This window comes from Zingiber officinale, chromosome 7A (assembly GCF_018446385.1).
Source record: "Zingiber officinale cultivar Zhangliang chromosome 7A, Zo_v1.1, whole genome shotgun sequence".
Classification (NCBI taxonomy): Eukaryota; Viridiplantae; Streptophyta; class Magnoliopsida; order Zingiberales; family Zingiberaceae; genus Zingiber; species Zingiber officinale.
This window is the reverse complement of record NC_055998.1, coordinates 16,708,133-16,780,221: the sequence shown is the minus strand read 5'-3', so window position 1 is coordinate 16,780,221 and position 72,089 is coordinate 16,708,133. Positions and strand designations below refer to the sequence as shown.

The window sequence follows — 72,089 nt, the reverse complement described above, 5'->3', positions numbered from 1 at the left end:
AACTTTGGCCACCAACCAAGCTCCAAGGGATGCAAAGAAATAAAGTCTCCTTTATCTACTTCTTCTCCAAGCAAAATCCTACCACCAAGGACTCCCCAAGAGTTGATGCCGCCGGCCACCAAAGAAGAAGAAAAGGAGGAGAGGAAGAAGATAAGGGTCGGCCACCATAAGGAAGAGAAGAGAGGAATATTAGATGTATGTTCTTATTAGGTGAGACACTTCTACCCTCTCTTTTATATTCCTTAGTCTTAGAAAATAAGGAAAGTTTTAATAAAAACTTCCTTATTTTCCTTGCCATTGAAAAGAAAAAATTTAACTAATTAAAAATTCCTTTTCTCTATTAATGTGGCCGGCCATATCTAATCCTCCAAGGAAGGAAAGGTTTAAACACAAAATTAAAACTTCCTAATTTGTTTCCAGAAATTTTTTCCTTCATGGTTAGTTATAAAAGGAAACTTTTATAAATTAAAATTTCTCTATTAAAACATGTGGATGATTTACAAAAAGGAAAGTTTTCTCTAAAATTAAAATCTTCCTTTCAATCTACAAATAAGGAAAGATATCAAATCTTTTCTTAATCTTTTGTATAAACTATAAAATAAAATATTTATAATTTTAAAACTCTCTTTTAAAATCATGAGGATGGTTACAAAAAATAAAAGTTTTATAAAAAATTAAAATCTTCCTTTTAACTACAAATAAGGAAAGATATCAAACCTTTCTCTTAATCTTTTGTAAAAAGTTATAAAAGGAAAGATTTAAATTTTAAAACTCTCTTTTAAAAAAACCATAAGGATGGTTACAAAAAAAATAAAGTTTTATAAAAAATTAAGATCTTCCTTTTAACTACAAATAAGGAAAGATATCAAATCTTTCTCTTAATCTTTTGTAGAAAGCTATAAAAGGAAATATTTAAATTTTAAACTTTCTTTTAAAACCATGGCTTCCACATAAGGAAAGATTTTAAAAAATAAAATCCTTTTAATTTATTGTGGTCGGCCACCTAAGCTTGGGTTCAAGCTAGGGTCGGCCACCTACTTGACCCATCTAACCTTAGTTTGGCCGGCCCTAGCTTGGGCTCCAAGCTAGGCTTGGCCGACCACCTTAAGGTGGGTAAGAAGGTGAGTATGAGTGGGTATAACACTTTATAAATGTGAGATTTCGGAAAATTTAAATAAATAGGGTTATTTCAGAAATAGCCTTATAGAATTTTTCCGGAATTTTTAGAAATTTTTTGGGAATTTTTCGGAGCTCGTACGACGGGTTTTGAGGGGATCAATTATGGGTACGGATAAAGCCTGTTTGGGATATCCGTTTAAGTGAGGAAAAGTTTTAAATATAAATACTTTTCTTTTTCTTATTCTTTTCCCTAAACCAATCGCCGATCCCATTCCTCTCCTCACCCGAGCTCCTTCCCGTCCTTCTCTGTTCTCTCTCGCGGACAAGCGGCGCCGAAGGGATTAGGGCTTTCAGCTCCGGCGATCTTCCTCTACCGACATTGGCGGCCGTGGAGCTCAGATCCGGGCGGCGCTATTCCTCTCTGGATCATGGACACAGCGTTGCGTCTTCTCTAGTCGACAGCCGACCTTTCTTCCCCGATCCGACGAACCATGCCCTAGGTTCGTCGCCGGTGCAGATCGGAGCTCGGAGCACAGAGGTGAGGAGCTAGCTTCGGTTCTTCTTCCCTTTTTCTTGAATTACCGTGCTTAGATCCCTTCAGTCGGATCCGATCAGTGGTCGCGACGACAAGCCGTGCCCTAGCAGCAATCCTTAAGGTAAGGCGTCGTCGAATTTCGATTGATTAAACTCTATTCCGTGTAGAGCTTTCTTGTCAGGTTTAGGGAAAAGGGTGGGATCAGGTTCTTGCTGTTTCCCCCTGATCGGATTTTGATCCTCTTCTTTGTGGCTGATTTAGTTTACGGGATTGATTTCCAGTAAGGTTCTGTGTTCAGTGAAGATGATCTGGGGTCTCCTCTTCCTTGTTGCTAACTGAGGTTCCGGTTGAAGGTGAGTTCTAGTTGGAATTATGTGTTGCTTGATCAGAGATCACCATTTAGGGTTGATATGCGATCTTTGCTTGATTCCTTCTTGATCCGGGTGCTCCAGCAGGTTGAGTACTGAGGGGTTTTTGGTTGGTGGTCAGTAGTTGCATCCGGGCAGCGAGGTAGATTCCAGCAGCTCATTCGGCAGGACCTCTTTCCGGCAACCCTCTTGTTGGCTGAGCTTGAGGTATTGTGTATTGATTGATACATGTTCTAGAGGAATTAGGTTTCGTGTGATTGATTAGTTGAATGTAGGTTTTGTTCTTTGTTTTAGATAATTGATCTTAGATGTAGATCATATTGAATTAGGGATAATTGGATTTCATGGTCATGTGTTAGATGATTAGAATTTAATTGCTTAGATTAAATTAATGGAATGATTAGGGTTAAGACAATTAACCCTAGTCAACTATTGGATTTAATCTAAGATTGGATTTCTAATCTAATTGGTGATTAGGGTTTAGGTAACTAAACCTTAAATGACCGTTAGATTAATTAGGTAGGTTGTGATTGATGTGGTTAGGGTTTTGCCCTAATTTAGTTTTAGAGATTTTATTTAGCTATTCATTTGATTTAGCTAAATAAAATATATATATTGTTTGTTGACACAGGACTCTGATTTGAGACGGGCGTCTCGACTTCGGATTAGGACTGGATTGTACCTTCTCTTTGAGGCGGGTACCCTTTGACTTATCTTTTGATAATGTCCTATGATATGTGTAGCTTATATATATTTACTAGTGGTAGATAGTAGATTATTTCTTCCCTGGTCTTAGCTAGTTGATACCTATCACATGCTTCATCTGCTAGTTGCTTTACTTCAGGATTGGATATTTTATCTCTTGCCATGTGTAAATATGTTCATAGAGATGCATATCTATAGTGCTCTACTCTACTGGATTAGTTGCTTTACATGTGTGATACATGCTCTTGGATTCATGATACTTACATCATTGTTATATGTGATGTCTTTGGATTTATGCTGTTTATATCATGGTTATATATATGCGTTTACCTTTTGGGCACCCACATATATGGAGGAGGCTATGTTCAGGTATGACATACTGTAGCCGCATGCACCATATTGCATGATTGCATGCTGGGCGATTGACGACTCCATTATTGTTGAGCTCGTCGGCCGGCTACATGGACCCGCACACAACGTGTTCACTGCATGGGTAGTGGCACAGCACTCAGGGTGTGTATGGTAGATTGCCCGGTAGTGCTCCGCTAGGACGCTCATGGGTAGCGTGACAGGAGCGTGGTAGCACACCGGGGTCCCTCCCCGTCATTGCGTACCGGGAGATGAGAGCGTTACGCTCCCTCACTATGTTTGAGGCAGGAGGATAGGTGTACTCCGACAGCATCCCGTCCACTCGGTCACTCATCAGGGGTAGTGACGGCAGAGTGCACGGTTGTCACAGCCCTACCCACTCGGTCTCACCATTGTGTGTGAGACGGCTGAGCATGGCAGTAGGGGTGACCAGGACATGTCATTTGCATCATATGCACAGATTGCATTATTTATGATTGATGCATTTTGGTGATTGCATATGATTGACATGCATACAGGTTATATGCTTTTGCTCTGACTATTTTTATCTGTGTATGCTCACAGTCATTCGCCCGAGCCTCGCAGGTGAGTACAGTTTATTTCAGTTATGCACTCTTTTATATTCTTGCAGTATATCGTATTGCATGCTTATTGTTGGTTACTGCAGTTTATTTAGTCTTGCATACCTGTTATACTTAGGAGATTGTACTATATAGATTGTATGGTTAGAGAACTGTACTATTGATCATATGGTTTAGGAGACTGTACCTTAGGTTTTTACTGGTGGATATATATTGCTGTACATGTCTATTGGTTTACCAGCTGAGTTCTTTGAACTCACCCCGTTGTTACTATTTTTCAGGTTGAGGCCGTCAGGAGAGATTCCAGTCGCTAGCCCCTTTGTCGCGAGGATTTTCTTTGTCGGATTTATTCTGCTTTTGCATCTTAAATACTTGTATTGTGGGTTGTATTGTGGACATTGAACATTCGGGTTTACTACTATTGTTTTCCGCTGCAGATATTTTCATTACTTCGTGGATTTGGTTTTCTTCGATGTAGTGGAGTAGGATGTGTACATATATTTTCGAGATTTTATATCGTCTTTCCTTATTAAACTGCGTGGATTGATTATATGTTGAATTATGTGGAATGTTGATATAAACTGCGTGGCTTGTTCTTTTGTATTGTATTATTCCGGCCGTGTGTGGCCGAGGTATGGAGATATATGTATACTGAGCTTCATATTGTCCGTCGTACAGGGGAGATGCTGCCGAAATTTCTTCGGACAGGGACTACCTGGGGGCGTGACAATAAATAAGAGGCTACGATAGAGACCGAGAGGAGGAATTGGTTTTGGTCTCCCGATGAACTTGAGCTTCTCGTGTTCACCCCGAACACCCAACTCGAGTTCATCAATAATATCTCATTCCACTAAAGAGTTATTATTAAACTACCGCACCAATTCCATATTACTATATGAGCTCCTTCTTATCATGAGTGTGTTAATCTCCCTGTGTTTAAGATATAGAATGCCCACTAATTAAATGAGTTACTGACAACTCACTTAATTAATATCTAGCTCCAAGAGTAGTACCACTCAACTTCATCGTCATGACAGACTAAGTACACTTGCAAGGTTTACATGATCCTTATGAGCTCCTCTTGGGAACATTATCAACCTAGATTACTAGCACACAGTTTCATTCTATAATCAACAACACACCATATAAATAATAGCATTTCTCAACTTATCGGGCCTATTGATTTATCGAACTAAATCACACCCTTTGATAAATTAAAGAAATGAATATTGAGTATATGTGCTTATTATTATATCATGATTAAGAGCACACACTTCCATAATAACAAAGGTCTTGTTCTTTTATGCAGTCAGTATAAAAAGAACTTACCTTAAATAGTCTTGCTCAATACACTCAGAGTGTACTAGTATAATTTTATAGTTAAGATAAACTAATATCAATATACACTACGACTATTCCAATGCTTTGTTCCTTTCCATCTTAGTCGTGAGCTACTGTTTATAATTTATAATGAATTGATAATATGATCTTCTATATGTGACACCACACACCATGTTATTTATAATATAAATTAATTGAACAACTACACTTAGCATATAAATGTAGACATTTGACCAATGTGATTCTTTATTTCAAAATTAATGTTTACAAAAAGCTAGGCTTTTAGTATACACTCTAACAAATAGAACATAACTTAACTTGGTTGATCACATCAAAACTACTATGGGTACTTACAACAGGTACTTACAGAAATATGAAACTTAGAAGTGTATAATTATGAGGATCCAAGGGAGTTATAATACATATATTGAGCCTCTTACAGATCTATAATCAGTAGGTGTCAGTGATCATTTGCATTATTTAATGAACATAATATATATTTGATTACCTTATGATTATCAGTGGTTGATGATAGACAAAATGCCTTAAACGACATCATTCGAAATAAATCTTGTGTATAGAGACAAACATTGTAAGAGAAATATATGGAGATAAAAAAACTCGATATAGTAGCAGTTGGTGTTATACTTACAACAAAGCCAGTAACACAAAATATATATAGCCAATATGGTATGTAGATGTTTTGGTTTCCTCTGCAATGATTATAAAATATGCATTTATATAATTGCCATCTGTGAGTACGATCCAATTAAAAATAGTCATAAAAGATTCCATATTCAATATAATTGTTTTGTTGGACCATATTAATTTTGTCGTAGCCTTACATAGACAAAAAATAAAATATGTCCATAAATTATGTTTTATAATACTAGTACCTATTGCTAAAACTACTATAATTGTAATAGCTACGGAAATTATATACACATAGCAACTTATAATTATGCGTGGTTGAATTTATTCAACATTATTAAATGCATATTTGACAATACAATAAGAAAATGATTCCAATGTAATGTATAGTTGTGTTCACAATACAATTATTAAAATAATTCATCATATATTTGCATTACAATAAATGTATAACTTAACGACCACTTGACTAACTTTAGTTGACTCAGTTTCAAGAAAGCCTCTGCCATCACATCATCTTTATTTCTCTTAAAATATGACTTCGCTTGCTTAACAAATACATAGACAAAAGTTTTCTCCATGAGTAATTAAATGTCATATAGGAATAAAAGATAAAATAATTAACCAACATAAACTGTAACTTCATGATTTTGGATTTTTATTTAACAAGCATATGCAAGAATTTAAATGATGAAGATGTGGCAGCTACTTCCGTAGATGAGACAGAGGCTTCTTGAACTTTAACAGGATGCTCAATAATTTCCTCTCCTTTGCCCTTGGCCATCTTTGTTTCATGCTCGTCTTGGAAACTTACTTTTTTAATTCTCTTGGCCACAAACACTCCCTCAATTTTTTTTGTAGGTGAAGGTGTGATTCTCTTTGTAGCAGCCCTCTTTACCCTTGTTATTGGTCGATTAGCAGCTAGTGCCTATATATCCTTGGCAAGAAATTGACTTTGAAGATCTTTGATTTTTTTTCTCTTGTTTTGCTATAATTTTATCTTTTACATATAAAATTCTATCCTTTTCTTCAATTGTTTTATCCTTAGCAGCTATTGTAGTTTCTGAATCACTGGTACTAATTTTAATCCCATCAATTTACTAACTAATTTTGGTCTCCATCAGACCAATGAGCTAGACCTTGTCCTCAACCAGAAACTCCAAATGAACAATTTTGGACTCCCGTGCTTGACAAAATGTACAAGACTCTTTCTTCTAAACACATTCTACAACATATTCCTAAGCTTCCACTTATTGTTCAGGAAATTGCTCAAGTACTTGTTCAGGAATTTCCTTCGAAACTGGTTGTATAAACCCCTTAGCAATTTGTTGATCTATATTCTTTACAACATCTTCTAGGGAATCATTTGAGAGTAGATATATCTCTAGATCCGATGGACTTAAATCAATAATTATTTGGGTTGTAGGTAGTTTTGCAATCCTAGATTTTATTATCTCCACATGAGAGTCTGACCACTTCCATCTGCATATTCTTGGAAGGACATGTTATCTATAAGGCTCCATTATTCTAACATGTTCACACATCCACACCTACAATATAATAAGAATGGTTAAATTAAAATTTTATACATAAAATATATGAATCAATCGTCAAATGTAAAAATTTACAATGGGGAGATATACAAACCCTTTGAGCATAGGAGCTTGATTTCCCTCAAGGCTCTCTGACTTCTGCCTCTGTGAAAGCATCACACGAATGACCCCCAGCTGTGGGCTTATATAGTCATATACAATTTTACACCAATTATACCTACCTAAATTCTCAAAATCATCTACATAATCAATTAGTAATTGTATTGGTAATCTAGATATACTAGTAGTAGTAATAAATAAAACACAAACAAAGAAATACAATATTAAAAGTTGGCAAAAGAGAGTATTAGATTCAGTAGATGAACATTATTTGCTAAGATTGATCATCTTGTTCTCTAGTTCCTTCTTTGAACACTCCACATTACTGAAATGTTGAAGAAAGAGTGGGGTGGCGGCTGCATACTACTGCAAAGTAACTTCGTCGCCTTAGCTTGGGAGTCTTAGAATCAATGAAACATCTTTTCTTGTGAAGCTAATCTCCTTAATGTTACTGCAAGAATTGCCACGGGACCTAATTGATCAATGATTTTGAATATTCAATTGTGAAAATATTATTTGACCATGTGCAAAATTATCCTTTTTTGTTGATAATATTATTTTTTTATTTTATAAGACTAGCACCAACGTGGTGCTATTCTAAGGGAATAAACACCATAGTTATTAATTTCATACCTGATCCATTAACTTCATAAACACCCAATTTATAACCCGGCCCATTAACTTCATAAAGAACATCACCAATGCGTTGTTGTTCTTGAAGCGTCTGTCACAACTTCAAAGTTTGGTGATCTTCATCTCAAGTGTCTCCCAACTGTCCTTCAACCTTGTACGCTACTTTAGTTTGATTTCATTGATGGTCTACCTTAGGTTTTTCAATATTTTTTCTAGTATTGGTGGATTAAGGTTTCTGTTGATACGAGTATTTACTGTTCATTGTCTAAATCTGTGTTTAAGAGTTTAGGAAGTCTTGACATTAAAGCCCTAAACTATCCTATGTTATATACAACATATTCACTAGTTATTTTTGGTTTTGCAAGTCGAGATGTCTCAAGATTCATCTAGTGTGGTTGATGCTCGAACCAATCGCCTCATGAGAGGCCACACAAAGAGAATGGATTGGAAAAGGAACGTTTCCCACTTCATAAATATGATTGCATCTATGCCCCCAAGTATTGAACAAACAGAGTTGATCCAAAGTTTCCCCTTTGCTTGGGTTTTGGATATCCATAAGAACCTATATATTAGAGATCTTGTTCAAAATATTTTGATAATTGGGATGCTAAACAAAAGCCTTCCATTTTCTATGGAAAAAAACTGACCTTCACAAGGACCAATGTGATGATCATTCTTATCTTACCAAATCGAGGAGAGCCAGTACCAATGGAATTAGATGATGCCTCCAATCCACTATATTTACAACATTTCAAGGATAAAGGTTGTACATGCAAGCAGCTGAAAAAACTTATAAGGAGTTCACAATCCCCTAAAAATCTAATATTTGACAAGCTATATTACCAGCTGATTATTTTGTATTTTTTTGTATTTGTTTTTTTACTACTACTAGCAACATTCCTAGGTTACCTATGTTATAACTAATAGACTACCTAGATGATTTTGACAGCCTAGTTAGGTATAACGGGTGTTATGTGTGTTGGTTGCTACTCGGAAAGCCTAGAGGTTCCACTGTACAAAAATTTTATACAAAGGTCTGAACCTTTTCCTAGCTACCATGTGTTCTTTAAAATTAAATTTTGGATCTCCTGCGGAACTTAACACGTTTGATCCAAAACTTAATCTATTTGTTCTTTTAGGTTTTGACTTGGATCTCCTGCGGAACTTAACACGTTCGACCCAAATCACCTTAAGTTATTAATTCCATTAAATATTAATTTCCATAATTGGTTCCCAGTACAGACGTGGCGAGGCACATGACCTTCTTGGATATGGGAGCAACCACCACCGACTAGACAAAACCTTTTATAGAAATCTAATATTTAATTTCCTAAAATAACTTTAGGTTAACCGAAAAGAACAATCAAATCACAAGGAAAAAAAAACAAAAGAACACAACTTCGAAAAACATATTCGAAACACTAGAATCATAAGCCTCTTGTATTTGGTATTATTTTCATAAATAACTAGCATGACGCGGAAAGAAAAATTACTAGTTATACCTTCTAGAAAGACCTCTTGATCTTCTACCGTATTCCTCTTCTAACCTCGGACGTTGTGTGGGCAACGATCTTCCGAGATGAGAAACCACCAAGCACCTTCTTCTCCTCCTAGCTAGGTTCGGCCAACACAAAGAAGCTTCACCAAGGACGAAGAACAAAACACCAACCAAGCTCCAAGGGATACAAGTTTTCTCTCCTTCTTCTTCTTCTTCTCCGAGTAGTATCCGGCCACCATTAGAGCTCCAAGCCAATAGAGAAGGTTCGGCCACCACCAAGAGGAAGAGAGGAAGAGAGGTTGGCCGGCCACAACACCAAGGAAAAGAGAGAGAGAAATAATAATGGTTGTACCCCATGAAGGCACCTTTACCCCTTCTTTTATAATCCTTGATCTTGGCAAATAAGGAAAATTTAATAAAAACTTCCTTAATTCTTTTGCCATTGAAAAGGAAAATTTATTTAATTAAAAATAATTTTTCTTTTCAATTTTGCAATGGCCGGCCATACCATAAAATCTCCAAGCAAATAAAATTTTAAACACCAATTAAAACTTCCTTATTTGCTTCCGGAAATTTATAAAAATTTCTCAATAATTTTTATCCCTTCATGATTGGTTTATAAAAAGGAAATAAATTAAAATCTTTATTTTTAAACATGTGGATAAAAAGAAAGTTATCTCTATAAATTAAAATCTCTTTTAATCTACAAATAAGGAAAGATATCAAATCTTTTCTTAATCTTTTGTAGAAACTTATAAAAGAGAATATTTAATTTTAAACTCTCTTTTAAATCATGAACATGATTAAAAAGGAAAGTTTTCTTAAAATTTAAAATCCTCCTTTAATCAACAAATAAGGAAAGATTTCAAATTTTAAACTCTCTTTTAAATATGTAGATGATTTACAAATAAGGAAAGTTTTTACCAAAAATTAAAACCATCCTTTTAAACTACAAATAAGGAAAGAGATTAATCTCTTCTCTTAATCTTTTATAGAAAACTATAAAAGGAAATTTTTAATTTTTAAACTCTCTTTTAAAATCATGATATCCACATAAGAAATAATTTTAATAAAAATCCTTTTTAATATTCTAGTGGTCGGCCACCTAAGCTTGGGACCCAAGCTTTGGCCGGCCACCTACATGGCTCATCCACTTGGTCTTGGCCCTAGCTTGGGTTCCAAGCTAGCTTGGCCGGCCCCATTGGATGGGTAAGAAGGTGGGTATGCGGTGGGTATAAATCTCTATATACTAGAGGCTACGATAGGGACCGAGAGGAGGAATTGGTTTTGGTCTCCTGATAAAATTAAGCATCCCGTGTTCACCCCGAACACACAACTTAATTTTATCAATAATAATTCATTCCACTAAAGAACTATTATTGAACTACCGCACCAATCCCAAATTACATTTTGGGCTCCTTCTTATTATGAGTGTGTTAGTCTCCCTGTGTTTAAGATAACAAATGTCCACTAATTAAGTAAGTTACTGACAACTCACTTAATTAATATCTAGCTCCAAGAGTAGTACCACTCAACTTCATCGTCATGTCGGACTAAGTCCACCTGCAGGATTTAACATGACAATCCTTATGAGCTCCTCTTGGGGACATTCTCAACCTAGATCTCTAGGACACAGTTTCCTTCTATAATCAACAACACACACTATAAGTGATATCATTTCCCAACTTATCGGGCTTATTGATTTATCGAACTAAATCTCACCCATTGATAAATTAAAGAAATAAATATCAAATATATGTGCTTGTTATTATATTAGGATTAAGAGCACACACTTCTATAATAACTGAGGTCTTTGTTCCTTTATAAAGTCAGTATAAAAGGAACGACCTCAAATGGTCATACTCAATATACTCTAAGTGTACTAGTGTAATTATATAGTTAAGATAAACTAAAACCTAATTACACTACGACCTTCCAATGGTTTGTTCCTTTCCATCATGGTCGTGAGCTACTGTTTATAATTTATAAGGTACTGATAACATGATCTTCTGTGTGTGACACCACACACCATGTTATCTACAATATAAATTAATTGAACAACTACATTTATCACAAATGTAGACATTTGACCAATGTGATTCTTATTTCTAGATAAATATTTATACCAAAAGCTAGGCTTTTAGTATACACTCTAACAATGTGATCTACAGTTACATGGCTACTCAATTAGAAGCAATTGGGTTGGCAATAACATTGAGGCCAAAACCACATGCAGCAGTTGGTGCGACATCGTTTCTCATGCTGAAAGGATTTCCAACTTTATTGGTTGTAAGTTAGAATATATTTTCATAGTGTTACTGTTTATTATTTCAATTACATATTATGATCATGTTGTAGGTGTGGATGTATGAGCATGCCCCTATCATGAATCCACAACTGCCGTATGTGTTTTGCAGGTTGTTGAGATGGACAAAAACTACCTCTTATGTTAGCAATGTCAAAAGGATGATAGACCATCTATCGCCAAATCAAGTACTGATTGACTTGAGTCTAGTAGAGTCAGAGGCATATCTGCTATCAGAAATTGCTCCATCACTTCAACAACCTAAACATGTTGTTTCATCAAGTTCACACCAGCCCCCTAATACTTCACAGCATGAGCCTAAAAAAGAAATTTGCATATATTGTCAGGAAAAAGACCTTATAATCTCTCAATCTTCTTCAATGTGTGGATGAGGTTAAAAGAGACTTCTCTCTGATCATCTCTGAGAAGGAAAATGAAAATCAATAGCTTCTTAAACACGTTGAAGAGGCGAAAAAGATATGGACAGTGTTATATCTAAAAAAGACAACATGATAAATGAGCTGAAATTATTAATTGATGAAAAGGATTGTTTGATAGATTCAAAAGATTTGATAATTGAATCAAATAAGAGTGGGAGAGTTCAACTACATAAGGATGCCGAACAGTCCAACTCAGAGCGTCTAGGACCAGCACCAACTCTACAATGGTTTACTGATATTGGTAAAAAAGAGAAAGGTTTGTGCTAAAAAAACTCTCCTATGAGAGGAAAGGAAAAAAAATCAGAACCTGATAAGTAACTAGATGTTGTAGAGTCTACCTAGTCACCAGGGAGAGTTGGAAGTGAAATGGGTGGTGAAATGGTTGGTCAACAGGAACTTGCTAGTGGTCAGGAAGTAACTGACAAAGACACTGCCCTTCAAAAAGGTAAAGATATTGAAGAAAAAGAAAAAGATCCAATTCAACTCCTAGATGAGATGAAGACCAAAATTGTCAGGCAAGTCTATGACCATTTTAACAACAAGTTAGACCCAGTTGTTGATGATTCAGTGGAGAGGATCAAGTAGTTAAAGTGAGATAACTATTCTTATATTAATAATTTTGTTATTCTCCTGATTTGATCTTTTGTTTAACTTTGATGCAAGATTGATTGCTTCTTTGTTATTATTTCTGGTGCAGCTTAACAAAACAGGCAATATGGTCGACAGATGCAGTCATATTATATATGAATTCATTGTTAATGATATTAGACTAGAATATATTGACCGATGGGGAATGCATTGATGCTTATCTTACAGTATTAGCTAATGAGGGGAAGCATAATGATCGTGCCTACTACCCATCGATCTTCTGTGCGCCTGAGTTCCATGTAGGTTGAGTTTCCTCTTCTTTTAACCCTAAAAGTTTGATACATTTAGCACCTTTGACTTTAATTTTTATACAGGATATGTTCCGTATGATGGGAAATGATGCATTCATACATACGATTTTAACCAATGTCAATAATGGCTTTAGATTCATATTCTATCCAGTGCATCATGAACCAACTAAACGCTATCACCTTGTAATATTTGATTTACAAAAACATGAGATTATACATTATAATTCCATAACAAAAAAGGAGTATACCTAGAATAATCAAACATTTTAGTAAGTAGTATTTTGTATATTATACTGCAACATATATTTTTCTAGTTGATGATTGAGTATGTTTTATGGTTCTAGATTCATTTTTTTTAAATGGAGAAATCGTGTTATGACAACTGGCACCCTGAACTCCATGTCACAATGCATGCCTATCCATTCACAATCAGGGAAGTGTCTGTTCCCAAATAAATTTCATCGTAAGTAATTATATTAGCTTTAATAATTAATTCTCTTTTACTAATTCTTTAATTTCTTTGTTTATAGATATGACTATGCTTTTTGGGTATTATGATACATTGAATCACTATATTATGAGATAACTATAAATTTCACACAAAGGCATATGAACACTTATAGATTTTCAGTTGGGAACAAGATTTTACACCACTAAGTTTTCAAGTTTCCAATATGGTAAATCTCATCGAGTGTTTTAAAGTTGTACACAATATTTTGTATGGGATGAAAATACACAAAACTTAATATTTTACATTTTGGTGTAACTAATTCTTTTGTATCTAAACCATCTAAGTTATAATTTGACAGATGAATTTGTGGAAGTCTTCTCAGTACCACTTGTGATGGTCCTCTTAGTAATATATGGTGCGTAAATTATGTGTATTAGATATGGAACCATAGTTATGAGACTCACACAAGAAGTTATAGTCGTGTGCCATGTGGCACGGATGTTGGTGCTAATCTTGCAAACACAAGCACCAATGTGGTGTTGGTCTTGTGATACTAGAACCACATTGGTGCTGGTTTTGCAAAAGTAGCACCAATGTAACCTTGCCTTCTCACACAAGGCTTGGTGCTGGTTTCTGAAGATCAGCACCAAGGTAGTTCTGATCTTTTGAGATCAGCATCACAATGTACAAAAATATGAAAAGCATTTGAATGACGCTGGGAAGATATAAAAAAGAGTCAATGAGGGCATATTCAGACTTCTATGATCCATATGAACTCATAGGTACCCTTGGAATAGGTCTAATCACAGTCCTCTAGGTCCATTAATGAATTTTGACCAAAACCCATTGATTGACGCAAGACCCTTAGATTTTTGAAATGTTGGTATGGGATGGAAGGCGCGAGTGTATAGAATGTATATATGCCCTCCAATCATGGTTCTAAGACTCACACAAGAAATTATGGCCACGTGCCAAGTGGCATGGACGTTGGTGCTAATTCTTGCAAAAACCAGCACCAACATGGTGCTGGTCTTAGGATAATAGAACTACGTTGGTGCTAGTCTTTTAAAAACAGCACCAGCGTGGCCTTAGCTTCTCGTCGCCTGGCTTCTTCTTGGTTTTTGAAGATCATCACCAAGGTGGTTCTGATTATCTCAGATCAGCACCACAATGTACAAAAGATGAAAAAGCTTGGAGCAATGCTGGGAATGCCTAAAAAGAGTCAATGAGGGCATATTCATACTCCTGTGACCCATACGAACTCATACGTCTTGGCATGGGTCCGATCATAGTCCTCTAGATCCATCAATGGATTTTGATCGACACCCATTGATAGACCTATGACCCTTAGATTTTTAAAATTTTGATATGGGATGGAAGGGGTGAGTGTATCAAATATATATATATATATATATATATATATATATATATATATATATATATATATTCAATACACTCATCGTTTTGAGACTTACAAGATGTTATGGTCGTGTTCCAAGTGGCACAGACCTTGGTGTTGATCTTACAAAAATCAGTACTAATGTGGTGTTAGTCTTAGGATAACAGAACCACATTGGTATTAGTCTTTCAAAAGCAACACCAACATGGCCTTGGCTTCCCGTCGCCAGACTTAGTGCTGGTTTTTGAAGATCAGTACCAAGGTGGTTCTGATCATCTCATACTAGCACCACAATATACAAAAAGATGAAAAAAGTTTGGAACAATGCTGGGAATGTCTAAAAAGATTAAATGAGGGCATATTCACACTTCTGTGACCCATATGAACTCATAGGTCTTGGAATGAGTCTAATCACAGTCTTCTAGGTCCATCACTAGATTTTGACCGAAATCCATTGATTGACCTAGGGGCCCTGGATTTCTATAATTTTAGTATGGGATGGAAGGGGTGAGTGTATAGAATGTATATATGCCCTCCAACCATGATTCTGCGACTCACATAAGAAGTTATGGTCGCGCACCAAATGACACAGATGTTGGTGCTGATCTTGCAAAAACCAACATCCACGTGGTGTTGGTCTTACGATACTAGAACCACGTTGGTGTTGGTCTTGCAAAAGCAGCACTAACATGACCTTGGCTTCTCACACCAGGCTTGGTGCTGGTTTCTGAAAATCAGCACCAGGTGGTTTTGATCTTCTGAGACCAGCACCACAATATACAAAAAGATGAAAATCATTTGGAACAATACTAGGAGCGTCTAAAAAGAGTCAATGAAGGCATATTCAAACTCTTGTCACCCATATGAACTCGTAGGTCTTGGAATGAGTATAACCACAATCCTCTAGGTACATCAATGAGTTTTGACCTAAACTCATTGATTGACCTAGGGCCCTTGGATTTTTGAAATTTTGGTACGGGATGGAAGGCATGAGTGTATAGAATGTATATATGTCCTCCAACCATGGTTTTGGGACTGACACAAGAAGTTATGACTATATGCCAAGTGACACAGATGTTAGTATTGATCTTGCAAAAATCAGCACCAACATGGTACTGACCTTATGATACCAGAACCATTTTGGTATTGGTCTTGCAAAACCAACACGTACATGGCCTTACTGTAGGACCGATGCGGCCGGCTAGAAGGGGGGGTTGGATAGCCTGTAAAATCAAAAAACAAAACAACCCTTCTCGAACTCTTAAACTAGCACTTGCATAAAATTAACTTAAACAAGAAAAAGCAAGAAAAGGAAGAGGCACCGAATTTGACTTGGTTACAACCGGGGTGGTTGTTAATCCAAGAAAGATGATCGCACTATCAATCTCCTTCAGGCGGAGAAGCCTCTTACAACAGTGAAAGCACAAAAGACAGAAGCTAAATTAGAACAGAAGTGCACAAGTGTTTGGAATGTAAATTTTTGAGTTGATCTGAAGCTTCTGGACCAAGACTATATTTATAGCCTTGGTCGGGGCGCCTGGAAGGGTTCCGGGCACCCTGGGGGGGATAAATTTTATCCCCCAACGTTCAGATCGAGTCAAAGCTCGATCTGGTCAAAATTCAAGTTTCAGGCACGCGGAAGGGTTCCGGGCGCCCCGGGCTGCTCAGGGCGCCCCGGACTGCTCCGGGCGCCCTGCACCCTGGGCTGGTCCGGGCGCCCCGGACAGTTTCGGGCGTCCCGGACCCTAAGTCAACTCTGGTTGACTTCTTTCGCCTCGGTTCGGGTCTTCAACTCCGATTTCGCTCGCTTGGGTGATCTGTGCCATCCGGAATAGGGCTCACCCGAACCCAACTTCCGGTCTTCTCGAGCGGACTTCCCTCCGGCTTCTCGTCCCTCGGAATCACCGCGTGTTTTCTTCTCATCCACCGGCGTACTCATCCGCAGTCTTTGTCCCTCGGATGTACCGCATGCCATCCTTCTCGCTAGCTGCGTCTCTTGCTCCCTGAGCAATCTTCCGCTCCAGCTTTCGTCCCTCGAAACCACCGCACGCTTCCTTCTCGTCCGCCGGTGTACTCTTCTGCAGCACCTTGTCCCTCGGACTGCCGTCCTTCTCACTAGCTGCGTCTTCCGCTCGACTACCTGTGCTTCTATGCTCCTACACACTTAGACACAAGGTTAGAACAACACAGGACCTAACTTAACTTGTTGATCACACTAAAACAACCTTGGGGTTCCAACAATCTCCCCCTTTTTGGTGTGATCAACCCAAGTTAAGCTAGGGTTAAAATAGATATTAAATAAAATTAAGTAAATTAACTTAATTTACAATTTAAGTGAAAAAAATAAAATAAGTTAATATTTTTGGTCTACCTCCCCCTAGACTTATACTAATCCTTCTCCCCCTTTGATCATAAAAAAAATGGGGTTTCAAGAAAAAAAATCTAAGGGTTAAAGACTAAGAAAATTTGCAATAATTTTCACATAAAGAGTTTCTGAATAAAAAATTAAGTATAATTTTCTAAGGGAAATTATACATAAAAAACTTTAAGCAGAAATTTTCAATTATAACCTTTAACTAAAGAAATCTTCTGAGAATTTTTCTAAGTGTTAAAGAGAATTTTCAAAAAAATTCTAAGTAAAAAACAAAATTTTGAAAAAAAATGTTTGAAAAACTTTGAAAGCATTAATTAATTCTAATTTTAATGCTTTGACAGAAAGTTAATTAAATATTTATTTCAATATTTTGGCTTCCAGGTCGTGGTGAGGCACTAGGCCTTCTTGGTTATTGGAGCAACAACCACTTCCTTAAACAAAGCCTCATAAAGAAATTCATTGTTTAATTTTCTCACTGTAAGCGCTAACTTTTATTAATATTTAGATTAAGCAAGATTTAGGAATCCAATAAAGGTTCCAGCCTACTGGGTTGATTAAAAATTTCTTAGGGACATATTTTCTAGAGATATTCCTAATTTGTCCCTGGTGATATCTATAATACCAATTTAAATTATTAAATCTTCTAACATTGGTTTTAGATGAACATGCATAGTTTTTCAAGTTATCTACTTGAATTTTCAAATCATCATTTTCAAGTTTCAATTTTTCATTTGCTAGTTTTAATTTATCTAATTCTTCTAAGGGACAAGACTTAGCTAGAATTATTTTTAAATTTTTATTTTCACTTTCTAATTTGCAGCAATCTTTTGTTAAAAGTTTAACGAACTTAAACATTTTATCGGGAGGAAGAGATCGTACCTGACTTACCTTGTCGATCTCGTTATCCGTTTCTCCCCCTGAGCTGCTGCTTTCTTCCGACGAAGCTCCCTCTTCATCGATGCTTTCGATGCTCATCTCGGAGGAACTTGAATTGCAATCGTCGTCTTGATGACTCGCCATCAGTGCGAGTCTGGAGTATGCTTCAACTTCTGATTCAGACGATGTATCGTCCCACGTCGCTTTTAGGGCTTTGCGCTTTTGAACAGGCTTTTTCCCTTTATCTTTATCCTTGTTCTTTAGCTTGGGGCAGTTGTCCTTGACGTGCCCTTCTTCGTCGCAATGGTAGCAGCGGATCATTCTTTTCTTTCTACCCTGTGGATGGTTAGTTTTTCTAAAATTGTATACCTTCTTAAATCGTCTTACCATCATTACCATTTTCTCGTCGTCGAGAGAAGATTCCGACTCAGGCTCGTCTCTCGATGCTTTTAGGGCGATGTTATTCTTGGGCTCCTTCGAACCTGCACATCTTGATTCGTGCACTTCAAATGTCGAAAAAAATTCTTCTAAAGAAACTTTTTCTAGGTCTTTTGAAATATAAAAGGCATCTACTAGTGATGCCCATTTTGAATTTCTCGAGAAGGAATTTAAAGTGTACCTGAGCGAATCTCGGTTACATACCTCTTCTCCGAGATTCGAAAGTCCGGTGATGAGCTCCTATATCCTTGAGTGTAGATGTGCAATTATTTCACCTTCTTCAAGATGGAGGTTGGTGAGCTGGTTGCGAATTAAGTCCCGTCTCGCAAGCTTGGCTTCGGATGTTCCTTTGTGTAGTTCAAGGAACTTCTCCCAAAGCTCCTTTTGTAACAACCACCCTTCTTACTACTACTACTCTCTAAGGATGACTGTTACTTAACTACTAACTCTACTTAACCGGTATGATTAAAAAGCACATGGAAACCCTACCGAAAAATTTCGGCAGAGTCTCCCCTGTACCGATGACCATATTCAACAATACATGCAATATATACTCAGCCACAAGCGGTTGTACACATATCAATCAACCACGCAGTTAAATAAGTATCAAACACACAAATATCTACTTCCTAAACTGAACTCGTCCTACATGCAATCTAAACAGAATAATCTCGAATGACATGAACTTAAAATACAACTCAAATGTTTACAATAGCTAAAATGCGGAAACTAAAATTAAAACTTCTATCCTAGTCCCAAGGCTTCCATAGTCCTGGCATCACACATCCTTCGAACACCTCCTTATCGCCTTCCTTTCTATATCTTTTCCTTTCCTGTATGTGCAGTTAGAGGAAGTGCAATCTATAAGCAAAATTTGCTTAGTAAGCGCTATCTAACTCACAAAATCACAAATGTGCATGTATACGAAAAGAACTAGAAACTATATGCTCTAAAAAGAAATAAAGCATAAACATAACTGCTCATGTCAAACTAATAGCAAAGAAAAGCTAAGGAATCTACTCATGTAATTCTAATAGCTAATTATGCTACTCATCTAATAGGTAAACATGAAAACTACTCATCCACTAGATAAACATGGTAGAATAAAGAACTAAACTTACTGATTTTTAGAACTATATGAAACTTATTTCATTTGTTCTAAACTTAATTTTTAATACTTTATGTTTATGTAAAACTCGTTTTACTTGTTCAAAAATTTATACTTATAATACTTCAAAATAATAATCAACTTCTCTTGGGCCCGACAACTGTGCTTTTTCTTTTGTAACGACCGACCCATTCGGCGGCCCATTTGGCGACCCTCGGGCTAGTAGGGTTTACTAGGTTATCTAAACCTAGGGACGACTATGGGAGCCCAACTCAAGGACAACTGAGAGTCCAGCACAGTGCCACTGATAAAAGTAAAATACTTGTTATCTTTTAATACTTAAATATAATGCCTCGGCATTTTCTTTAGCACCTTGTGTGCCAAAATCCCTAAAGTCTTGACTTTGGGATCTACTTAAGGTCTTGGCCTTTTTCTTTCTTTTCTTTATCTTTCTTATACTTGTTAATACTTCTAAAAGAATACTTCCTTAAAATGAAACTGAAATGTTTAAGCAAATTCTAACTATGAAATGCTTAACCCAAAATCTGCCTACTATGCTAATAAAATTCTGCATATTAAAATCTGCATACTATACTTATAAAAATATGCATGCTATGCTTATAAAAATCTGCACATGTTCAACTAAGGGTAAATGAATTTTGCACACTAATACTTAATAAAAATCTGCACACTAAAATGCTACATATTAAGCTAACACAATTCTGCATATTAAGCTCTAAAGAAACTAGAAACTGATTGTTTTAAAAGGAAGGCTACTCATGCACATCTAATAACATAAAAAAAAACTAGAAATCTGCCCATGTTATTCCAATAGCAAAGGAACTAGAAATCTAAATCTGCACATGTTCATGTCATTTACTAAATCTAAATAGCAAAGGAACTGAATGAATATATAAATGCACACTTGAATGAATCTGTTCATGCCTACTTCTACTTGAATGAATATAAATGCTCACTTGAATAGATCTGCTCATGCTCATGCCTACTGGTGGGAGTTGTCTATAGTTCCACGGCAAGAAAGTAATATAAGGGAAGCAAAATGCTATACATAGCTATTCAAACAAACATATATATCAAATTCACAGCTTAACCCTTTTTGTAAGCAACCCTAATTCTCCAAATCATGCTTCATCAGATGGCAAAGAAAACCAATAACATAAACTTCAATTCATGGCAGTAAATAAAGGAATCCGAAACTACTCATCACTGTGACAAATGAAATAAAGACTACTTGCTCAAAAGTACTAAACTATTTCATACTCAGATTTAGCAAAGAAATTTCTAAATTGAAATACTAAACTACACTATCAATGGATCTAAAAACTGCATGTACAACCGGAAAACACACAACCTGCAGCCTATCCCAAAAACAGAATCATCTAAAGAGGTAAAACCATCTTAAGAGGTAAAACCATATAAAGAGAAAGGAATCCACACAAGAAGCCAACTTGAACCCGAATTACTCTATTGCAAACCACAACAAAACAAAGCTTCACCGTTCAAATCGCAACAACACAGCCCTAGGTTTCATCCAAAGCTTCAGGAACAAGAAAAGGAACAAGAATTAAACTTCGAAGCTATCCTACCGCAGGTGAGTAAGCGACTTACCTTCGTTTCCTTGACTCACAGCCGAAGGAGGAACCTTCTAGTGCTTCTAGGGTTCGGGTGAGCTCCAAATCTCAGCGATCTCTTGCATCTACACCTTCTCCTCACTGAAGGGGTCTTGAGAACGTGAAGATCTCACGGGAAAGGTCCTCGCCAGCTGCCGGAGACAAAGCCCTAGGCTCGGCTTCGTTTCCGCCCGGGTACAGGAACGCCGCGCGTGAGAGAAAGGGGAGGAAGGAAATTTAGGTCGCGGTTCCTCAATCGAGCCCTAAGTTCTCCTCTTTTATAACATAATACTTCTGTTACAGCTTAAGACTATTCCGCTTCCTTCTTATTACGAAATTCCCATTGGATCACCTGGTCAGCAGCGTTTAATCAAATCAAACCGTCGCTGGTTCGATTCCCCCGCAGCGCCCTTTTTCATTTTAATTAATTTCGATTTCCTAACTACAGCTTAAGTACAATTTCGACCCTTATTTGATTAAGTAATAACTGCAAGCCCAGTTGGTTAGCCGGGTTTTGCTTGGGTCAGGGGTTGCCGGTTCAAGCCTCGGCTTGGACATTTTTTTGTCACAACTTCTTTCTTTTGGTAAAAATACCAAACGACCTCCAAAAATTCCATAAAAATACTCTAAAAATTTCTAAAAATCTCAAGAATTTTTCTAAAGTATTTTTAAATATTTTAAAGCACTTTTAGGACTCCTAATGAGGAAAATTGGGTTGTTACAATCCCCCATACCTTATAAAAAGTTCGTCCTCGAACTTAGAATAATTCTGAATATTTATGTCTCATACTGTCCTCACGCTCCTAAGTAACTTCCTCCTACTTCTGGTTCTAAATGACTTTCACTAATGGTACTCTTTGTTCCTTAGTCTCTTAACTCCTCGGTCTTCTATCATTCATATCGCACAGTACCCATTAGTGGTTCTTGGAAGGCTTAATATCTTCTCTATCCTTTCTAAACATACTTATGTATATAAATATAAGAGAAACAAAACTTCTATCTTACTAAAGCGTATATAAGCAATTACTCTATACTGCAATTAATAAAGAAAGCATAAAAGGAAAACTTAAATATTTTCTTACTTGAAGACGGCAAGGCTGGTGCTGATGTGTGATGCTGGAGAATGGGAACTGCTCTAATACCAACTGTAACAACCACACTTCTTACTACTACTACTTTCTAAGGATGACTGTTACTTAACTACTAACTCTACTTAACCGGTATGATTAAAAATCACATGGAAACCCTACCGAAAAATTTCGGCAGAGTCTTCCCTGTACCGGTGACCATATTCAACAATACATGCAATATATACTCAGCCACAAGCGACTGGAACACATATCAATCAACCACGCAGTTAAATAAGTATCAAACACACAAATATCTACTTCCTAAACTAAACTCGTCCTACATGCAATCTATACAGAATAATCTCGAATGACATGAACTAAAAATACAACTCAAATATTTACAATAGCTAAAATGCGGAAACTAAAATTAAAACTTCTTTCCTAGTCCCAAGGCTTCCATAGTCCTGACATCACACATCCTTCGAACACCTCCTTGTCGCCTTCCTTTCTATATCTTTTCCTTTCCTGTATGTGCAGTAAGAGGAAGTGCAATCTATAAGCAAAATTTGCTTAGTAAGCGCTATCTAACTCACAAAATCACGAATGTGCATGTATACGAAAAGAACTAGAAACTATATGCTCTAAAAAGAAATAAAGCATAAACATAACTGCTCATGTCAAACTAATAGCAAAGAAAAGCTAAGGAATCTACTCATGTAATTCTAATAGCTAATCATGCTACTCATCTAATAGGTAAACATGAAAACTACTCATCCACTAGATAAATATGGTAGAATAAAGAACTAAACTTACTGATTTTTAGAACTATATGAAACTTATTTCATTTGTTCTAAATTTAATTTTTAATGCTTTATGTTTATGTAAAACTCGTTTTACTTGTTCAAAAACTTATACTTATAATACTTCAAAATAATAATCAACTTCTCTTGGGCCCGGCAACTGTGCTTTTTCTTTTGTAACGACCCGACCTATTCGGCGGCCCATTTGGCGATCCTCGGGTCGTCGGCCGTGCCGTTACTACTAGGTTATCTAAACCTAGGGACGACTATGGGAGCCCAACCCAAGGACAACTGAGAGTCCAGCATAGTGTCACTGATAAAAGTAAAATACTTGTTATCTTTTAATACTTCTATATAATGTCTCGGCATTTTCTTTAGCACCTTGTGTGCCAAAATCCCTAAAGTCTTGACTTTGGGATCTACTTAAGGCCTTGGCCTTTTTCTTTCTTTTCTTTATCTTTCTTATACTTGTTAATACTTCTAAAAGAATACTTCCTTAAAATGAAACTGAAATGTTTAAGCAAATTCTAACTTTGAAATGCTTAACCCAAAATCTGCCTACTATGCTAATAAAATTCTGCATATTAAAATCTGCATACTATACTTATAAAAATCTGCATGTTATGCTTATAAAAATCTGCACATGTTCAGCTAAGGGTAAATGAATTTTGCACACTAATACTTAATAAAAATCTGCACTCTAAAATGCTGCATATTAAGCTAACACAATTCTGCATATTAAGCTCTAAAGAAACTAGAAACTGATTGTTTTAAAAGGAAGGCTACTCATGCACATCTAATAACATAAAAAAAAACTAGAAATCTGCCCATGTTATTCCAATAGCAAAGGAACTAGAAATCTAAATCTGCACATGTTCATGTCATTTACTAAATCTAAATAGCAAAGGAACTGAATGAATATATAAATGCACACTTGAATGAATTTGTTCATGCCTACTTCTACTTGAATGAATATAAATGCTCACTTGAATAGATCTTCTCATGCTCATGCCTACTGGTGGGAGTTGTCTATAGTTCCACAGCAAGAAAGTAATATAAGGGAAGCAAAATGCTATACATAGCTATTCAAACAAACATATATATCAAATTCACAGCTTAACCCTTTTTGTAAGCAACCCTAATTCTCCAAATCATGCTTCATCAGATGGCAAAGAAAACCAACAACATAAACTTCAATTCATGGCAGTAAATAAAGGAATCTGAAACTACTCATCACTGTGACAAATGAAATAAAGACTACTTGCTCAAAAGAACTAAACTATTTCATACTCAGATTTAGCAAAGAAATTTCTAAATTGAAATACTAAACTACACTATCAATGGATCTAAAAACTGCATGTACAACCGGAAAACACACAACCTGCAGCCTATCCCAAAAACAAAACCATCTAAAGAGGTAAATCCATCTAAAGAGAAAGGAATCCACACAAGAAGCCAACTTGAACCTGAATTACTCTATTGCAAACCACAAGAAACCAAAGCTTCACCGTTCAAATCGCAACAACACAGCCTTAGGTTTCATCCAAAGCTTCGGGAACAAGAAAAGGAATAAGAAGTAAACTTCGAAGCTATCCTACCGCAGGTGAGTAAGCGACTTACCTTCGTTTCCTTGACTCACAGCCGAAGGAGGAACCTTCTAGTGCTTCTAGGGTTCGGGTGAGCTCCAAATCTCGGCGATCTCTTGCGTCTACACCTTCTCCTCGCTGAAGGGGTCTTGAGAACGTGAAGATCTCACGGGAAAGGTCCTCGCCGACTGCCGGAGACAAAGCCCTAGGCTCGGCTTCGTTTCCGCCCGGGCACAGGAACGTCGCGCGTGAGAGAAAGGGGAGGAAGGAAATTTAGGTCGCAGTTCCTCAATCAAGCCCTAAGTTCTCCTCTTTTATAACCTAATACTTCTGTTACAGCTTAAGACTATTTCGCTTCCTTCTTATTATGAAATTCCCGTTGGATATTCTTGGAATGGGTCCGATGACAATCCTCTAAGTTCATCACTGGGTTTTGACCAAAACTCATTGATTGACCTAGGGGTCTTAATTAGATTTTTGAAATTTTGGTATGGTATGGGGCCTTAATTTTGGTATGGAAAGAAGTCACTCGATGCATTAGTTGATTTCATAGGAATGGAAGCACCTCTATCTGAAATATCCAGCAATAGAGATACATCTCTTTTAGTGAAAACCGGGACACTTGCAAATTTATAATGATTATCTTTTTATTATGTGATTCTAACTTTCAAAACTAGAAAAAGCACCTAAAAATATAAAGGTTTGAGATGCTAAATCCCAACTTTAAAATATATTCACCAGTGGACCATGAATTTACTGAATATCTTGTATGTCTAAAAATACAGCAAAAGGGAATTGTTTAATGATCTCTTTATGCTGAGCATGTAAATGATTTACCCATAATTTTGTCTTTTCATTGTTGGACGGCTAACAAAACCATTAAAGTGACCTAAAATACTAGTCCATTGAAGTTATGGCCAATATCAACCGGTAGCTGAAATTATTCAAAATTTACATTATTACTATAATAAAAAAAATGTATATATACACAAATAATGGTTCCAAGATTTTGACATTGATATAACAATATGGGGTGGTGCTAGTTTTCATATTGCAGTGCCACATTGATGTTATTTTTCAAATATTTACTACAACATGTTGGTTTGACTTCTGTATTTTTTAAAATTGGGCAGTGTTGGTTTTGAGAAACCAACACCACATTAGTGGTGGTTTTCTAAAACCATGATCAATGTGTCCTTTTTTTAAAACTAGCGCCAATGTAGCCATCAATGAATTTTTGAAAATTTTTGAAAATCATAACCAATGTTGGTGTTGGTCTTTGCAAACCAACACCAACGTGTAGTCAATGAGTTTTTAAAAATCAGTACTAACATTGGTGTTGGTGTGCAAAAATTAGAACCAACGTTGATGGTGGTTTGTAAAACCAGCGCATACATGTAGTCAAAGGGTTTTTGAAAACTTGAACCAACATTGGACTTAGGGTTTTGAAGATCAGCACTAATGTTGAAAATTTTGAAAACCAACACCATCATATTCATTGAAATCAAGCACTAAATTCTTCTCATAGCGGTTTATAAATGCCTAGTTCTTATAAACTGTGATGGGTAGAAGATAGTAACTCAACATCCTTTCACAACACCTTGTTGCATCATTCTGAAATACAAGTAGAAAATGGAGAGGAGGTAGATGACCAGCCGTATAGTTGTGAGCGAAAAATCCTAACTCACTTAGTGCGAGCTGAGAGTTGAAGAAGATAACCTTTATCTAGGGTTGGACGTGGAGTAAGAGAAGAGCGGATGAGAGGCAAAGACGGTTAGGGCTTTCAATTTAGGGAAGAGAGGGAAGCGAAGGAAGAGAACAAGAACAAATAAGCCCGCGGGAAGGAAGAGAGAGATTGAAAAACTTGAAGTTGACGCACATGTCACTGCACCATGTTTGTTGTTGCTCATGGTCGCTCATATAAGGGTGTCCAGGGTATTAAAATTATATATATATATATATATATATATATATATATATATATATATATATATATATAGAGAGAGAGAGAGATTTATTAGTCATATTTAATTAAAATACTGGTAATCCCATGTACCTAAGAATGAGAGAGGGTTTGTTAGCCTGCACACCCGTCTGGTGCACACTCTTAGGCGACCCTCACATGTCTGGGCACCCGGAGCCCCTCCTGGGCACCTCGATTCACTTTTGAAAATCAAGGCATCTAAACATGTAAGGGTTGCCCAGGAGTATGCAGGGTAAGAGTGTGAAGGATAACATTTCTCTCTCTCTCTCTCTCTATATATATATATATATATATATACCCTATTTAAATGAAGATAAACATGTCCAAAAGTTTAAACCAAAGAAAACATATGTGAACATCATCACTTGTTTTGTTTTAATGAACCAAGACATTTGTCTTCTGCATGCCCTAATAAAAAGAATTTGATCACAAGAAAAGCTAAGTTAGTCACTTATACAAATTTATATTTAGTAGAAATATAATTAGATGTTTATGATAGTTTCTCTATTTATTCCATAGTATCCATAGAAGAGATTGAGGATATACAATCTTGATTACATCATGATAAATTCATTCCTAAACAACGGCGTAGCCAGGGCTGAGCTTTGCTGGGTTGTGCTAGTAATTTTAGACCTCAATTTAACTATGTCGGACTGTGCTTTGTTGGGTTCAACGTTTTTAGTCCAAGGCAGTATAGCTAAGCAAGCAACCCAACAATTTTAGGCCTCAACCTGGCTACGCTAGGTTGGGCTTTAGTAGGCTCAGTGTTTTTAGCCCAGGATAATTGTTCAACCTGGCTACACCATTATTTCTAAATTATCCATGTAGAACATAAACTTAATATTCACACAGTCTAACTTAAATACAATTACCATAGGACAACTCGATTTACCTGAATATCTCCATGATTGAACACTAAAAATCGGAAGAGACATAATATAATCTTATGATATATCATATTTAAATCTATATTTCATATGATTATCAATATCAGGACAGATGCCCAGTTTGCTACAATAATGTCAATATCAGTATTTTATGATGATTTCCTTAAAAATAAAAATTCGATTTTAAAAAATATTAAAATATCAGTTCATTTGTTTTTGTCTATTTTTTGTTTAACTTTAAATAGTGGGAGACGACACGGAACACGTGGTAAAGGTCCCCTTTAATTGGTTGGCTCGCGCCATATCCTAATCGATCGGTTTCAACGGCTGTGATCCTTCAATCTAGCAGCCGTGGTGGCACCTGCGGCCATGGATGTAATTACCCTCACCCATACGCCGTGCGCTCACCCATACGATTAAATTGAAACCTGACAACTATACACCAAACCTACCACCCCTACTGCCTACACACGCTGCTTTCTTATTCCCGACAAGTCGTCGCGTATAGCATTCACGTACGTTCTACCAGTTCAGTTAGGTCAAGGTAAAATATCTTTTTTTCCCTTTCCAGTGGATTTATGCTGGTCTCTTCTCCGTTGTATTCGGTGGCAGGTAAACGTGAAAGGAAAAGAGGGCAAGTAACTAAGCGAACAGAAGGCGCAATGATCTGAGCAGCGGGTATAAGATAACGGAGCTGCCCCCAATTCCGTCTTCCCCATCTACTGGGAAGGTTTGTTCTTGCTTTCTTTGCTCTTTCCTATTCTGCGAATCTGTGCTGGAGCTTTTCCCCTTTTGGGATAGTAGCTATTGGTGTTTTGTATCAAGAAGGGATTTTTTTTTTTTACTCATGGCGGTGTTTGTCCTTGGTGAGATGGTTCTTAATCGATACTTTGTTGACTATGTTGACGATTCTTGTGTTTTCTTTTTGTTTTTGTTCTCTTTGGGAGAGATTGCTCTGCTTCGGATGAATCTAAGCTTTTTCTTCGTTACTACTCCGGTATTTTGGAGGTGCGGTTGTTTATTCAGTCGATTCGCAGTAATCCGAGATTATCCACTTAAGATTTATGGTAGTAAGTAAATCTACGCAGAGCTGAAGGTAGATGGACCATAAAAACATAAGGATCTCAGGCCCCAGCATCCAAGCTCCTACTTGTTCACTCGTAATTTAATATTCTAATAGTAACACATTTACCTTTATTTGCTTAATGTCCAGACTCTTGATTAGATTATCCAACATTTTGCATATTTAAAAACTTCTTTTCGTTTGTTGAATTTAGAAAAAAAGATTCCTTCACAGTTTTGTATTCCCCCTTTTGAAATTGATGCTATTAAATTTGTTGTGGTTGTTGTTATCTCCATCGTTTCAGTATTTGTTGTTGCTTTTGTATTCTTTGAAGATAGAGATTAATCATAAGATATTTCTCATGAATCTCTATCTTTAGTTCATGCTTACATTCTTTCCCTCTCCCCCCACAGTAAAAAGCCCCTTACTTTTTGAATCCATTAGTTCCTAAAAATATATGCTACATTCTCCATTGACAAATGATTGTTTTTGTATATACCTATGCAATTCTCAGGTTTGAAAGAATAAGCTTGACATACTGTGGTCAGCCATGTCAAAGGGATGCAATGTATTGAATTCAATTTTGCGGCATGTGCCATCAGAAAGTGGCAATACTAAGGATGAATCACTTTCAGAAGAAAAGGACATGGGACTTGTGAGGGAGGTTGGCTGTCTGTCCATAATTGTGCTTGGTGCTTCAGGAGATCTTGCGAAAAAGAAAACATTTCCTGCACTTTTCCACCTTTTCCTTCAGGTTTGTAGTGTGCACATGCCCACACGCGCGCGCGCACACACACACATATATGAATTTAACATGTTTCGATTGATATTTTATGCCATGATATTAGATCCATATACATTACTTTTCCCTTTGCTATCTAGAAGACAAATGCTGTCTTTGTGACTGCAATTTTTTTCTTCAACTGATTTCTAAAGCCATCCTATCCTGTTTTTGATTGTTTTGAGGTTCAGATTCTATTGAATTCATGGGCTCATCAATTGTGTACTATGATTGTTGAGAAATTTCTTTAGTCACTATGATTGTCAATTTACTTTGTTATTACTATTGTGTCCCTGGATGTTGATAGTGGATACTCCTTTTGCCTATATAATTTCAAGCTTTGCAATATGAACTTCATGGTTCCTATATGAAATGAATGGTGCGACTTTGCTTATGGAATTACTGGGAATGGATTTGGCGGACGGATTTTTTATGGGACAGTGATTGGTATTTGAAATGTATACTTTTTTGTATGGCTTTTAGGAAGTCTGCTGATCTTAGGCAATAGCCTAGCTCTATGATTTGTAAGAATATGGTATCCTAGGTCAGTGAAAATGCATTTCCCAATAATCCTAAGTTATTAGAAAATGGATAGAATTATTAACCCAGGGCGTGCAGTCATTCTTTGTTCTTTGACCTTTTTTTTTGTTTAAATAACTAAATTGTGTTCCATATATTAGATCATCGATAATACCTGCTTAAAATTTTATTTTTTAGGTCATTGCATTTCTAAAGTTATCTTAAACTTGGTTAATCATGAGGGTAAATCTTGTTGAAGATAGTTTTGAGCATGATTTTAAATGTGGTTCCATGTTGGTGGTCACAAGAAAAACGTCCTATTTCACTTGCTCAACCACACATGGAACAAGTCGAGATAGGAAGAACAAGGATTTTCTTTTATGACTTATGAGTGTTTTTCAACCATCTTCTGTGAGCAAGAGGACTTGAAACAACTTCTTTGCAACAACTCAGAACTACTTCACACAACTTGTGGACAACTTTTGCGAATGGAGGCGCTTCTTCAAGCCCCACAACTCATACTGCTCCAACAAAGATCAAAATGACTCACAAACAACTCCATGAAGACTGCACAACTCGAGATTTGGCTCCATGAGGATTTTTTTCCACAAACAACTTTGGGAGGATCACACGAGTTCCACCAGGGTTTTCTTTTAATTCAAAAACAACTTTGGGAGAGATGAAGTGTCAATAATATTCATCCATTAAAGAAGAATCCACAAAATAGCTCCTCCAAGTATTTTTCTTCTTTTATCTCGTTCTACCTTCCACCTCCAATTTCTCATTGATGTCATGTGTTGGCACTCTGACACAATACCGAACTGTCTCTTTCCAGTCGGCAACTGAAACTCTATTTAAGAAACGAGATTTTAAAATTTGATCGTAAACGAGTAATTTTGAAACGAAAAACATACTCGGTTTACCCCATCTTTGGCATGGTTTCATTTAGTTATTATTTGTTTTAGGGTATGCAAGCATGTTTTAGTTTGTATAGTTGGTAAGATATTTCTGTGTTTTGCTTTAATCTGGGTTATTTTTAGGATTTCCTTCATAATTTAAGCTTACATGTTAGGAAATTTGAAGAGCATGACTAATCAAAGGCAATTTACTAGGATCTGCAATAAGGTGCTAGCCATGTGAAATTCTTATTGGGACATAGAACGAAAACAAATTCCATGTTTTCCAGTTGTAATATTGTTAACTTTCTTTTTATTTTGATATGTGAAATTGATTTGATTACTCTAATTAATTGAATGAAGGGAAGCCTTGGAGCAATGGTAAAGTTGCCGCTATGTGACCTTGTGGTCACGGGTTGTCCTTTTTTTTTACTCTGATTAACTGAGTAGAATTATAGATGCAAGTACTTCAACTAATGTATTTGTATTATGTGGAGATATACAGGGATTCCTGCAGGAGGATGATGTACATATATTTGGTTATGCCAGGACAAAGCTTTCAGATGATGATCTTAGAGCACGCATCCGTGGGTAAGATTGTATTTTTTTCATATAAATTTCTTCACAGTTCATCCTTAGCTTCATTAATAACTTCACATATCTAATACAAAATTCCTTTGCAAAATGTTAAATACCATCAATAACTTTGATCATTTGAGTATTTGATTATATTCTGGGTTCTTTTGACCTAATATCTAGTCTTGTATCAGATTTCTTGCTATATTTATTGTCTGAGAAATATTATGGAGTCCTAGATAGTTAACGTGTAGATTTTAAAGAGGGGGAAAAAAAATCTAATTTTAATTATGTTGATATAAAGTATATTTATGATGTTCTAGCTTCTCATGTTAAAACTACTAGGATTATGACAAATGATTTTTATACTATGAATGTTGGTTCACTTTAAGGGTGTGTTTGGTTCAAGTTATCATTGATAACCTTGGTTATGAGGAATAAAACATAATCTAACGTTGTTTGGTTCAATCTTATGTAATTTAGAAACACTTATTTGATTTTACTTTATTACCCACAATAAGACAAAGTCTCAACATGTTCAGTATTTTTGAAACCGAGATCATTGTCATCGCCTCTAAACAAAAGGCTGATTGTGAGAATCAAAGACGAACCCAGAGGACAAATATCTGTGTTTTACATTCACAGGTATCTGCGGGAACTACATTCGGTGATTCATTTCCTTTTGCTGGGAATGTATTTTTTGTGCCCTTCTTCCATCTTGGTTCCAAATCGATTGTTAACATTTCTTCCATGGTCACTATTGTCCTGCAAAAGATGGATACAGAAGATAGAGTACGGTTAACAAAATGATCCAAACTAATTGAATAAGCTCAATATTAGTCAAGAAGGCAAGTCGACTCCCGCAAAAGCTTACCCGGTGTCCCTAGGATTGAACCTAAACGGGGTCGGGCCATCCCCGCCGCTAGAGAAAAAGGTGGCGCCTCTTGGAACACCAGCACCCGGCGGTGGGATCTGGCCCTTGAGTCCCTCCACACCGTAGTGGTTGTAGACAACCTGCTTTTGGGTATCTATAACAGAGGCAAAAGAAAAGGCAAAAGATGAGATTGATCTTTAATTAGAAAGAGAAATCGAAGAGGGAGAGGCTCTGATTTGAGCCTCATAAGCTTTCGATCGCCAACAGTCCGATGTAGAACAAGTTGTCCCCTTCATCCGCCCCTCCCTGCCTCCGCTCCTTCCTGGCCTAGACGACCGCTTGCCCTCCTTCGCACGCAGAACCGCGAGGATGATTTTGGAAAAATTTTGTTGTTAACTCTAGAATGAAGAAAACCCCTAGGCTTCCAAGGTAATCAGATTCCTCTTTTTGCTAACATTTTAGTGATGTGTCAGGCATCCTTCATTCTTGAGAATTGCCGATTACCTAAACCAAACAGGGTTTCTGTTGATAACTATGGATGGATAACCAAGGTTATCAAGGATAATCCTAACCAAATGTACCCTTAGGATGCGTTTGGTTCAATTTATCATACATAACTTTTTTGGTTCAAGGCAAAAAAAAAATCTCAGCTCTGGGATCGCCGTCGCTGTGGAGTTTGGTTCTTTAGGCGACTTCCTCCACCATCGACCTCTCCTCAGCCAGATGAATAAACCCAAAATAAATACAAATTAAGGGAGTTGAAAAATGATGCAAGAACAGAACTATTGAACTGAGAAAACAGTGTGCTACTTTCTCTTCCCAAGAACAATAGGAACCTACTCTCCAATAATGACTCTTAAGGTTCCTTCATTACATATGGCAGGTGGAAAATAAAGGAAGAACTAGAAGCTGATCAAAAAGACTAATAGAACCAAATTCAAGGAGAGAAATTTGAGAAGGCTATAAATAGCAGTAAAAGCAAAAGAACAAGCTAAACCAGCTCAATCGCACAGCAACTGATTAGTTGTTCTCACATGCTTATCAATTTAGCTAGCTGCTAATGCTTCTATCTTCTTCGCTGCCATGCTTGCTTAAGGACATGGAGTAGTACCCGAGGTACCAACGAACAAATTTCTTGAGTCCGGAATGGAGGGAAGTCGTTGGATGGTAACCAAGCTCCTCCTCCGTGAGCGTAATATTAGCGTGGGTGAATTGTACGTCGCTGTTCCCGGGCATTTTCACAAACTTCTTGACAGCCTTAACCTTGAGAAGCTGCTCGAGGATAGAGACTAAATCCGAGACAAAAACAAGGGAAGTGTTGCTGAGGTTAGCGAGGGTGTGGCGGACGCCGGCCTGGCCCGCGAGGTGCACCACGTGAGAGATTGGCACCACACCGAACAGCTTGCGGAGCAGTGCGGCGTAGTTGATGTTGCCCTAGACGATGAAGATAGCCGCACAGTCGAGTAGCATCCGGCATGCCTGCTTCAGGTCGAGATCGTAGTAGGCGTTGAAGTTGTCGAGGCTGAGGATGCCGTAGCAGCAGCGCTCGAGGATGGTAGCCACACGCTTGCATCCCGACGAACCCAGCGACCCCAATGACGAGGAAAAACCTCCCGGAGGTAGGAGCAGACATGCTTCTCCTCGGCAGGACCGCCCCAGGATGGACTCGTGCTCATGCCGAAGGAGCGGTAGGTGCTAGAGAGGGAGGAGGAAGGTGGGAACGGGGAGAAGGGGGAGAAGGGGAGAGGAGGAACATAGCGAGGGCGAGGGCAAAGAAAGACCAAAATTTTTCGTTAACCCCGGAACCACCCAAAACCTAACATTTCGGAGGTAATCAAATTCCGGGTTTATGCCCCCCATTTGCTGACGTGTTGGGCATGCACTATTACTTGGGAATCACTTATTACTTAAACCAAACATGATTTTTGTTGATAACTTTGGATAGATAACCAAGGTTATCAACAATAATCCCGAACCAAACACACTCTAAGGGTCATCTCTAATTCCTTCTGCTTTTGGATTAGCACTCGATGAACTCATTAGACATTCGCGATAAGCTTCTTTGATGTATAGTAATTGCAAAATGTTATAGTGTTGATTGATAGGGCAATCCGGTGCACGAAACTCCCTCGGGGTTCCGGGGAAGGGTCGAACCACACTAGTCTATTGTACACCGTCTTACCCTGCATTGCAAGAGATTGTTTTCACGACTTGAACCCTTGACTACAAGGTCACACGGCTGTACTTTTATTTATGCGCCAAAGCTCCCCTTCTATAGTGTTCATTGATAATAAATTGTGGAGAGAAACTTTAGAAACAAATTTTTTGTTACATCGAACAAAAGTTTAATTTATACAATATGATTTCAACAATAAAGTAAATTAGTGAATCATTACGATGGACGGGCAAGAATTATAACTAGGGGTTTGTAGATTTGGGATCTATTATTTAGCAAGGAGACATATATAATGAATGTATCATGGAACATGAGTTGACGGCTTAAGTATAGTGAGACTGAAGAAAGTTTTGTCTGATGTAATTAGATGTGTTTTAAAAGATATGAATATTACTAGTGATATATTGATATGACCAAGTTAATGGCGGATAAGCTTCATATAGCTGACTCCAACTTCTCCTTCTTATTGTTCTATATATAATCTTGAATCACAGTGCTTGTTCTATGTTTTATGTACATCTAGACAAAGAAGAGAAGGTTAACTTGCATTATTCCAGAGAACTTATTGAATCCTATCTTTGGTTGATGCATGGAATCACAAAAAGTTCACTAGTTAGGGATTTATTATAGAACTTTTGTTTGTTCTGTATCTAGTTCATTAATCTTTGTATATGTGATGTTCAGATATCTACAGAAAGGTGTTTCAGCTGAGCAAGAGGATGTTCTGTCAAGGTTCTTGCAATTGGTAAATTAATCATATATCTTCTCCCTATCTGAGATTTTGTGAATTTGGGAAATAAGAGTTTTTTGTAATTTTACTTTGCAGATTAAATATGTCAGTGGTTCATATGACAGTGCAGATGGATTCCAACTATTGAACAAGGCAATTTCTGAGCATGAGATATCAAAAAATAGCCATCCAGGAATTTCTCGCAGGCTATTTTACTTGGCACTTCCACCATCTGTTTATCCTTCTGTTTGCAGAATGATAAGACTATACTGCACAAATACATGTAAGCTCCTGTGAATTCAATAAGATGCTCAAATCACTAAATTAGTTGATGAAACTTTGGTAGTTCTCCCAGGAATGCCCCTAATTTTCAGAATTTGCTAGTACTAGGAGCACACATTTTCCCTAAATGACAATTTTACCCTTACTTGCCCCATGAAAGTGTGTATTACTCTCTAGTGTTAGTAGACAATCGCATATATTTATTAGTGTAAAATAAATATAAAGCTTATCTACACTCAAACCATTTTCTTTATCCTTTAAGCAGGAATTCTGAAAATAGAAGTGCTTGGTTAAATTTTTGAACTTGAGATTTTTTTAGGTGAATTGCCCATGTAGCTTTTCTAGGTAAATTAAAATCTGCATGTGCCTTCTAAATTTGTAAAACCTAGTTTTTCTCACATCACAATCAGTATGTATCTCCTCTTTCTCATTCTTATAATCCAAGCAAAGTAGTTAATGTATGCATTAGGATCTTCAAATTGTCTCTTATGGTAGGCATCTACTGTGCACTCTGTTTAAGAGTTTCCAGAATGATACATGTACATTAGTTTTTTAGCTGTGGTAGTTTGCATTTTCCATGCCAATTAAGAAGTTTACATTAAGAAATTCATTTTCCATAACAATACTTTAAAAACTACAATGTATCATTTTCCATGTCAATAGTTAAAGAAAGTTCCCATTATTGTGCACTATTTTAGTTTTAAGTCTTAACTATTGCTTTTCTTAGAAAACTTATGAACTCCTTTTCATGATTCTGTAATTAGGATTTCTTTTCCCAAGTCACCTTTGAGAGCCCATTCTGTGAGTTACACACCCTTCCACTATATGCTTGTCTAACTTTCTCTTCCTTCTTTTGCTTCCTGATCGTATTAAGTTGCTGCCTTTCTCCACTCCATCCAATGATGTGTAACACATGTTGTATAGCCAGGGCAGAATAGCTATTTATCTGTCTCAATAATGGCTTTGTATTTCAGGGAGGTCATGAAATCTGACTCTGTTGCAGTCTGCTATTGTAGTGTAGTCTGCTATTGTAGCATTTGAGATGCACATTTAAGTACTTAGATGTGCTCTATGAGGATAATTTGAAGTATCTTTTTCTTGATTCTTCTGTCTCATAAGCTAATCTTTCCTGGTTTTAAATACTTATCAGCTGATCTTGGTGGGTGGACTCGCATAGTTGTTGAGAAACCTTTTGGAAAGGACCTTAATTCTGCAGAAGATTTAAGCGCTCAGCTTGGAGAGCTATTTACCGAAGAACAGCTGTATCGAATTGATCACTACCTGGGAAAGGAGTTGGTTCAGAACTTGGTAATTCTTTAAAATTATAGCTGACATTCTTCATTTTCTGAAGAAATTGGAAGGCGAGAAACCGAATCAGGCTTCTTTCAATTTTTGGCATTGGCTTACTCAATCTCCTTTTTTTTCTTCTTGAATTTGCAGCTTGTACTGCGGTTTGCAAATCGATTATTTTTACCGCTTTGGAATCGTGACAACATTGATAATATGCAGGTAAGTTTTCCTCCTATATTTGCTTTGATTTGAGAAAAATAAATAAATTGATCCACGAAGATAGTCTAGATGCATGCTATCATGTTTATCATCAAGGTATAAAATTTTGACCCGTGCCGTTGTTTTGATCCTGGACCGGAACGATATGGTTTCGGTCCTAGACTGGAATGATACGATTTCAGTCCTGGACCGAAACGATACGGTTTCGGTACCATACCGTGCCGTGCTAATATAGTTTTGGTATTTTTAAATATAAAATATATTAATTAAAAAATAAACAGTATAAAAAATAATCTTTAAAACAGGGAAAAAAATGAAAATAGATAAATAAATAAAAATTTTATTATAATTTTTAAATTAAATAAATGGAATATAAAATTAATTAGATAATTCTATTAGGGTTTAATAAAACCTCTTTAGATTATCTCCATCATAGTTAGGAGTTGAATAAAATAATTAACCTAAGTTTAATTTTAAAAAAAATCTGAAATCCGACACCACTAGCAAGCTCGCGTGGGGTTGCGTGACCCCTTAGCCATGCCCACGGGGATCTCGTGACTCCTCCGGCGTGACCGCAATGGTCGTGCACCCCTTTGCAGTGGCCGCAAGGTCGCGCGACGCCTCCGCGGCGACAGCGGAAGGGTTATGCTACCCCTTCGCTGCTGTTGCTGGGTCGAGCAACCCCTCTACTGCGGCCACGGGATCGCGCAACACGTCGCAGCTGACATGGGTCTGGTCGTGCCGGTGCCGAGGTCGCCGAGCGGAACGAGATGTTTCCCCCGTTTCGACCGTCTAGGCACGACACTTTAAACCATGCTTATCATTACATGATTCATAGTTTTCTTCCGGGCATGTCTTCTTGAACATTAAAAAAAAATTGAATTCTAGATTTTTCCTTTTGGTTGAACGTTTTTGATATGGATTAAGCATTGTAAATTGTCCCTTTTTTGATCTTCTGAAGAGAGCCCTCCACTGAATTTGCCTAAACTTTCCTTAGGTAATAAGTTATCTTTAGTGCAAACAAATTAATGTCCTTTCCTCAAAAAAGACCTCGAATCAAAGTTTTTCATTAGTAAGATCTCAACAATTAGTCTTGAAAAAGGTTGTGTTCAGTTTCAGATACAAGAAATTTCACATTTGGAAATATGGTATTGGATCACATTAAATCTTTTTATGGTACTGTTTATTGTGTTTATTCAACAGTCTTCCTTCCTCTTTTATCTGACATAGTCTCAGCAATTTGTTGGTGGTTTAACAATTATTATTTCCTCTAGTTAATAGCGACTTTTCTTCACTGTATCTTTGAGCAACCACTGAAATCTGAAGGATCTAAAACAGGCATGAGTTTAGTCCCACATTAGCAAAACATTGGGCGTCATGTGTCTTGAGGGACAATAGTCTCCGTATCCCCTAGTCATCCTTGAGGCATCTTTTGCAAATGGATAAAATAAGTCTTGTAGAGTGAGCAATGCCACAGAATCTGCATTAGTTTAGTTCAAATGCTAAAAGTTCATGAATCTGCCCTTGATAGATTGATGGCCCATGTACATTTCTAAAGTCGATGACCCTTGGAGGGGGCTTATTAAGGGTGCTTACTTTCACTGTTGGGATTCAATCAAAGTCCCACATTGGAAAGATTTGGGAAAGATCATGGGGTTAAAAGGATGTAGGATATCTCCATTGGTATGAGGCCTTTTGGGGAGAGCCCAAGAGCAAAGTCATGAGGGCCTAGGCCCAAAGTGGACAATATCATGTCATTGTGAAGATATGTGGACATCCTTTGGGCACAACAAATTGGTATAAGAGCTATAGGTTTTGGCGGATTTCTTCAACATGTTGGAAACGACTTTTGCGAAGTTTGATCTGGTGAAGTTTGACGGAACCGGAAACTTCGGATTATGGCAGAGAAGAGTCAAGGACTTGTTGGTGCAGAGAACAAAGGTAGTTCGGCAAAGTCTTATCTCCATTGGTATGAGTCCTTTTGGGGAGAGCCATGAGGGCATAGGCCCAAAGTGGACAATATCATACCATTGTGGAGATATGTAAACATCCTTTGGGCACAACATTCACATTTATCAGGTGTCAATTGTGGAGGGGCTAAATGCCTTTGTTCTTTGGGATTTAACCAAGGAATGTACAAATCTCTCAATCAGCAAAATTGCCTTAGCAAGTTCATCTTCTTAAATCAATGTGCTAATTCTAAGCATGTAATTGTGAGAATATCTCTACTGATATTTGGAAAATATATAAGAAAAAGGATGAGAAAAATAATTCCTTTTGCACAGTGGAAATTTCAGTTTTCTAGTATGTTGGCACATGCTGTAGGTAGGTATCAATAAACCATACCGACCTAATTCAGTAATACATGGGAAAGAAAAGAAGAACTATAGGGGGAAAAAATATGAGGATCACTATCATGAGCCCTAACTGAGGCGAGCCACTTCTGACCGCTTGCAAGATGGCACTCATCATCAACAATGACACAAGCCCCTTAACCTCCTTTTAGGTTCTTCCTTTTATTTACTTCCACTCATTTTTTTTCTTTTTCATTCATCCACTTTTCCATACTTTAGAGTTAATGCTGATTGTGAAAGGTACTATGATTGATTATATAGCAAGTACCAAAAGGAGATCTAATGATCTAATGAGAGACAAGGACAGATTGAGTGGATTAGAGGGCAAGGCGAATAACAAGAGGAGGAGATAGAAGAAGGGGAGGACGTGGGAGAAGATGAAGAACAAGAAATAGTGTTTTGAAAAGGGTTCTAGGTGGCTGCATATTACTATGCATCAGGAACCACTTCACTTGTAGCACATGAAATCTCTCATAGGCAACTGGCTTCAGTAAGGTGGGATTAGGTGGTCTGTCCAACCCACATTTGCAATGATCCAAAATATCAAAACTGTGATCCATTCAAAATCCTAAGTATTTCCTGTACTTGTCTTTTCTCAACTGTTCTAGGCTTATATGGTGTTTTTGCTCTTGTTAAAGAGGATTGATTCTTGTGAATGTGAAATAGATATATAAAAGTGACTGTGAAGTTGCATAGATCTCCAAAATGCATCTCTAATTTGTTAATTGATATCATGTAAAACATTTTCATGAATCTACAGATTGTGTTTAGAGAAGACTTTGGAACTGAAGGACGAGGAGGATACTTTGATGAATATGGGTATTTTTTATAAGAATGGGAATGGTCAACAGGTTTTAGTAAACTGATTGCATAATGGTTGAAAGCTAACCTCATTTATTATTTTACAGAATTATTCGTGATATCATTCAAAATCATTTGCTGCAGGTATTGGAAAATAAATGATGTTATTTTTCGTTGATGCATTACCTACCTGTATATTTTACATAATGAAATGAACTCCTAATTGATAGAAATATTTGTAAGATTAGATTAGATATTCTCCCCTTATTTTTCTGATTTGTAAATTATTTATCTTGTTAAAGTGCAATAATTGTTCCTTTGAGTAGTGCATTAATAGGACATTGTGCATATATGCATAAGAGAAATCTTGATTTTGAGCTATTTGGTTGTACGCAAAGCTTCTTATAGGCAATTTCCAAGATACCCAGTGAGTTAGACTACTTGTAGCATGCATGTTATTCTACGGAATATGATCTATGATCTCCAACATTAAGTTATAATACAGTTATTGCTGACTAGACATGGTACGTGTAGATTATTTTGTTGATCTTAAAATGATTTCTAGAAAAATACTTCTTCTATAGCTGTTTTCAATATTTTCCATACCCTCATTGACCGACCAACTTAATTAAAATAAACTATTGTCTGAAATAAATAGAAAGATTAACCTGAATTAGATAATTAATTATTCTAGACGTTTTGTAAACTGAAGGTCCACAACAATCCTGTAAAAGGGCAATTGATTTATTTTAACAAGTGATATAACCTTATAGAGTTCAACAGAGGACAACATTCTTGTAGATAACCTTATGTGTAGATTATTTTGTTGATCTTAAAATGATTTCTAGAAAAATACTTCGTCTATAGCTGTTTTCAATATTTTCCATACCCTCATTGACCGACCAACTTAATTAAAATAAACTATTGTCTGAAATACATAGAAAGATTAACCTGAATTAGATAATTAATTATTCTAGACTTTTGTATACTGAAGGTCCATAACAATCCTGTAAAAGGGCAATTGATTTATTTTAACAAGTGATATAACCTTATAGAGTTCAACAGAGGACAACATAGTCAGGACAATTATGGATTGTTGATGGTGATGCTGAATTATTCAAGAAATGTCATGAGAAGATTTTTTTGTGGATGACTGACTATGGACACATCATAAATTAATACTTTTGCATCACAAATAGGAAGCTCTAGTTAGGCGATGCGAAACTATGACAAATAGACACATCAAATGAAGAAGAGGAGGATACAAAAAAAAAAAAAGACTTGGTTAGCAATGATAAAACAAGATAAAAATTATTTAAATATAGATGATGATATAGTAAAAGATAGAGCCCAATGAAGTAGAAGGATCCATATAACCGACCCACTTAGTGGGATAAGGTTTGGTTGTTATTGCTACATCACAAATACGAACAAAGTTATGCTAGGCTTTTTGTGTTATATATATATATATATATATATATATATATATATATATACTTGATTTTGGAATCTTTTTACTATAATTTCTTCCATTCTCTTTAATTAATTGTAACCATATTGCTGCAGGTCCTTTGTTTGGTTGCTATGGAGAAACCTGTTTCACTTAAGCCTGAACACATTCGGGATGAGAAAGTGAAGGTCATACAGACATTTCATTTAATGCAAGAACAAACTTGCTTTAATCTTTACTTTCTCGCTTAATTTTTATCATCATTAACCAAACCCATTTTCTTGTCAGAAGTACATCAACAAATATGACATTTGTTTTCTCTGACCTGCAATAGCCTTGTGAATCTATCTTAATAGCATTTTTCATCCTTCAGGTTCTTCAGTCTGTGCTACCCATAAAACATGAAGAGGTAGTCCTCGGACAATATGAGGGCTATAAAGATGACCAAACTGTGTCTGACAGCTCAAACACCCCTACATTTGCTACTGTTGTTTTACATATACACAATGAAAGATGGGAAGGTTCAGTTTTTTTTCCCAACCTTGTTAATTTCACTTTCTTTGAATTTGTATATTTTTATTCAACCTTATGATTTGTTGTCTCTTTGAGTTCTTACATGACATAGAACCTGAGCTAGGTTTGTAATTATCATTGCCATAGCACTGCAGTGATACTGTGCGACAATGACCATCTAGTTTCATTATTAGAACAAAGTTTTCTGAATATTCATTTTTGTATAGCTCTCTCTTAGTTACTGATACTTAATAATCATACAATACAGGTGTCCCTTTTATATTAAAGGCAGGAAAAGCTCTGGACAACAGGAAAGCTGAAATTCGTATTCAGTTTAAGGATGTTCCTGGTGACATCTTCAAATGTATGTCATTTAAATTTTTGTTACCCTCTCTTTCATTTCTTTTTATAATCTCCTGTTGATGGGTCTCTTGTTCCAGCACCTCAATTATTGAATAACAATTCGATTAAGACAGTCTTGTAGAGTTCTTCATTGAATAATTTAGTATAGTTGATGCCTCTACCATATCTCATTTTCTTGTCCAATTTTTAAGTTTACTTTCACTATTTTATTTACTTAAACGAATTCAACTTACAGTGCTCTCATTTTTTATCTGAATTTATCATTGTTAATGTGCAAGGTAAAAAGCAAGGGAGAAATGAATTTGTCATTCGCTTGCAACCATTAGAAGCCATGTATATGAAGCTAACAGTAAGTTCAATATGATTCTCAGGGCCTATACAATCATTTTGCATTGCAAGAGCTATCCCATAGATGGTACTACCTAAGTCATGTTCGGCCTTTTGATTTCATGTTAAGGAGTCATTAAATTTAAGAATAAATCTGTTTTTTTTTAAAAGACAGCTATAAGAGCCCTCGAACACTCACATTTGAGTAAAGTTCTTTGAATCAAAGACTTTGACAACTTCCAAGTCCCTTACCATCTACACTAGCTGGCATCCTCTCCTGTTATTTTGATATTTATTCTTCTTCTAACATTCTTCCTTCTGCACATCAAAAATAAAGAAGAATACCACGATTAGCCCCCAATGCCTTGTTTCTGGTTGGTGTAAACATCAGCTGGAATTGCGAGATCCTTGTAGTTGTAGGTGACTGTCATATGGTGAAGTAATTTTCATCAGTGTGTCTATTTCATGCTCGGAGTATATTGCATGTTTCTGCTTTTGCAGCTTCTAAGTTTTGTATCATGTCATGTTCTTTATATTTGTTTTCTTTTTCTATGTGCTGCAGCTCAAGAAACCTGGATTGGAAATGTCAACAATACAAAGTGAATTAGATTTATCCTATGGGCTAAGATATCAAGACGTCAAAATCCCAGAGGCATATGAGCGGTTAATCTTGGACACGTATGTTCTATATGTGATAACTCTTTATTGTTGCCTTTTCTATATATTGCTTTTCAATACAAGTAGTATAATCATGAATAATTTAACATGTAAACTGATTGATGTCAAGAACCAATATATTTGTCCTGCCTTCCAAAATAATTTCAGTTGTTAGTGAGTTTGACACATACTTTGATCCTCTAATCAACTTGTACAGATGGTCCAAGTTTCAGTTCCCGAAATGAGAAAACATATATCAAACAATTTTTATGACCTAAAAGAGTTTAGAGGAAGCTGATGATGCTAAAACCACACAAGGATCACAAATCCTGACTTGGAAAATCGTACATCCATTTTACATTTTGTCACCATCTTTTGCATTTCTAAGCTTATGGTTGTTGTTGATAAAGCTTGTAGTTTCTAATCCACGTTTCATTTTTCCTACATGCTCAAACAGCTAATTCCAGTTTGAACTTTCAATTTCTCTTTATTCCCCGCATCATCAAAGAAACTATATTTTGACGACTATCTTGTTCAATGCAATGCTTGACAGAATAAGGGGTGACCAGCAGCACTTCGTGCGCAGAGATGAACTGAAAGTATGTCTTGTCATACCTAATCCATGTAAATTAACTAAGAATAGGATCTTATTGTTTTGTATGGATATCGCAGGTAGCATGGCAGATATTTACACCTCTTCTGCACAGTATTGATAATGGAGAATTGAAGCCTATTGCGTATAAACCGGGAAGCCGTGGACCAGAAGAGGCAGATGAATTGCTAGCCAGAGCAGGGTATGTGCAAACACACGGCTACATATGGATTCCACCCACCCTAGAATAGCTTGTTTTATATGAATGTACTTTATATGAGAATCAACTGTTGCTGCATTAAGGGCGTATCTAATGTTTTATGCCTCTCGCTTGTACTCTGCCGTGATCATGTTTTGGAATAAATGGAGTTGTTTGTCTCCAGGATGCTGCATGGATGAGTTGTAGGCTTGTGTTGAGTGCAGCGTTTAGAAGAATTTTACCAGAAAATTTCAGTGAATATGATTTGATAATTCAGTAAAGTTCTGGTATTGCTTCTGTCATTATAAAAAAAATATCATAACCTCAAAACACTAAATTTTCTATTAAAATCAATTATTTTACAGAAACTATTATAAAAAATGGTACCTTTAGTTATCTCTTTAGTTATGAGTTTTAATATTCTGCCACCTTATTCACATGTAGGACGCGCAGGATTAGATTCCTGCTTTAGTTCTAGTGACTTTGCAAATGAAAGTACAAAGGATTGATTTTAATCAACATACTTTAAACCTCTTTATATCTCAAGAATCATAAAGTTAATTTATTATTGGGTTATCTTCTATTTTTATTTTTTACAGAGTATTTAGACTTTTAAATTTATCGTTTTACTCTTCATATTTTTACAATTACTATTAAAATGTTCTTTATAATTTACATTTATAAATACCATTAATTGGTCCATATTCTTTTTCTGAAGAAAGAAGATTCCCACAAGCCAAAGAACAAAAACACTCCCCGTATTTACTTAAGTACACACATTTTATAATTATACGGCCGGCGCCGCCTTCGTCCTAATGGCTAGAGCCTAGAGACTCAGGCTTAGCGCCGCCTTTACATCGAGCCTCCACGCGCTCCCACCGCCGTCCAACCTCCACACGTCGCACGGCGCCGCAAGCGATGAGGCCGAGCAGGCCGCCTTTCCCCTCCACGGCCGCCTCGAGTAGTGCACCCTAACCCTGCAAGTGAATGCCCGGCACGCCTCTGCCGCCGCCGGAATTGCCCCCCTCGCCACCAGCCCCACTCGCACCTGCTCCTCCTCTTCCGCAGTCCACCTGCCTTCGAGAGACCCTCCGGACACCATCCTCCGGTACGCATCGTTGGTCCAGGTGACCCTGCCCCACTCGTCGGACACGAACCCAGGGGAGTCGTCCGCCGACAGCGCCGCCTGCACAGCCTCGTCGCTCCGCCACGGCACCTCCCCCTCCCTCCACGTGTCCGTCACGCATTCCACCGTCACCCATGACCCCACCGCCGTCACCGGCCAAGCAACCCCTGTCGCCGCGGCCGTCTCGCCTGCCCGCCCTCGGCCCATCCACGCCGGCGCTAACGTAGCGGCGAGCAATTTTTCAGATCCAGCGCACCTTCGTTCCGCCGCCATGTCGTCCTTCCTCTCCGGCGTCTCCGGAATCAGGGAGAGAGTCACGATCGTCGGCGACGAGGACGTCGCCGACGAAGACGAGGCCGGGCCCTCCTTCGACGAAGAAGACCGCCCCGTCTCCATCTTCCGCGCCTTCCTCCCTCTGCAACCACCTGAGCCCTTTCGCCTTGTCTTCCTTCCGGCGGAGGACGACACCACGGCGACGGAGGCTGCTCCAGACGAGTCGACGACCGGCTTGGGAGCGATCGGGCGAAATCTGAGCATGATCCGGCCCATCCTCCACGCCGCCTCGGCGTCTCCCCTTCCGTACACGTCGATGCAGCAACCACCCCTCCGCTCCATCTCCGCCCTTTCGCTCGATCTCTCTGCTTTTGATCGTCTCTCTGTCTCTCTGCCTGACTCGGTCTCGGACTCAGCGAGCAAGAAACTTAAATAGCGTCGGAGCAGTCGGACGCGTGTCCACTTCAGCACGTGTCGGGGAGGCCGCCTCAAGCTGCCATTGGCTCAGTACAGGTGGCAGTAGTAGAGTACGTTTGAGCACATGGGAGAGATAAAAGTAAGGTTGAAATCGAGGCGGCACGTGGAGGAAGAAGACTGGAAGATGGCGGGCGAACCGGAACTCTTTCGGGGTGTGGGTGGGGAACATGGTGGGTGGTTTTTTGCTATTATTGGGTAAGAGATATAGGTGTCAGGAGGTTTTTATGGTAACGCTGATGGGAGATTATTGAACAGTTGACGCGTGGATAGGCTATGGCAACGTGGGCATCGCCGGCTAGAATGCTGACGTCGACAGAATCTATCGGAGTTGTCGTTTCCGATGTATGTAGCGTTAGCTACCCGCAATCTACTCGCCTCGTGATTGGTGAAAGAAATTGAAAATGTTGATGGAACCTTCCAGATGAAAGTTATGTGGCTGATAAATTTGACAAATCTGTTAATTTAGGGGACTAAACAGTCGGATTTTATATCCGACGTTCGGATCTTATTTCATCATATTTTTAATTTTTATTTCTATCCTCGTATTCGTGAATAGAATATCGATACTCAATCATAGCCATCAGAGAACAGATATTTTTTACACCAATATTTTCCTTTATTTCATCCAACTATCATTATCCAATAAAATCATAATTAACATCGTAAAAAAATATATAATTCAACAAAAAACACATATTAAAACATTTATAGAATACGATTAATTTAATTATATTCAATAAAAATATATTAGACACTAAAAGAATTATTATTTTTTTTAAAAAAAATCTTTTATATATATTTATTCAGATATTCGGATATGTATAGGATTCTAATACACCCACTTTCATTCTCAATTATTCAAATACTTATATTTAATTGTCGATTATTTAATCGGATAAAAAAAAACTCTTCATATCCTCTTCATTTAAATCAAATATTGGATCTTTTATTGTATTTGGTGAAAATTATCATCCCTAATAAAAAAATTATTGATTATTTATATTTATTTAACATTTTCAATTTTTTTTTTATGTTCAAATCCAAAATGCTTATTAGAGAAATTAACATGCTGTTTGGGGGCTCCACCAGGGAGACGATATTCGTTAAGAAGGTTTATTCACGACTGAGATTGGTAGGTTATCTTGAACCCAAAATTACCGACAATTGATTATCCATGATTAAATATTTCCCTATCCCAGCTGGAACACTCAACCCTAATTACTTATTAAAATAGCACCAACAGCAAACAGTAAATTTTTAATTTAATTTTAATAAAACACCTTTAATGGATTCTTTTCCCTTAATGAATCTCTCACGCTTACTTAACTTCCTTTCACACATCTTTGATCTCGAGTCAATTATAGGTTGCTACATCAACTTCGTTGGTAGGGCTCAAAATTAAGAAGAAATATCAACGATCGAGTTAACTCGCGTGTGATCGAGAACAAACAAATGTGCAATGACTCTACCTACAAAAGCGACATGAAATGCATTGATTGAAATTCTTCTACGTACCACCTCCCTCTGATTGGCTTCAAATCATATCCCTCTCTTATCAATGATCACTACATTCATCTAACATCTTCGTCAAGAGACGGTCTTACTCCGGAAGGTGCAACAAGTGGAGCAATTGCTCCCCGTTGCGAGAGGCAGTAGGCCCTTGTGAGTGTTTGCCTACTCCCTCTTCAATGTTATTTTCGACTACTTCCTGTTCGACCATAACACAATCTTAGATTAAGGATTCAAGAGAAAGCCGGATTCCCTAAAAATTTGTTGACGGATTGGAGTTCCATACTTCCAGAGTATTCAATTAGACATCAGATTTAATATATGAAAATTCGTTATATAAAAAATGTATATACTTTAAATATTTAATTTATAACAAGGGTAACAATAAAAAAAAAAATTAAGAGGGAAAATTGTTCTTATTACAACATCAACACTTAACTCTAATTAATATAAATAAACTATGTTGTGTTATAATATGGACTCTTCAATCTTTGATTAATATTATATTATACCAGCACTTTGAATCTAATCAATATTAATAATATATCATTATATTATATTATGGTAGTTACACTTTATAGTTTTTATTATATGTTTTATTTCTGATCCAGATCATGAGTATATTATAGTAGTTACGAATTATAATAGTTACAATATAAATAATTTATTTTTATCAATAATTATATAGTAATTATGAATTCGTAGTATAAAAATAAAAATAATTTTTTAAAAATAAATATATTGAGACGATGTAGAAAATGCTTTTTTATATAATAAATAAAAAAAAGATAGCCTTTTGACGATTCGAATAAAAGGACATCATTTTCATTATCATTTTCGTAATGGTAATATAAAATGTGAAAAATGAAGTGTAAATATCTATGGTTAGCAACGTATCAACGTCCATATCCAATAAGCTAATCAAGAATCCAACTCGCCATCGGACACGTAGCCCCTACGATGATAAAGATTAGATTTGAGATCTGTCGTCCGCCAATGGCAGCGCAACAGATTTGCTTGCTCATTGTGCGGATCGGCCTCGCGATTTGATTGGATTCCCAACGAAACCGGCAGGGTGGGCAGGGAACAGTTCGACCTCACCTTGCTCGCCTCGCTTCCGGTCGTGATCGTGATTTATAGGATGGCGATATTTTGCACCAACCGTCGACTATGCTTTAATCAAAGACATTTTCTCCTCCGAACTTTTACTCTAATCCTATGTTTAGATGAGGTGAGATAAGATTCATTAATAAAAAGGGAAAGGAGAGGAAAAAAAAAAAATATTTATTTTACCCTTATTAAAAGGGAGGGAAAGTTTATTTGAGAAGAAAGGGATAAAAATAAAGATTAAATATATAAATTTATAAAAATATTTTTTTATTTTTTTAATAAATCTACATGTGAAAAAATAAATAAGGATAAAATTAGAATAATTTTTTTCCCCCTTCTTTACACTCTAAATTAGGGTGTAAGAAATTTCGATGATTTCCAAATATGTAAAGAGAAGTTGTATCCTTCTCTCCCTTTCCCTTTCCCTTTCCCTTTCCCTTTCTCTTTCAAGACTCACTTTTTTCTAAACAAGTATAAAATTTTTTGTTACTCACGTTTATCCTTTTCTTCCTTTTACTCACAGGCTGATGGGCTATCTGTCCATTTATTTTTATTTTTATTTTTATTTTAACGGTCGGTGAAAATTTTCACGTGAGTTTATAATCTCCATTGATTTGGTATGAGATCGGATGGAATTTTACGTTGAGTTTTTTTCTCGGGCGCGCAATCAATGAGTCGATTATCTATGGACTCAATTGAACGGGCTAAATTGTAATCAGCTCTAGAGATGGGCTGATTAGTATTAATCCAATTTCATATTTTCCGTGATTCAATTTGTTTTGTTTATATGCCCGTTGGAATTTCGGAATTGCTAGTTAATTGGCAATTTTGACATTTTAAATGGTTAAAATTATTTGATTATTTTTTTTAAGTAATTACTACGATTGATTCATCGTTATTCTTTAAACTCTATAAATAAATTATTTATTTCATTATTTTATATTATTTTTCTACTATTGTATTTAAAGTTTGAAATTTAGATCGTTTTAAATTTTAATTAAAGAAAGTTCATGCGAAGAGTACAGGGAGGTAATTTGAGTTACCGTAAGTGTGTTTGCTTCAAGGTTAGTGTGAAGCCCTACCGGAAGAGACATCCCATGGAAGAGATTGCGATCAAATATATGACTTTGTGGGTGTTAAAAATAAATCTGATGTAACGATTCCATCTGAGTTGATCTAAAAAAATTCAAATTTAGGTCGAGAGTATAGGATTAAGTCTATATAAGTGGACTAAATCCAATTACGTACATATGGATGAGCTCAATCTTCATAAGTTTGGCTTACACTTAATTAGCGACACACAATTAATTATCATTAAGGAAATTAAACTCTAATTAAATGATCTAATACTTGATTGCATATAAAACAGATTTTAGATTAAATGAATGTCGATTCAATGTATAGATCCAATAACTCAATTCATTAACATTAATGAGTTGTTAATGAGATATGAGTTTTATGATAGATAATCTTCATAGGTTGGGCCAGATATATAAAGAAAAATATATAGTTTATTTAGGGCATGATGAATCGTGCTATCTTCCTCTTGATTCTTCTCCCTCATTGACAAGGACTTAGGGTTGTCAGCTCAATCTTGTGGAAGACATCCGCTGCGTTTGTAGGATTTCCGGTGACAAGTAAGAAGCAATAGTCCTTTGTGATGGATTCAGATTAGCTCTTCGCTAGCTATTATTTTAGTTTACAAATCACAAATTCACGAATAGAGGGTTCCAAATCAATTATTGTTTATCAATCGATTAGCATAAGGGCTAATCGATTTGGCTGCCTAGGTTTGTGAACAAAGGGTTCCCAAATCGATTGGGTTGATCAATTGATTTTTACCAATCGATTAGCATAAGGGCTAATCGATTGGGATGCTTAGAATTGTGCAAAGAGAGTTTCTAAATCGATCGATGGATCGATTGATTTTCACCAATTGATTGTCATGAGGAGTCAATCAATTACAGTTCATTGGGTTGTTGACATAGGATTTTTGAATTGATCGGCGGATCGATTGACATTCATCAATCGATTACACCAATCGATTAGAGTGGATGAACTTGCGAACAGTGGCCTTTGGAATCCATTAGGGAATCGATTGATATATACTAATCGATTACCAATGGTGAACAATCGATTATCATGCATATCAATTGATTCCCACCTATTGTTAATTGATTAAGAAGTATGTCGATCAATTGATATCTAATATCAATCAATTGATAACTAAATTAGTTCAATTTTCAACAATTTTTTCTGATATTCTTCTTTGCTTTTGTTGCTTAGTCGAACCTATACGATCGCTAAAACGAGAACTATTGAGGAGGTTAGGAGTATTAGCGTAGAGGGATGTATGTCTATGCTAAGAGTAATTAGCCCAAAGGAAAGTCATTCTTATGTCAGATATATGTTTAAGGAAGCTCACAAATTAAGTTAAATTTATAAGTCATGCACATAGTGTGTCGGCCTAAAGGAAATGACACTATAAGGCAAATTAAAAGTATTATGAGTGATAGTTGAAAACATAAGCTAAGGAAGCTCACAAATAAAATATCATGCGTATAATGCATCCACACAAATGAAGAAGAGTTATGTGGCAGATAAAGATAATTATGAGTTATTTGGAGAGTATCAATAGTAAATTACAATTTAATCCAAAGACTTGATGTAATCTTGTACTAGGTATCTCTATTAATGCTCATATAGTTACATGTTTTAGTTGTTGCATTTTATTATTGCACAACTATAAAAATACGTGCTTTGTTTATTAAATTAAGCTATATTCTTTGCTTTTGTTTATGTAGTACTCTCAATATCTTCTAATCTGAACAACATCCCTATATTTACTGGTACAAACTTTGGACAATGGAAAGAACATATTATAATTTTATTAGGCTGCATAGAGAGACTTTGCATTTATGTATGATCGCCTGCACCTTTGCCTAATGATTCCACTATGGATTAAAAGGTGATCTTTGACAAGTGGGAGCGATCAAATCACATGAGTTTAATGATCATGAAAATGTTTATTCTGAAATAACTTATGGTAGTACACTTTAGGAGCTAGAGGGGAGGAGGGTGATTAGCTCAAATTACTTCGTCTTGTTGATTTGTTGTAGTGAAAAAATTCGAAGCAATGCTAATATCCTAATTTACTTGGTACCCAATAAAGAAATGAATACACAATATAATAAACATCTTGCTTGATCTCTTATATCTTGTAGATGCCTCTTGGTGGTGAAAAATATAGCAGCACTTGTTCTCCCAAACACCCAAGAATCGGTGACTAAAAATTTGTATGAACGTTACCTTCCAATCTCGGTGAAAACCCTTTTCTAGGATTTACTCAACTCCTCCCAATCGATTCAACTATTCTCCAATTGATTGCCACATTATCCGACCATTCGCGTACTTGCAGAATGATTCTTTTTCGAACCCTAATCAATTGGTGGGTCATTCCAATCGATTCAGAGGGGTTTAATCGATTACTTAATCGATTCCACACCCCTCTGTGCTCTCGTAAAAAGGTCTTAATCTATTAGCCCAATCGATTAAGTCTTAATCGATTGTCTCAATCAATCATTTCTCCTCATGATAAAATAATGTCTAATAGATTCATCCAATTGATTAGCATGGCCGGAATTGATTGTCAATCGATTTCGTCACCTTCTGTTCTCGCAAGAAAAACCGTCATAATTGATTGGACCAATCGATTAGTCTTGGCCTAATTGATTGCCCTAATAGATAATGAAATGACCCGTGACTCCAACATATAAAGTACCATGTAATATTCTGAGAACCAAAGGAAATTGCATCATATATGAACTTCAAAACTCAACATATTCTTTTTTTTTTTTTGTAATAGAACTTGTAAGACTCCTACAAAACAAGGACATAGTCTCCAACTTGTATCAACATAACAAATAAAGGAACATAATTTATTAACATGCCCTTAGGTACCCCTGGACAGTGTGCTTCTCATTTCATCTCGTCTTATTAATTACTCCGCCTCCACATCTCCTATCACTTACTTGGTGTCATCTCCCTCACCTACATCATTTACATTGTGAGTCCACGGACACCACAAGCATATTCCACTAGTAGTTACATAATAGGAATATCCAGACAAGATCAAAACTAGGAAAAATGGAGTTAGATCTTACCTCTACTTAAAGTAAACTTAAGCATAACTTACTAGGAATTGAGTACTAGCAATACTGAGCATGAGCTTTCATTCATAATAAAGGAAACTTCATTTTAGCATAAAAAAAAGAACAAATATGATGTAATTGTGGTAACCTCTATTAGAGTACATTCATTTGGTCCTTATTCATAATCCGTCAGGAGGTAGCTCCTAGGAGAACATGAATCATTTATTTGTTATTATTCTACATTTCTTTACCATTCATGATTAGAAGGGCTCTCCATGGAGCTCATCTCAAGATACTTATCTCATACTACTACCACTCATATCCATATTCATATAGCTAGTTAACCTTTTAGAGAAAGCACGATTTAAACATATATTAACACGCAAGTATATAGTTCATATATTGACATTCAGAAAATGATTTGGTTGGCATTTGCAAGGGATGCATATTCAATCTAAATAACTTAAGTATATAATGGAAGAGTAATTACTTAAACCACACAAGTTCCTTTCTATCCAAATTTGTCTTAAGAATTCAAGGAACATGCATAAATAAACACAACATCAGAATTGATTCAAACCCCATCAAATTTGTTACTAATATTTGTAACTATCATGAGGAAACAAAAATCTACGTTGGGATCACTGCAGAAAGAAGAGGAAACAAGATAGAAGACAAGAAAAAAGGCAACCACAAGAATGAACAAAATAACGGCTACAACACCCAAATCTGCTGCAGAAAGAAGAGGAAACAAGATAGAAGACAAGAAAACCTTGGTGCCCTATCAAGGATTGTCTTTGATTAACTGCACATCCATATCGAAAAATACCCATTTATACCTATTGGAAGAATCTACTTGCTTTATCGTCGGAAGCTCCTACCCTTGGGAAGATATCTTCGTCGTCGTCGTCGCTCCCCACGTGAGAATCGTCGATGAACTGCTCCTTGACACTGGTTTATCCCTTTCTTTTGAAAACCCCAGTCTAACCTTTAAAGAACTTATTTCCTAATTAAAACATTCGAATAAAATGGAACCTTACATATAAGGTTTGGGCCAATCGATTACCCAACCGATTGCCCAATCCTAACTCGCTTGATTAAAGTCTAGGGTTTCCTTACCTAACATCCGGTCAATCGTAACATGTAGAGATTTTCCAACCAAGTGTCTGGTCAACCTTTGATCCACTTGGACTTTGCTAACTTTGTATTGGACTTCCGATCACCAAGTGCAGTCCTCCTTGACACACTTAGATTTTTCTCTTACCTAACCGCAGTTAGAACTTTCTTCTTGCCAACGTGAGGTCCTCCTTGAGCCACTTAAGCTTTCCTTTGTCTAACCACAATTAGGTCTTTCCACTTGCCAACATGTGATCCTCCCTGACTCATTTGGACTTTCTACTTACCAATGTGCGATCTTTTTTGACCTACTTGGACTTTCATTTGCCAATATGCAGTCCTCCTTGATCCACTTGGACTTTTCTTTACCAACATATTGTCCTCCTTGACCCACTTAGACTTTACCCTTATTTAACCCTCAAGTTAAGACTTTTCCAGTCAAGTATCTGACCTTGACCTACTTGACTTCTTCTCACATATTGTTTAAATATCGAAACTCAAACTCGAATTCACTCAGGTTTTAGTTAAACTGGTCAACCTTGAGCCAAGAACAATTGCATCAACAATCTCCCAGCAATTTAGAGGTTCAATTAATGAAAATAAGGATGATAAAACCTTTATTGGGGAGTTGGCAAACTGATTTGCCTTAAACAAAAAGGTCGAGACAACTATCCTTTTCATGAAGTTAATGTCTATGTGGTACAATGGGAAGGGTAACATTAGGAAGTACATCATGGAGATGTCAAACTTGGTTATAAGGTTTAAGACATTAAAGTTAGACATGTCTGAAAGTGTTCTTGTGAACCTTAACTTATTCTCTTTGTCTACACAGTTCATTGCCTTTAAAATTAGTTACAACAGTCAAAAGGAGAAGTGGATACTAAATGAGCTCATAGCTCAGTGTGTACAGAAAGAAGGGAGATTGAGGAGTGACACATCTCATAGTATTCACTATGCATTCTCATTTTAGTATTTGAACAAGAAGAAGAAAAAGGGTAATGGTAAGAATAAGGGTAAACAACTTGCAATAACTGGGGCTTCAGGGTATAATGTGCAAAAATAACAAGATCCATACCTAACTTATTTCTTTTGTAAAAAGGAAGACCATATGAAGAAGGATTGTCTCAAATACATCAACTAGCATATTAAGAAAGGTAAACTTCTCAACTTTATTAGTTCAGAAGTCAAACTAGATACTGTACCTAATAACACTTGGTAGATAAAAACTGGTACAACTACTCATATAAGTGTAATTATGCAGGGTTGCCTCAGAAGCCAAATACCAATTGATACTGAAAAATTCATCTATACGGGAACTGGTAAGAAGGCAAAAGTAGAGGCGATGTCTCTTTGGAGTTTGTTTAAGAAATTCTGTACTTTTGAATTTGAAAAATATATTTGTAGTGTCGTATTTTAGGCGGAACTTAATTTCTATTTCATGTTTGGATAAATCTGGATACACTTGTTTATTTAGAAATGAAACAATTTAGTATTTTTAAAATTCTATCTTGTATGGTACTAGTTCCTTAATTGACAATACAGATTAGACACTAAAACTCATACGAATAACCTTATGATGCATAATATAGGTGTGAAGTGTGGTGTGATAAATGAAAATTCATCCATGTTGTGCTATAGGCATTTAGGGCACATCTTTAAATAATGTCTCGAAAGATTAATGTCACTAGAAATTTTGATTCCTTTGATATGTCAGATTTTTAGAATTTGTATTGAGTGTATCAAGGAGAAAACAACTAACAAAAGTACTAAGAGTTTAAGACAGAGTAATGGAGTCTTAGAGATTATACATATATGGATATATGTTCACTATTCCCTAAGGCTTCTTGGAACAAACAAACATACTTTATAAGATTCATAAATGACTATTCCTAATAGGGATATTTTTACATTATTCATGAGAAGACGTAATCCCTAGACATGCTCAAAATCTTCAAAGATGAAGTTGAAAATCAACTTGGTAAGGATATTAAGGTCGTAAGTGTTAGGATGTATACTAAAGGCCTAGCTTTTGGTATAAACATAAGAATCACATTGGTCAAATGTCTACATTTATGATAAATGTAGTTGTTCAATTAATTTATATTGTAGATAACATGGTGTGTGGTGTCACACACAGAAGATCATGTTATCAGTACCTTATAAATTATAAACAGTAGCTCACGACCAAGATGGAAAGGAACAAACCATTAGAAGGTCGTAGTGTAATTAGGTATTAGTTTATCTTAACTATATAATTACACTAGTACACTTAGAGTGTATTGAGTAGGACCATTAGAGGTCATTTCTTTTATACTGACTTTATAAAGGAACAAAAACCTCAGTTATTATGGAAGTGTGTGCTCTTAATCCTAATATAATAACAAACACATATATTTGATATTTATTTCTTTAATTTATCAATGGGTGAGATTTCGTTCGATAAATCAATAAGCCCGATAAGTTGGGAAATGATATCACTTATAGTGTGTGTTGTTTATTATAGAAGGAAACTGTGTCCTAGTAATCTAGGTTGAGAATGTCCCCAAGAGGAGCTCATAAGGATTGTCATGTTAAACCCTGCAGGTGGACTTAGTCCGACATGACGATAAGGTTGAGTGGTACTACTCTTGGACTAAGATATTAATTAAATGAGTTGTCAGTAACTCACTTAATTAGTGGACATTCGACATCTTAAACACAGGGAGACTAACACACTCATAATAAGAAGGAGCCCAAAATATAATTTGGGACTGGTGCGATAGTTTAATAATAGTTCTCTAGTGGAATGAATTATTATTGATAAAATTAAGTTGTGTGTTTGGGGCGAACACGGGATGCTTAATTTTATCGGGAGACCAAAACCAATTCCTCCTCTCAGTCCCTATCGTAGCCTCTTGTATATAGAGATTTATACCCACCACATACTCACCTTCTTACCCATCCAATGGGGCCGGCCAAGACCAAGTGGATGAGCCAAGTTGGTGGCCGGCCAAAGCTTGGGTCCCAAGCTTAGGTGGCCGGTCACTAAAATATTAAAAAGGATTTTTATTAAAATTATTTCTTATGTGGGTATCATGGTTTTAAAAGAGAGTTTAAAAATTAAAAATTTCCTTTTATAGCTTTCTACAAAAGTTTAAGAGAAGAGATTAATCTCTTTCCTTATTTGTAGATTAAAAGGATGGTTTTAATTTTTGGTAAAAACTTTCCTTATTTATAAATCATCTACATGTTTAAAAGAGAGTTTAAAATTTAAAATCTTTCCTTATTTGTTGATTAAAAGGTGGATTTTAAATTTTAAAGAAAACTTTCCTTTTTAACCATGTTCATGATTTAAAAGAGAGTTTAAAAATTAAATATTCTCTTTTATAAGTTTCTCCAAGAGATTAAGAAAAGATTTGATATCTTTCCTTATTTGTAGATTAAAAGAAATTTTAATTTTTAGAGATAACTTTCTTTTTATCCACATGTTTAAAAGAAATATTTTAATTTAAAAAATTTTCTTTTTATTAACCAATCATGAAGGGATTAAAATTATTGGAGAAATTTTTATAAATTTCCGGAAACAAATTAGGAAGTTTTAATTCTTATTTTAATTAAAACTTTCCTTGATTTGGGGCTTGAGGTGGCCGGCCATTGTTATTAAGAAAAGAAAATTATTTTTAATTAAATAATTTTTCTTTTTCATGGCAAAAGAATTAAGGAAGTTTTTTATTAAATTTCCTTATTTGCGAAGACCAAGAATTATAAAAGAGGGGGTAGAGATGCCTTCATGGCTAACATCTCTATTCTATTTTTCCTCTCTTTTCTCCTTGGGTGTGGCCGGCCCCTTCCTTTTCCTCTCCTCTCCTTTGTGTGGCCGAAACCTTCTCTTGGTGGAGATAGCTTTGGTGGCCGGATCTAAGAAGGAGAAGAAGGAGAGAAAAGAAGCCTCTTTTCTAGCATCCCTTGGAGCTTGGTTGGTGGAAAAAGTTCTTCATCCTTTGAAAGTTTTTGCTTGGCCGAAACTTGAAGGAAGGAAGAAGAAGGTGCCTTGGTGGTTCTCATCTCGGAAGATCATTGCCCACACAATGTCCGAGGTTAGAAGAGGAATACGGTAGAAGACCTAGAGGTTTTTGCTTGCAAAGGAAAAGGTATACTAGTATTTAATTTCCGCATCATACTAGTTTTATTTCTTTGTAAAATACCAAATACAAGAGGCATGTGATTCTAGATTTCGAATTAATTTTTGATGTTGTATTCTTTTGTTTTCTTTTCGAACTTGAGCTTCGATTATTCTTTTTGGTTAACCTAGAGTAATTTAAGGAAATTAAATATTAACTTTCCTTAAAAGGCTTTATCTAGGCGGTGTTGGTTGCTCCCATATCCAAGAAGGCCATGTGCCTCGCCATGCAGTCCTGGAAGCCAAATTTGGAAATTAATATTTAATCAACTTTGTGACCTAGGTGATTTGGATTGAACGTGTTAAGTTCCGCAGGAGATCCAAATCTAAACCTAAAAGAATATATAAGTTAAACTTGGGATCAAACGTGTTAAGTTCCGCAGGCGATCCAAGTTTAATTTAAAAGAACACATGGTAGCTAGGAAAGGTTCAGATTTTGTACAAAATTTTTGTACAGAGGAACCATTAGGTTTTCCGAGTAGCAACCAACAGTAAGATCAGACCGTGGTAGTGAATACTATGGTAGATCTGACAAATCAAGTGAACAACATCCAAAACCATCTGCAGATTATCTTGTAGAGTGTGAAATTGTGACGCAATTCACCATGCCTGGGACCCTTCAGTAGAATAGTGTAGAAGAGCTATGAAACTGGACCTTAAAAGACATTGTGAGAATATGATTCCATTTTCTTCTTTACCGAAGTCTTTATGGGATAAGACACTCAAGACTACAGTTTATCTATTCAACAGAGTTCCTAGTAAGATGGTAATAAAAACCTCATACTAGCTAGTTGTAGATAGGTAGTGCACTTAGTCTTAGGCATCTATATCTGGGGTTGCCCAGCTGAGGCTAGACCCTATAGGCCTAACTAAAGAAAATTAGACTCAAGAACTGTTAGCTGCTATTTTGTAGAATACTCTGAAAACTTAAGAGGTTAAGTTTTTCAACCCCTTGAGTAGATCCTTTTTCGAGAAGAAAAATATCAAATTTAATGAGGATTGTGGGAGCGATGAAATTAGAAAAATATCATTTGAGAAGAATATTAGTGATCCTAATATGGTAACTGCTAATGGAGCTGATAGTGAAATGGTTACCATTCCACATACAGTTGAAGTTGCACAACCGGAAGTGGTAGTTAATCATGATATTTCCATGGCACCTCAAATTCATTTGGAAGGTACATAATCACAAATAGAGATATTCCCTCCTATTGTTGAGAATGACTCCTAACCATCCCAAAATCAAGTGTCATTACAGAGATCCATTAGAGAAAAGAGATTCACGATGTTATGTATACCTCCAAGAGCATGAGTTTGACATATAGTTGAAAGATGATCCCATATCATTTCAAGAAGTCAAACAATGCCCTCATCCAGAAAAATAGATCGACGTCATGAAGGAAGATATGAATTCTATAGCAGACAATGATATTTGAGAACTTGTAAAATTGTCTGAAGGTGTGAAAGCTATTGGTTGTAAATGGATATTTAAAACCAAATGGGATTCATATGGCAATGTCAAAAAGTATAAGACACGCCTAGTCGCCAAGAGATTCACTCAAAAGAAGGACATTGATAACAAGGAGGCATTTTTATCGGTTCGATGAAAGACTCCCTTAAGATAACCATGACACTTGTAGTTCATTATAACCTAGAGCTACACTAAATGGGCATTAAGACTACGTTTCTCAATGAAAATATTGAGGAAACTATATATATGATACAATCAGAGAACTATTGAGTTAGGAGATTTAAAGCATCTAATATATAAACTAAGGAAGTTCATTAATAGTTTAAAGCAGACAACTCGTCAATGGCACCGAAAGTTTAATCAGGTGATTTCTTTATACAATTTTAAGAAGAATCTAGTTGATCAATGTTTGTATATCAAGTTCAGTGAAAACAATTTTATTATACTTGTTTTATTTGAGGATGATATTTGCTTGCAAGCAATGATAAAAGTCTGCTGCTAAAAATCAAGTCATTTCTATTCGATGAATTTGAAATAAAGAATCTTAGTGATGCATCTTTTATTATAGGCATACAGATTGCACATGACAGTTCAAGGTACACACTTGGACTATCACAAAAATCCTATATAAAAAAGATGCTCATTCGATATAACATATAAAATTGTGCTCCCGGTAATACTATGGTAACCAAGGGTGATAGACTTAGCTTGCAACAATATCTACGCCATGAATTTAAGATTAAGGAAATACAACAATGTCCCTATGCATCGACAATAGGGAGTTTGATATATGCTCAAGTATGTACGCGTCAGAATCTTGCATAAATTGTGGGGATGTTGGGAAAATATTTGAGTAACCCTGAACCATAGTATTAGAAAGCTATAAAAAGGCTTATACGGTATTTTTAAAGAATGAAGGATTACATGCTTACAAATCGGAGATCAGGTCATATGAAGATCATTGGATATTTAAATTCTAATTTTACTAGATGATTGGATAACAGGAGATCCTCTTCAGGTTATGTCTTCATGATGACAAGAGGGGATGCATTATGGAAAAGCGTCAAACAAACACTAATAGTCACTTCTATTATGAAAGCAAAGTTTATAGTCTGCTATGAATCTTTCAACCATAGCATATAGATGCAGAACCTTATCACAAATTTATAGATCATCAGTGTAATGCCCAAAAATTCTCAAAATAATTATTAGAAATATCCTAGTATTTTTCTTGAATTTTAGAATATTTTTATGGAATTTTTAAGAATAGCGGAAGTAGTAAAAATAAATAGAAAACGAAAATAGCCTACGCGGGAATTGAACCCGAGACCTAGCGAACCCTATGACTTATAGATAGCTTTAGTAAACCAAGTGAACCCAGCAGGGCCGTGCTGAAAGGAAAGGGAAACAATTACATTTATATTTGAGTTGGGTGAAATAACCACTTAATATAAATAGGGAATTAATAAGTGAAGAGTTATTTTTTTTTACGTAACTCTCCTCTCCCTCAAACCCTCACCGCCGACCCCTCTTCCTTCCTCACCTCTCGGCGCCAACCTCAAGAAACCTAGGGTTTCAGTCCCAAGGGTCTCTAGGAGCACCTCTCAGCAACATCGAGGATATGAGGGCGCTCCTCTCCGCGAGAGGAACGCATAGACGCGAGAAGATCGCCGAAGAGATCTCTCCTCCGGAAAACTTAGCGATTAGATTCGTAAGAAAATCTGAACAGGAGGTAAGAAACCCCTCACCTGCAGTATAAGTAGCTTCCGTATGGTTTTTATGCATTAGTTTAGATATATGCAGTTTTTGGCACATAGGGGGTGCATTAGCGCACACCGAGTGCCCGATTAAATGCTTAGCTCGAGTAAATGCCACCATAGGCATTTTAATAGCTTAGATAAATGCAATAGAAGCATTTTATAGCTCATATAGTCTTGCTACAACTTTTATAGGACTAGATGTCCAATGGGTGGGCTCCCACAGCGCCTCTAGGTTCAGACAACCTAGCTCTAGGTTCAGATAACCTAGAAAGAGCAAGACAAGCAAAAATTAGCTATGTTAGTATTTTACTTTCTCAGTGGCACTGTACTGGATTAGATATCCATTGGGTTGGGCTCCCATAGTCGTCCCTAGGTTCAGATAACCTAGTAACCCTACTAAATTCGGGACTTGCAAACCCGGGTCTAGTTAGGGATGCGCGCATAGCAAGTACAGTTGCTGGGCCTATCAACAGCATGATTATGCATTTTCACTTATTATGTAATTAGTTTTCAGAACCTCACAAAATAGCTATGTGAAAGTAGTACAACTCTAGCATTAGTTTAGTATCAACTTAGTTCAGTCCATGCTCTGTTTAGTTTTCTTATAGAGACATGTGATAGTCTTATGATCAGTTTTGATTTCCATATCTTATGAACCTGTATGCCATGTTTTAGTATTCACGTGTAGTGATTTCAGTATGCCATGTTTTCTCAAGTTCAGCATATGATTTTAATAGCATTCTTTTAAAAGCATGTTGCATCGAATGCATGTTTTAGTGAGGTAGATGATTTCTTACTAAGCTCTCAAGCTTACAGATACTTTTTCCTTATACTGCAGATAAAGGTAAAGGAAAAATGGACTAGCGGAGGCTGGAGGTCAATGCAACGAGGAAGATGTGTGTGAGCTGGAGTTTGGAATAAAGATCCTAGGGATTTTAGCAAGTTTAATTATTAGAACTTTGTTATTTTAGTTTTGCCGTTTAGTTGTTTAAATGTTATGAATTAGTGGATTATGCACCATGGTATGTTTAGAATGCTAGATAATTGATGTTAGGAGGCATTTCATTTAGTTTGGAATTGATATAAGTGATTTTGGCACGAAACAGTGCTGAAATTAGAGTGTGGGTACGAAATCAGAAACCCCAATCGATCGGCCGATCGCTTGGAGGCTTCTCAATCGATCGGTCGATCGATTGAGAAGTTCGTACCGCGAACAGTAAGCTCCTGGATCGATCAGCCAATTGATCCGGATGCCTTCTGTCACGAACAGAAAGCCCTGGGATCGATCACTGGATTGATTGGCCAGTCTGGATCGATCAGCCGATCGATCCAGCATATTGCCGAGCACAGTAGTGTGCTGAATCGATCACTGGATCAATCCAACCTAAGTACCCGAGTACAGTAACGAGCTGAATCGATCACTGGATCGATTCGACCATTCCAATCGATCCGTGGATCGATTGGGAGGCCTGATAACAACTTGAAAACCCTTAGCTCAGTTCCTTGACCATGGGGGATGTAAAATATGTCATGAATAGTTTAGATTACACCCCTTAGCACCTATAGAATAAAGAAATGATAATAGTTTAGCAAAGTTTTAAAATTTAGCACAGCTTTCCGCACCTAAACTAGTGATGGTCATGGATATAGCTTAGCACAGCATAATGTGACGCCCGACCTCACAGCCTAGTCAGTAGGAGGCGGGTCGTTACAGAGTGGTATCAGAGCAGTTTCCATACTTCCTACACACACATCAGCATTGAACCTGCAGCTTCCAAGTAAGAATACCTCTCACTTTGTTATGTTTATTGCTTCTATGTTTGTAGATAACTAGAGTATGCTTATTTGTGATAGTAACTAACATGATAGCCTTAACTATGTAGACATGATGCTTTAGTTATGTATGTCCTTTGTTCCTTTAGAAATGGCACAAGGACGCCCAGCTAGAAGGGCACCAGCTACTAAGCCCCAGCACGGGGCAGGCAGTTCAGTGCCTCCCCCAGACCTTACAACATTAGTGGCTCAGTTACAACAGCAGCTAGCTGAACAGCAATAGGAGATAGCCACCTTAAAGGCTAATCAGCAAAATACTCCCACAGTCACCCCGGAACCAAACTTAGCAACGCCAGTAGTCTTAGAGGTTCCACCAGTTCAGCCTACAGCACCAGTAGCCCCAGCAACAGAGGCAAGAAGAGAAGCCTATTTGATCCAGTGGCAGAGAGTCAAGCCAGAGAATTTCTCAGGCACTAGTGAACCATGGGATGCACAGGCATGGTTCAAAACACTGGAGAGTACGATGGAGCTTCTGGACTGGCCAGAACACGAGAAGGTGAAATGTGCCTCCTTCTGCTTGACAGGAGATGCACGCATGTGGTGGGAGAGAATTAGAGCGAAGCACCCAGTAAACCAGATGACATGGGCTGACTTCGAGAAAGAATTCTTCGAGGAGTTCTTTCACATGCGGGTCACAAACCGCCACTACGACGAGTTCACTGAGTTTCGCCAGGGCAACCTTTCAGTGGAGGAAGACGTGAAGAAATTCAACAGATTGGCTCGTTTATGCCCTGAACTAGTCAGCACAGAAAAAGAATGAGTTCGGTTGACGCTAAGATGCTGAGGCCGGATATAGCAATGAACGTGGCTGGCGGCGTTCATAGGCCGCAAACCACCGAAGAACTAGTCCGCAGTGCTCTGACCACCGAGCACTACCAGAACAATATCAAACAGCAGAAGCAAGTTTTCTCAGAGTCCAAAGGACAAGGGGGCTCAGGCACTCAGAAACACCAGGGCCACAGCTCCCACGACTCTAACGGGAAAGGGAACTCCAACAATAAGCGCAAACCAGGGAGTTACCCAAAAGGAGGACCAGCTAGCAAACAGCCTAGTTATCCCAAATGTGCTACTTGTGGGAAATTTCACCCAGGAGTTTGTCGTAAGGGCACACGAGGATGTTTTGAGTGTGGACAGGAAGGACATATGACTAAGCAGTGTCCGAACAAGACCAGCTTTCCTCCACCACAACCAATTCAGTATGAAGTCAAGCCAGCACAGTTGCACCAGATGCAGGCTGCTTTAGATGGTCCACAGATAAGCCATGGCAGACTAGAAGCCCCTCCAGCTACGACCAATGCGAGGATTTACTCACTCACCAGAGAGGACGTAGCGAATGTCTCGACAATTGTTTCAGGTCAGATTAGTATATTATAGCAAAGTACAACTGTCTTATTCGATACTGGGGCAACTCATTCTTATATATCCAAGACATTTGCCGAGAAGGTAGCGATACCTCCAGAGGTACTCAGTAGTCAGTTTCTGACGACGTTACCTTCAGGAGAAATTATGGCATCCACGCACTGGCTCAGAGCAGTGCCAGTCATTATAGCAGGCAGAGAACTCTTTTGTGATCTGATAGTGCTAGATATGACTGATTATGATGTCTGTAGCGCCCGCCCTCCCTGCTACCCTAAGGGACGGGGCTACGATACTCTACGTATAAATTTTTCTTTTTAAAACAGCGGAAGACTTAAAATAATTTTCATAGTTTTAATAAAACTTTTCTTTTAAATTTCTTTTGAACTATACTATCACATGGCATCAAAATCATAACATCAAATCCAGTGGAACCATAATGTCAAGCCACACATGTTTAGGTATCACAAGTCATAAAATACCAATGCATAGTTCTTTAAAGAAACTTTAAGCAGGTTCTTATTTATTTGGTTGCTTAGCCACTGTCACACACATCTTCGTTGCCCCTCCTGCTGCTCCTCTAACTCATCCAGCTTTTTCCTTTATCTGTGGTACAAGGAAAGTAAGCTATGAGCACTCATGGCTCAGTAAGTTCCTTTCCTACTCACTAAAACCAACAATTAGCACATAATCAAGAATGCATCAACAAGTCATAATCTCAACTAATCATGGCATAATATAGCATTTTATTCAAACATATCATGCATCATAATATAATCACAACTAGTCATAGCATATCAAGCATCATCATGGCCGAAACATATACATAGTGCATTGCATAAAACATAGCTAGACATGGCATAACAAACAAGTATCATGGTATATCAAAGCATGGCCGAAACATGTATATCAAAGCATCATACTATGGCCGAAACATGTACATCAAGGCATCATCATATCCATGGCCGAAATTTATATATCAAGCATCAACAAATCCATGGCCGAAACATGTCTATAAGGTATAGCATGAACATAACATAATCATCCTTATCATGGCATATCATAATCAAGAGCATAACATGAAACATAGCATAATCATAAGGTGTATGCAATATGATTTTGAAAAACATGTATCCGAAAAACATGTGTATGTCTCATGATCTTTAAAACCATTTTCTTTTACATATATACTTGAAAATAATCTCAACATAAGGGGGATCCCGGCTATGTACCACTTACATATTGCGCGCAACCTTGTAGGTCCAAGGTAGCAAGTCTTGAACCCTACGAGGCAAACATACTAGGCCCTTAGTCCTAGGGGCACTTAGGAGCCCATCCCTAACGAGGTCCTTAGTCCCCGGGGCGCTTATGGAGCCCACCCTTGGTACAAGCCACTCACATATAAAGTAAAGTACATGTCATACATATCATGTATCATAAAAGCATGCATCACTTATGCACACATCATATCATAAAAGTATGCATCACTTAGGCATACATCATGTTATAAAGGTATGCATCACTTAGGCATACATCATATCATAAAGGTATGCATCACTTAGGCATACATCATGTCATAAAGGTATGCATCACTTAGGCATACATCATATCATAAAGGTATGCATCACTTAGGCATACATCATGTCATAACAATATGCATCACTTAGGCATAGATCATAAAAACATGCATATCTTAAGCATAAAGCATATCATCAAGCATGCATGATTTAACCACATAGCATATCATGAAAGCATGCATATTTTAAGCACTAAACATAGCATCAAAGCATGCATAATTTAACCTCATATCATAACATAAGCATGCATATTTTAAGCACAAAGCATATCATATCATAAAAGCATGCATATCATATCATAAGTCATAAATCACAAGCATACATATTAAGCATAAGGGTGTATCTTGTGATTATCCTATCATAGGAAACATGGTATCATATTTATCTTGGTTTTAAGCTTCCTAAACCCTTGTGGCCGAAACCCTTTAGAGCTCAATTTAGGTTAAACACAACATCCAAGCATGTGGCACCTAAATTATCATCATAACATTTTCATAGGAAGCATTATAAACATGATTAACTTAGTTTCTAAGTTCCTCAAGTCCCTAATTTTTACATGGCCGAAACCTTAAGGTGTGAAACAAGGTTCCATATGACATAAAAGCATGGACAACTTTAAATCATATTTATAACATTTTTACCAAGGAACAAGGTAAACACATTTGACACATTTGAATTAGTTCCTAAGTTCTTTAAGCCCTTAACATATGTCATGGCCGAAATTTAACAAGTTCTCATTAGGGCTACAAACAAGCATACAAGCATGTGAACTTGGACTAAAATTATGTATAAATTCATACAAGGCATCATACAATAGTTATGGCCGAAACATACCCTAGCATCATTTTAGGTCATAAAACAACATATAGCAATTGAACCTTGGCTTTCTACTTATCATATTTCATGTAGAGTGACATGAGCATATTTAATTTAAGTCCTAGGGTTTCTAGGGCATCTATTCCTTCATGACCGAAACATTCAAGGGTTCATTTAGGTCATGGAAAAATTATACAAGCATGTGAAACAATCAACACATTATCCTATTTTCATAATAAGTACTTTTAACACATTTGGTTTCATTTCTAAGGCCTCTAGGTCTTTTAAACCCTACTTGGCCGAAACTCATAGAATATGAACTTGCTTCAAATAGCCTAAAAGCATGAGAATTTATACAAGTTTCATAGCATGTATAAGGACAAGCATAATGAGTATACATATGAATTGTGTCTTAGGCTTTCTAGGTTTCTTTTCCTCTTTTTCTTTTATTTTTTTCTCATGGCCGAAACCTGCCATTCTTTAGCTAGGTTTTTAAGTGGCCTAAAGCATGAAAAACCTAAGTAAGTTTCATGGCAAAAGTTACTAAGAAACATGTATACAAATTGGTTCATGAATAAGCTAGGACCCCTTGTGGTCATACATGTTATATGTCATGCAACTAATTTTTCTACACCCTAATTAAGCATGAGGGCATTAACCAACTTTCATATCTAAATAGAACAGAGGTCTTGAGCATATTAAAATTTTGTTTAAGCTTTTCTAAGCCATCCATATCATCATGGCCGAAAAACCCTAAGAAGGAGTTCATGAAATTCTAGCAATATTCAAGCATACAAATCCTTTTAGATCTTTGTATTCTATCACATGAGCATGGTTATTTAAATTTCAAGGTCTTCCTAACCCTAAACCCTTTCTTGACCGAATCATATGAGTGGGTTTTCTTTTAGTTTCAAATATCTTCTAAGGAAGAAAACTAATACATGATCCTTAATATTTCATAGGGAGAACCTTGTACTAGTTGGGTAAAACAATAAATTTCCCTATCCTCTTAAGAATATTTTTGACCGAAATTCTAGGGTTCAGTACTCCTCTGATCAAGCATCATATAGGTATAAAAGTATGAAGAAGAACCCCTTTACATAGCATAGAAAAATCTATCATGTAGTGAAGACTAGTTTAAACACCATTAGATTTTGAAAGCTCTTCTTGGCCGAATTTTCTCAAACTTGTTTCTAGGTTTTAAAATCTTCATAAAATCCGAAAAGCACATAAAAGCCTTGTACCACAGGTGAGGGGAAGCTTACATCCTTTTTCGCTTGTGGATCTAAGGTATGAAGAAGAAGAAGTAGCCTCTTCTTCTAGTTCCTTTCCCTTGATTCCTTTGCTAAGTCCTCCTTGTATCTTAGGTTTTCTTAGGAGAAAACCTTGGCTTGGGGCCGAAAATGGAGGAGAGGGGAACTGAGGTTTCGGTGAGGGAGAGGAGAGAATGAGAAAAATGAGAGAAAATATAATTTTCCCTTTACATATTCTCTTTTATGTTAAGGGGGAAGAGGTAGCAAACTTAGTTTTTGCTTTCCTTCTCCCTTAGCCCTTTTTTTTCTATTTTATTTTTATTTTTATTTGTTTATTTATCCTCATCATTCATGGTGAAATAAGGGGGAATGAATCCCCTTAATTCCTCTTTAAACATTTCGGCAAAATCAAAGAGGAAGAGGGAGAGGAAGGGAGGAAGGCAAATTGCCTTTCTCTTGCTCTTTACTTGTTTCCTTTTGGCTAGCTTTTACTCTTACCTTTATCATGAGTTTCCCTCCTTTGCTATCAACATATTATTCCTATCCCAACTGGTCATTACCCATTAATTCTATGAAATATAATATAAGAGGTTCAAGGTTCAATCCTTGACCTCTCCCTATTTTTATTTCTTTTTATTTCCTTTTTGGTTCAACTCACTTCCTATTATTTTTCTAAGGCAAAATCCCACATTCATATATTTATCTTACAAGCTTAGTGGGTATTACAGTACCCCGTACCTCATAAAAAGTTCGTCCTCGAACTTTAAAATAGCTCCGGGTACTTTTGTTTCATATCGTCCTCGCGTTCCCAGGTGGCTTCTTCAAATCGTTGATTCCGCCACAAGACTTTTACTAAGGGTATTTCTTTGTTCCTTAACCTCCTGATTTCTCGGTCCAGAATCTGGATGGGTTTACTTTCGTAACTTAAGTCCTCCTGAACCTGTACCGACTGCGGCTCAATTACTTGATCTGTGCTGGAAATACACTTCTTGAGCATCGATACATGGAACACATTGTGAATGGCTGCCATGTCTGGAGGTAGTTCCAGTCTATATGCGACTTGGCCCACTCTTTCTAAAATCCGGTACGGTCCTACGTATCGGGGGCATAACTTGCTCTTCTTTCCGAACCTCATTATCCCTTTCATGGGGGATACTTTAAGGAATACTAAGTCTCCGATGTTGAATTCTAGCTATCGGCATAATTCTTCTGCCGACTCTGAGCAGTTTCTATTCGTTGACGGATCTTTTGTATAGCTCGGGTGGTGTCATCAATAAGTTCCGTTCGGAACCCCATTTCCTTCTTTTCACCACTTTCATACCAGCATATAGGAGATCTACACTTCCTCCCATATAGAGCTTCGTAAGGTGCTATTCCAATTGTAGCTTGGTAGCTATTATTGTAGGCGAATTCTGCCAGGTATAAATATCGGCACCAGCTCCCCTTAAAGTCCAGGGCACAAGCTCTTAACATATCCTCCAATATTTTATTTACTCTTTCAGTCTGCCCATCAGTCTGTGGGTGGAAGGCTGTGCTAAATAACAACTTCGTGCCGAGAGCCTTCTGAACGCACTTCCAAAAGTGCGAGACAAAACGTCCATCTCTATCAGAAATAATGGTCTTAGGGATACCATGTATTCTGACGATTTCCTTAACATATATCTGAGCTAGTTGTTCAGTTGAATAAGTCATCTTGATCGCCAAAAAGTGTGCAGACTTTGTCAATCTGTCCACGATCACCCATATAGCATCATACCCGTTTGTTGTCTTGGGTAGACCTGAAATGAAATCCATGGAGATTTCTTCCCATTTCCATTCTGGAATTTGGACAGGTTGTAATAATCCGCCGGGTCTCTGGTGTTCAGCTTTTACCCTTTGGCACGTCAGACAAGTACTGACGTACTGAGCCACTTCTCTTTTCATACCGGACCACCAAAATTTCTTTTTCAGGTCCTGGTACATCTTAGTGGAACCCGGGTGCATTGCATAAGGCGTTGTATGGGCTTCTTCCAGTATCTTCTTTCGCAACTCTGGATCCTCTGGAATACATAATCGATCCCTGAGGTATAATATTCCATCGTCTGCGATACGGAACCCGTCATTCTTTCCTTCTGTGGTCTCTTGTTTAATTCTTTGAAGGCTCGGGTCTCTGGTTTGCTTCTCTAACATGTTCTCGAATAACGTTGGTGTTATGGTGAGGGTAGAGAGTCGTCCGGACATGGTTTCAACTAATGGATACGAAACATGTTTCAGTTTTCGATGGATTCCCCCTTCAGTTTGTTTTCAGCATCGAATAAAAATTCTAGCATACTAACTGAAATTAGATAGCTGACCTGTGATAGCAGTAGAGGTGTTCGCCACGTCGTCCCGAGTGAGAGAGTAGACTCTGGCATTGGTCATAGTGGGAGGGGCCTCCAATCTTCCTTGGCTGATTGAAGTCCCTTCTATGACAGCTTGCATCTGGTGAAGCTACGCGGAGGCACTCCTGTTCTGGAAGTTCTGCGAAGGTAGTGCCTGAGACTGAGTAGGGCAATTTCTCGCCAAATGACCTTCCCCTCCGCAGTTGTAGCACTTTTTGGTGCTCAGAAGACATACTCCAGAATGCATCTTCCCACATGTGGCACACTAAGGGTACTTAGTCTGCTTATTGGCCGGACCACCTTTTGTTTTATTCCACTGTTTCCTCTTTCCACTTGAGTTTCCTTTCCAGTCGGTTCTGGTATCGTGCGATTTTTGTCCTCCGGTCGGTGCTTGGTTCTTGCCCTTATTCATTGCTTCCGATAGTGCTCGGTAATCAGGCGCTGACTAGCTCCTCTGCAGTCTGCGGTCTATTAACTCCGCCAGCTACGTTCTATCTCGGGTCGGAGCATCTTTAACATTAACCGGACCCTTTCTTTTCGGTTCGGACCAGTTCTGGGCACAATCGAGCTAGGCGGTTGAACCTCTTAACGGCTTCATTAACCGACGGATCACCTTGCGAACCTCGATGAACTCGTCATAGTGCTTGTTGGTCACTCGCATATGGAAGAATTCCTCTAAGAACTCTGTCTCAAAATCTGTCCACTGCATTTGGTTTATTTGTCTTTTCACCTTTACTCTGTCCCACCACATCCGGGCATCTCCGGTAAGACAGAACGACGCGCATTTGACCTTCTCGTGTTCAGGCCAATCCAATAATTCCATTATGTTCTCCACGATTTTGAGCCAGGCTTGCGCATCCCATGGTTCACAGTTTCCCGAGAATGCTTCCGGCTTAAGCCTTTGCCACTGAATCAGATAGGCCTCTTGTCGGACCATCGAAGTAGGGGCTGCCGGGGGCACTGGTGCAGCTGTAGGTACAACAGGTAGTGGATTCACCGGTGGGGTGACTGGGTTGCCTTGCTGACCCATCAAGGTAGTGATCAGTTGCTGTTGCTCTGCGATCTGATGCTGGAGGTCTGCGACTACCTGTGTCAGATCTGGTGGAGTCACTGTTCCTCCGGTTCGGGCATTGCGTGTCCTAACCATGTTTATCTAAATACGGACAAACAGACTAGTGTAAGTGGTTATCATTTTTAGCCAATCTAACCTATTGTTTTTGTTTCTATCTATTTGTTCTGGTATTATTCCTAACCTACCAATATGTAATCCTAATCTAAATTATAACTAAAAGCATAGAATAAAGCATCAAACATAAGCAAGTAAAACATTAAATTAAAGCATAAACAACATAAGGAAAAATAAGGAATATAATGACAAAC

At 37.0% G+C, this 72,089-nt stretch overlaps 2 protein-coding genes across 3 annotated transcripts; one reads left to right on the top strand and one right to left on the bottom strand.

Annotated features, from left to right (window-relative positions):
* The first annotated feature begins 28,278 nt into the window (after positions 1 to 28,278).
* LOC122001060 (glucose-6-phosphate 1-dehydrogenase, cytoplasmic isoform-like) lies at positions 28,279 to 44,545 on the top strand. 2 transcript variants are annotated; one of them, XM_042555630.1, is made up of 16 exons: positions 28,279 to 28,430; positions 29,278 to 29,517; positions 31,465 to 31,550; positions 35,270 to 35,330; positions 35,412 to 35,598; positions 36,748 to 36,905; positions 37,038 to 37,106; positions 40,221 to 40,279; positions 40,369 to 40,405; positions 41,828 to 41,899; positions 42,085 to 42,232; positions 42,493 to 42,588; positions 42,866 to 42,936; positions 43,477 to 43,592; positions 44,125 to 44,170; positions 44,244 to 44,545. In XM_042555630.1, exons 2-16 carry the CDS (start codon positions 29,314 to 29,316, stop codon positions 44,412 to 44,414), a joined length of 1,581 nt encoding a protein of 526 aa, XP_042411564.1. In that variant the 5' UTR covers positions 28,279 to 28,430; positions 29,278 to 29,313; the 3' UTR covers positions 44,415 to 44,545. The 2 variants fall into 2 exon arrangements, with proteins under 2 accessions (XP_042411564.1, XP_042411565.1); XM_042555631.1 differs by lacking the exon at positions 28,279 to 28,430 and adding an exon at positions 28,431 to 28,566.
* A 643-nt stretch (positions 44,546 to 45,188) lies between these two features.
* LOC121999238 lies at positions 45,189 to 45,761 on the bottom strand. The gene has a single exon (XM_042553943.1). The coding sequence runs from the start codon at positions 45,759 to 45,761 to the stop codon at positions 45,189 to 45,191; it is 573 nt and encodes a 190-aa protein (XP_042409877.1).
* Between the last annotated feature and the right edge of the window lie 26,328 nt (positions 45,762 to 72,089).

Bases quoted from the DNA above. Each gene is read 5' to 3' on its own strand.
- LOC122001060 (XM_042555630.1), top strand. From the start codon at position 29,314: ATGTCAAAGGGATGCAATGTATTGAATTCAATTTTGCGGCATGTGCCA. The intron at 40,406-41,827 runs GTATTGGAAAAT...ATATTGCTGCAG, and splicing joins TTCAAAATCATTTGCTGCAG to GTCCTTTGTTTGGTTGCTAT. The intron at 42,937-43,476 runs GTAAGTTCAATA...TATGTGCTGCAG, and splicing joins CCATGTATATGAAGCTAACA to CTCAAGAAACCTGGATTGGA.
- LOC121999238 (XM_042553943.1), bottom strand. From the start codon at position 45,761: ATGGCGGCGGAACGAAGGTGCGCTGGATCTGAAAAATTGCTCGCCGCT.